Below are 59,181 nucleotides of genomic sequence, written 5' to 3' on the forward strand. Positions count from 1 at the left end.
ACGTTGCGGGACGCGGATCGTCTACACGGTCCCTACTTCGACGTTCAACGTCGAAGTAGGGCGCTATTCCTATCTCCTCATGAGGTTAGCGACTTCGACGTCTCGCCGCCTAACATCGAAGTTAACTTCGAAATAGCGCCCGACGCGTGTAGACGCGACAGGCGCTATTTCGAAGTTGGTGCCGCTACTTCGAAGTAGCGTGCACGTGTAGACGCAGCTTCAGTGCTGTATTCTGTGGCCTCCTGCACTGCTGGCAGCATTCACCTTGCTACCTGGTTCCCAGGTCCTCACAGTTTGGGGCAGCAGGGAAATTGACCACTGCTGCTGAGCCTGGCTGGCTGGGAGCTGGGAGCCAGGTGCAGCAGAGAGCCAGGTGCTGCGCTGGTCAGTTTCCCAGCTCCAGAGAGTGCCCTGGAGCTGGGAGCCAGGGGCAGCAGTGCTCTGAGTTTCCCAGCTCCCCACTACTTGCAAGAGCTGGGAAACTGACCAGGGCTGCTGCTCCTGAAAGTGGCAGGGAGCCAGGAGCCAGGTGCAGCAGGGCCAGTCAGCCTCTGGAGGGTAACGAATTCGATTAAAGACATGGCACTTCCACACCAGCCTTTATTCAAACCCCAGGCTACACGCACCCGCTTCCACCGGGATTAGGCTATCAATATGAGTGCTCCCTAACCAGGTATCCATCCAATGGGTTTCTCTACGAGCCATCTACTGCTGCAGGAAACAAAGGCAGCCAAGCCCTGCAGCAGCAGCAGCAGCACAAGGAAGCCGGGGTGGAATTAGAGGCGACGTTTACGGACAGCCATGACCATGCACACGCCGCGGGCGCTCTGGCTTAGCTCCAGGGCCACTTGGCAGCCCGGCGAGCACAGAGGCCAGGTCTCCAGTTTCCACAGGGCTGGATTGTGCAATAAGCAGGAGGAGCCGCCGAGGAAGACATTAGCGAGCAATAAACAAAGCCACGTGTCTCCCCCGGCCCCCTCCCATCTAGGGGCCGGGCTAGCGCTGCTCTTCCGGCAACAAAGAGCCTTGGGATAAATACAGCCGCGGCCGCGGCGGGGACAGGGACACGGATCGGAGCGACAGTGGTACTACCCCCCCCCCCGACCTCCGCCGCGCAGCTCAGGCACCCCCTCCCCGGCGCGCCGCGCCGTGTCCAGGCTCCTGGAGCCCAGGTAGGTTGCTTGGCAGAGCGCTCAGCCTCCCCGCGCCCCCGCCGCAGAGCGATGCCTTTCCTGGGGCAGGACTGGAGGTCCCCGGGGCAGAACTGGGTGAAGACCGCGGATGGCTGGACCCGCTCTCTGGACGAGAAAAACGGCAGCTACGCCGGCGAGAGGAGCAGGTGAGCGGCCCCCAGGTGCTGGCGCGGGAGGTGTTGGGGGATGCTGGTTGCACGGCGGGTGTGTGTGTGTGTGAGAGAGAGAGAGAGAGAGAGAGAGATCTTTGCAAACCTTGCAATGTCCCGCTATGCGATGACCGTTAACACTCTCGCGTTGCAAAGCGTGTGTGTGTGTGTGAGAGAGAGAGAGAGGGAGGGAGAGAGCTTTGCAAGCATTGCAACGTCTCGCTCCGCAACGACTGTTCACGCTCCCGCGTTGCAAAGCTGGGTGCCTGCAGTGCCTTTGTGTGGGGGTTGGGTCTTGTGCGTCCTTACGAGGAGGAGGATCATGACCAGGACTGAAGCCCTGCAAGAAATGGAGAAAAGCGCAGGCGAAAGGAGCAGCTGGCTGCAGGGTAGGGGGTGGCCTGATAGGTCACGGAGCTTCCGAGCTCCAGATGCGGAAGCTTTTTTTAACCGGGCCGAAGTTTGTGAGACAAAACCTCAGAAAATTCCCAGACGGAAACTCATCCTTTTGCTTTGTTATGGGAGCAGCGTTTTATTCCCGGGGAGCCATCGCTTCAGTGACACTTAACTGGCTGTGCGTGTTCTATGAGCAGTGTGGTTTTTAGGAAGCTGCCGAAGTCTGTATTAGCTTGGGAGACCTCTGAGCTCACTGCAGCTTTCCTAGGGAGAGCTGGAGACGTTTGCAGTGCCAGACTGCAGCGGGTTGGGTTGGTTTTCTTGTGGGTTTAGGCGAACATATCTTTTGACCAGCAGGGGGTGCTCTATGGAGAGGGGGGTTCTAAATTACCCTATATGTGGCTGAGGAGCCACCAAGGGGTCTAGCAAAGGCCTGTCTTCCATTAAGTCTGGTTAAAGTTGGCAGTGAGCTGTCGGATGGTCTAAGATGGCTTCAATGTGCAAACCAGCCTTCCAGTCATGAGAGCCTTTGAAATGTTTTTGGATGAGTGCCTTATGATAGCCTGCAAGGAGAACTAACAGGAAGCGTGGTTGGTTTTGAAGGTTTTAATTTCTGGACCCGTCATCTGCTTATTATAACAGATCACCCATTTATCTCTGCTTTCAAAAAAAATAAGGCTCGTTATTTAATCTTGGAATTTGTTATATAATCCTTTATTCTGTAACATAGGCACTGTGGCAACCCTGAATACCACAGACCAATTTGGAGCAGTTGTACCAAAGCAATTAAAGTACAGCAGTCTGGACCAGTATGAGTGGCTTCTGTAATTTCAGAGCCTATGGGTACTGACAAACTGAAGGTTTTGGTGTTTTTTTCAAGCATAACTGATGTGGGCTTGTTATGGCAGGGACCCCTGGTTTACTGCTGTGGTATATCCTTGAACATGGGCCATTAAACAGATGTCTACGTTTTGCTCATTAGGAGGCTGCCATGCGTGAAGATGACTAGTCACTTTTAACTCTAAAAGTGGAGATATGTGTTTTTTATTTTATAGCCATAAATGTAAAGCTGTTGACTGGTTAGGATCTCACCCCCGTCTTAATGATCTGTTTAGTGGCAATTTTTCTTCTAAATAGAGGGGGAAACTCTGGGTTCCCCACTTCCATTCCCCATGATCTTCCAAGCATCTGTTGTTTGCAGCCTTTGATGCTTATGCACATTGTGCCCTGAGTGAGGAAGTTAATCTCTGTTACCATAGATAACACAAAGCAAAAGCATTTAAAGAGGGTGAAGCACTGAGACAGCTGGAGTTTATTGACCCTGGAAGGGTTGGCTCATCATACAGTATCTCACTGTCTGTTGGATCCTTTCATAGCTAAATAATCAAGTTCAAATGTCATTTGCAGGGTCATGTGTTAGGTCCGTGCTTCATGCCACTCTAGAACCCAGGATCTGGTTAGGTCTTGGGCCTTAGCCACTAAGTCAGGCATCCATAGATTGAAATGAAAGGTCGATAATCTACAGCCAAATTCACCACTCACGTGATTCCCATTCACTGGAGTTGTACCTGTTTGAGTCAGGGCTGACATTGGATCCAGGATATTTAGTGACTGAAAATTTTGTCACAGGGCTTTAAAGCTTCACCATACTTACAGCAGAGGCCTGGGCATGGAAACTTCAGACCTCCGCTGTAACCACTTTGGGATCATGTGGTGCCATGTCATCTGCTCTGTTGATGTTTCTGTGTTCCAGTAAAATAAGCATGTAAACAAAGATACAATTTCTGTTGAAGAGGGGGATTAGTAAGACTCTGGCTCTGGGTAAACACAGGGGGTCTAATTCTCCAGCTGCTGTATGCGTACACTTCTTATTGAGAGGCGCTTGTGTTCACCAGCTGCAAGATTTGGCCCAGCTAAGTTTCTGGGCACTAGAGAGCTACTCCACTTCTTGCTAGCCACCCAAGTGAGTCTGGCTTTGCCTATCTATGGGAGAATTTACAGCTGAGTAGTGTTGATCACATTCTACGATGTGCTGCAATTTTAGCAATATATATAACGACATCAACAGGTAAACCCTGATCTTAGGTCTTGGAGGATTATGTCAAATCGATCATTGACTTTAGTGGTATAGGATTGTGCCCTTAACAAATGTCATTGAAAATTTTTTGAACCACTGCCAGACTGCCACTGGAGAACTTCCAGGGAACTGCTCCCTGCCCTCCCCCTGTTGCAGAAGTAAACACTTCCTAAGGCTTCCCAGTTTCTGAGCTTAAGAAATATGATGCTCCTGAAGCTATTAATCATTGACGGGTCGTAAATAATACTCATGTGTGGCTTAGTTCCACTGCATGCAAAAGAAAAAACTTGGAGGGCAGGCAGTTGAGTCGTTTGCAATGTTGCATCAGTTGTAGGCTGCTACTGTGAGGTGATGGGTAACTGGCTTTGAAATAAGTGATTGGCCAGACTCTTCTTGCAAGGCCAATTCTTGCTCTTAAGGAATGTCGAGCAAGGATTGTGTAGGCCAGTGATCTGATCTGAAGATGAAACAGTAATGCACATTTGCGCACACACTGGTGAAGGCAGTGACTAACAATGACTTGAAACCTGATATTGCTATGAATTGCAAAGGAAACCTGATCTTTGTGTGGTGGTTTTCATTGTACTTTTTTAACAAACTTTTGAAAGGTTTGTAACCCAAAGTATCACATTGTGTATACCTAAAAAGAATGTGTGGACTGATAGACAAAACTTTGTTAGCTGCAAAATAATGAGGCGGGTGCTGTTCTTCAATTTGCTTTGAAAAGACTGTTCCAGTTAACCACAATTCCTAATCTAAGATCCATCTAGTCCAGTGTCCTGCCTCAGGAAGTGGCCAAAGCAGATGGTTCCCAAAAAAGTACAGGAACCTCTGAGTAAGTAGATGGGTGGGGGGAGATAAGGTGGGGGAGGAATAATCTGCCCCAGGCACTAGATCTCATCCACTAGATATATAACGTGAGGCTGTGGTCTGAAGAAGTGGGTCTGTCCCACGAAAGCTCACCTAATAAATTATTTTGTTAGTCTTTAAAGTGCTACTTGACTGCTTTTTTGGTTTTAAAAGTTTTTTAGGTTATAGAATCATCAGTAGGAAGTTCACACTCAGGGTTGGTGAGATTTAAGTTTTAAATAAGAACTGAGATCCCTCTCTTTCACATTTCAGTGATTTGAATTTAATCTCGGAATATGGCACAAGAGTTTGTCACAAGACAGTTACATGTTCTGTGGAAAACAAAGTAGTCCTGTAGCACTTTGAAGACTAACAAAATAATTTATTAGGTGATGAGCTTTCGTGGATCAGACCCTCTTCTTCGGATCTAGAAATTCAGAATTTCTAGATCCGAAGAAGAGGGTCTGATCCACGAAAGCTCATCGCCTAATAAATTATTTTGTTAGTCTTCAAAGTACTACAGGACTGCTTCTTTCTTTTGTGAAGATACAGACAAACAGGGCCACCTCTCTGACTATTCACCATGTTCTGTGGAATTCATTTTAGTAAAGTTTTGACTTTTGTTAAGGAATTGTCTTAAAATGCTCCCTTCTTGATACTTGATTCTGGCTTTCTCACACTGTTCTGTTAGTCCCTCCAGTTAAACACTCAGTTTCCACAACATCCAAACTTCACACACATCTGTCTCTGTCTCTGACATAGATCTCTTCTAACCTTTTAAAAACAACTGCCTAGAGACATATTTCCCTTGAGCTACATCAGTAATACCCAGTGGAACTGCAGGTTCCGTCAGCTGTTTCCCTTTTCTGATGCTGCCAGCCTGACTCACTAATTCCACTCCTTACAGAGGTCACAAGCCACAAAAGCAGGCTAGACAGCAGAGAACATATATTGGGGCTCTGAGAGAGATGCTGCTGTTGGGGGGACTTGTGGGTAAAAGGGGTTGTGGAGAGCAAGAGTGAAGGAGAGGGGGTGGGGGGAGAGTGAAGAGTTGTGGGGGTCCACCCATTATCTGTCCTTCTACCCCCATTCTCCAAGGCTCTGGGAGAGGTCTTCATTGTCTCCAGCTCTAGTCCTAGTCTTATGGATTCGGACCAGAACCCTACTCTGGCGGTTTGCTAGCTGACGAAGCTGCCTCAGGCACAGAGTCATTAGCTCTGCACAGTATTAGTCAGATGACTAAGAACTGAACTCCAGAGTGTCAGAGCAAGGATCTGTCATGTGATTTGTCTGCACACCCTCAGTGGCACTGAAGAGAAGCTGATAACTGACTTTCCCTACATTGCTGTGATAGGCTGTCTTCCATTAGTTACATATCCTCTGTATACACTTGCTTTTGAGCAAGCTGGTTTCTTTAACTTGCTTTGTTTTGCAGCATAGAGAGAAGGGAGAGGGGAAAAAATCTATATTTGGTGGAGCTTTTCCTTTTTAGTTATCTAGCCTTTGATACATTAGAACTGTTTAAAAGCTGGAACAAATGAATGGCACACAAATGCCCAGGTAAGGCTAAAGGTGAGCTCAGTAGGAAGGGAATCAGCAGAACTAGGTAGCATCATAGCAGAAGGGCCTGCTTATATTCACACATCTCAGAGAGGAAGTTCTCCTTGCAGTGGATCAAAGCATTTGTGCGACTTCCAGGAGTGTAATGAGGTGGGACCATCTTTGAAAGAGGAAAGGAAGAAACAAGTAGAGCCCCAAATGGTTGTAACTGAAAGCCAGTGGTGATAAAAGAGAGGAACAGACTCCAACCCCCTAATGTGATGCTTCTCTCGATGTCCTGTAGTCATCAGATTCCTCCCATGGGCTATGTCAACACTACAGCAATCTGCTGACAGAAGTTACTGTCAGAAGAGATCTTCTGGCAAACCTTCTGTCGACATACCACATCCCCACACAAAAGCTGATCGGAAAAGCAATCTGCTCCATCAACACAGAGCAGCCAGACTGCCTGGCCGCTCCCTCTCCAGAACAGCTGACCTGAAACACAACAAACAGGTCTGCCAAGTGACCCGGAAGCCTGTCTGTAGACAAAGGGCTCCCTGGAGCATCTACATGGCTTTTTTGTCGACAGAAGCTGTTGACAAAGGCATTATTCCTTGTTGCAGTGAGGCACAACACTGCCAGGAGAAGTGCCGAGTTTTGTTGACAGACTGTCGACAAAACAAATTTTGTGTGTAGACACTCCACGAGTTTTGTGACGTGTTTCTCTGCTACTCTCCCTTCTGCCCCCAATTCTCCAATTATATTAGTGGCTCCAGAGCACAGTCACATCTGCTGCTGCTGCTGCTCACAGCTTTCCCTAGCAGCAGGAGCACCTATCTGCTGCTCTTCCCTGCTCTCACAGATTTCTTAACAACAGCAGTGAAACTGACCTGAGTCGTCTCAGTTTCATTCTGCTGCTTGGCAGTACTTATTTAGAATTATGCCAACATCACTGGGCTTTAGATCAAGTCCTTAAAGTCAATGCATCTTTTTCCATTGACTTCAGTGAATTTAGGATTATACTCTTAAAAGGAAAAAGAGCTCTAGAGCCCATTGCCATATATTGTACATTCAGGCAAAAAAGAAAGGCACAGCCTCTGCAAATACAGGCTGACTACAGATCCCGGCCCTGCATACATATCACCCACCTGTCTGCAGACTCAGGAAGACAGCCATAGAAACAGGAATCAGGGCTGTGTTATCTCTGTAATCATAAAAGGTAAAAGTTAAGGTGTGGTTTTTTGTTTTTTTTTTTAACTAAAGCTTTGTTTTCTCCCCAGACCTTCCACTAATTGGCAGGAAGAGCTTTTTATTTGCTGCTAAATAGTTGATTCTCCAATCACTCTAGTTCTACGTCTTCTTCAGGGTACACTGTGCTTTATAAAACCTAGCATGCCCCTGCTGGATGGAGCTGCTGGCTAAGTTAGGAGCCTAATGTAGGAATTAATGACATCAGACAAGCAGGTGGAAACAAAAGGAAGGGCAAGGGTGCTATACTGTAAAGTCATGAAGTTGATTGTGTAACATGCATTGGGTGTGCTCCTATTTTATTATAATAACGTATATAAATTCGGACAAGAATCAGGTGGATGAGGCATGGAATGTTTTATGAAAAAAGGTCTCCACGATTGGACTCTACGGCTATGTCTACACAGCAGCATTATTTCCAAATAATTCATTCCGGAATAGTTATGCCAAAATATCTTGTTCTGAAATAACACAGCGATGCACAAGAATGCATTTCAAAATAGCATGTCCAGATACAGAGTGCCTGTTTCAAATTAGTGCCATTGTAGGCCACTGTGGCTTATTTTGAAATAATTATTTCTGTCTTAATAGCACCCATTTTGAAATAGCTATTGTGAATTAGGCATTTTTCCTCCTGCAATGAGGTTTAAAAAATTTGAAATAACATGCCTGCTATTTCAAATTTATTTTGAAATAGCATGTGCATAATGTAGATGCTCTCAAAGTTATTTCACAGTAACAGCCGTTATTTCAGAATAATTTTGCTGTGTAGACGTAGCCTAAAACTGCTCCTCATTTCCTATTAAAGAGCACTAGAATGATCTCTTTAACTGCAGACACACACGCACACAGGAGGTCCTGGAACCAGACAAGTGCAAAGAGTAAAATATAGTTCTTACAATAAAAAACAATTCCCCAGAACACAGAATAAAGCAACTCTCTGCCTTGTGTCATTCACAGTTACTGCAAAAAGGAGGATTACAACAAGGAGAATCTCTTCAATAGCATGAACTGTGATGTTGCTGCCAAGAAGAGAAAGAAGGATCTGCTGAATAACAAGACAAAGATTCAGTGTAAGGCAGCAAATGGGGGAACTTTTAAAGCCAAAGTTGCTGGATGATTAGAACAGTTTCTCTCTCTCTCTGCCTCTCAAAGGGTATGAGACACTTGTGTGTTGCTGCAGCACTTCCAGAAGTCCCTTGAGAGTCTCTGCACCCATGTTTGACCTAAGTAGAGAACTTGGCTACGTTTTAATCTGAAGATTTATGCCTCTGTTATTAATCCCTTCTCCAAGTGTTTGGACTTGTTGTGTTCAAATTTTTTGTCATTTGTATTTGGCAGAGGGAGACTAATTTTTTCTATGGTACAATCAAGTGAGGCAGTTCCAATTTTTCCCCCTCTTTCCTTGTGTGCATTAACTCCTCACTTAACCTTGTCCCGGTTAAGCTTCTTTCCCCATTACTTTGCTTATCTGTTCAAGCACATGCTCACTGAGTGTTGTGCCGTGCTTCCTTATAACATCGTTTAGCTGCCGGCTTTGTCCACTATACACAGGATTCTCTGCAAGAGCAGCCTGTCCTTGTGGGGGGTTGGAATCAGGGTAGGCTGGCCTCCCCCCATCAGCTCTAAGTTTCCTGGAAGGTATACAGCTGGGCAAGCTGAGTTCAGTGCCCCCACCACCCCAGCTGTCTGTCTGCTCCTGCCCTCTGCCTTGGAGCTGCTCTCAGGAGCCTTCTGGTTGCTCTGGGGGACAGGGTTGCCTAGTGCAAAATAGCTATATCATAGAACTGGAAGGGATCTTGACAGGTCATCTAGTCAGGTACTGCTGTGAGGGCAGGGGGCTGATCAGTCCTGAAAGGGGCTTTTTTTCTTATAATCTAATCTGCCCCAGGCTCCCTCAGGGATTGAGCTCAAAACCCAGGGTTTACAAGGCTAATGCACCAACCACTGAACTAGGAGCCCAGTAAGCTCAAGCTGGTCCCCCTCATAAGAATATAAGAGCAGCCACAATGGGTCAGCCCAAAGGTCCATCTAGCCCAATATCCTGTCTTCCCAGTCCTTTTAATCTTTCTTCATATGGTACCTGTTCTAAAGCCCTAATCATTTTTGTTGCCCTTTTCTGAACCTTTTCCAATGCCAAGATATCTCCCTCCCTCTTTCATCAACCCTCCCCGTGCCCCATTTCTGCCATATATGTATGGTGTTTCCTCCCTCCGTTCATGCTGCCTCTGGAGTGGGGGAGGGGGCAATAATTTTTGATGGGAGGCCGCTCCAAGAACTTGGTAAGTGGTCAAGGGCTGCACTCTTCCTTGATGTTAATGGAGGAGGTGTTGAGTCTGGGATGGTGGTTGAGTGAAGGAAGGGACTGCGACTGGGGGAAGGAAAATGGGGTCCAGGAGTGTGTGCAGGATCTGGTAAGGGGTTGTGACCAGGGGCAAAGGTGCAGGAGCGGGTACAGGGGATTTGGCTTGTGACATAGGGCAGGAGAGTGTTGTGACCTGGGGCAGGGAGGTGGAGCCTGGGAGAGGATGAGCTGCTAGGTGCAGGCTCTGGCCAGGAGGGTCTTACCCCAGGCAGCTCCTGACTAGCAGCTCAATGGGACCTTTGGGCAGCCTCTCTGCCTGCCATGCTCCCGAACACTGCTCAGAGCAGCCTGGTGTTTGATTGGAGGAGAGTTGGTGGTGTCACACAAGGGAGAACAGGAAAGATGGTTTTTAGCTGCTCTTATTCAGAGGGCAGAAAGGGAAGCTTTTGAGTAGGGACCTCTCACAAAACAGAGTATTTGGGGCCCCACTGAGATTTTGTTCTTCTTTAGAAAGACTCATGCAGATGATGAAATCCATTTCTAATGGAGCTCCCTGCAGAAGCCTAACTACCACTGACCATTATACTCCATAGCAACTGTTAGTCTAGTGTCATGAGACACCTTAATCCAAACTCTGTATTTGAGGTAATAAGTGATTAATTAAATCTGTTACAACAGACTCTGGTTGTGAGCCAGGCATACTGTCAGAAAGCAAAGAAAACAAGGGGCTGCAGTATAGCTGAAGTGTATAGATTAAATATCAACAGTCTTGGACTATGTCACTGAAACACAAATTTTCTCTAGGGTCCTGGCTGTTGTCTTAGAAAAAAGAATCAAGAAAGGAAACAAACAACTGGTTGATCTTATTCTCATCTTATACTGGTGTAAATCAGCAGTAACCCATAAGGGTCAGTGGAGTAATGCCAGTTCCAAACTGGCATGAGGGTAGAACTGTGGGTCATCTTTCTGCAAACTTGGGGGTGGGGGAGTTGTATATAAAATAAGTGAAGAAAGTCTGTTTGTCCAAACAGATTTCCATCAAGAAAAATGGATTTATGTCCACAAGGGAAGCACAAAAGAAGTAAGTACCTATTGTTTTATTCCCCCATGCCATGTGTCTAAACAGCATTGTTTATTGGGCCACAGTGCAAATCAGCAAAGCTCCATTGAATTAAAGGGAGCTCTGCTGATTTATACCACCTAAGGATCTGGCCTTTGGTCATTATTACAGCAGTGATTGCAAGTTGCAATCAGGGCTTCATTACATTAGGCTCTGTACATATTTAAAACCAAAGAAATTACATTGTCTGCTCACTTCTATTGAAATGGAATGGTAAATTAAGTGGTGACACAATGGCAGGCTTTCCCACAGTTAAGTCGTGGATAGGATGGCACTGCCATGCAGCACAACTGTTCAGTTGTGTGCGTGGAGAGGAGCAGCTGTAAGAAACCACACTGCACATAGCGTCTTCCCATTGAGTCCTAGGAATGTATTGCTCACCCTGTCTTGGGAAATTATTGAAAGAGAACAAATTATGTTTCTTAGAAAAGAATTGGGCCCAATCCATGACCTTCACGTAGCTCAGTCATAACTCCTGTTGGGCTGCATTCATAGGGATGTAAATAGGCACAATTCCATTGAAGTCACTGGAGACATACCCGCCTACGCCAGCCATGAGTTTGTCCTGGAGCATGCCCCCATCAGTATGTTTGGCAGCTATGCCAGCCCAGGCGACGTACACCCATTTATTTTCTTTTCAAACTCCCGCACAACGAAATATAACCCAGCTTTGTTCTTTTTCACTCTCAGCGTCATGGTTACTGCACCTTGGGTGAAGCTTTTAACAGGCTTGACTTCTCGAGTGCTATCCTAGATTCCAGAAGGTTCAACTATGTTGTAAGAGTGAGTATACAGCCATCATTTATTTAGCTATAATTTCTTGCATGGACACTTGTTGCTTAACTTAACTAAGCAGTGAACAAGTTCTGCAGTGAAAAAGATCAGCAAGACTATGCTCTGGCTTCATTGAGTCCAGGAAGGAAGCTTCAGGGACCAGTTAATGAAACATTGTCTGATGCAGGGAAGGGAGGATCCATCTGTTAGAAGTTGCTGCACAGGCAGGATGGATCACATATCTCTTTCCCCAAGATCCAATGAAAACGGGGGCTAGAGTGGAGGTGTGGACAAAGTTCACACTTCTTCCAGATTTCCTGATCAAACTGGGCTTATTTTGAAACTTCTGAGGTGTTAAGTCTGTGTGTGAGTAGGGTGGAGGCAGTGTTGGTTTGTTGTATTCTCAAAAGTAAAGTTACTGCCATCTGTCCAGTTGCCTCTCCGAAGTGAGTTGGCCATCTCCTTCCTGTTCCTAAGAACAGGCCAGCATGTGACAGGCCGATACACGGGGTAGCAGTTTTCTTGCCAGTCTCTGCAGAGTGGCCAGGTGTGCCATGGTCCCAGGAACTGACTGCACACTTGTTTCTGGAGGTGGTCTGTTCAACTGGTGGTTGAAGCACTCTGGCAGGGCATTGTGGAGGAACCTTGTAATGTTCATGTTCGTGCTGTGTCTGTTCTTGGAAAGCTTCACCAGGCTTGCCGATCTGGCCCCTTCACGAGAGCTAAGTTCCAGTGCAGGCTGGTGTAACTTGACCTTTGGTACAGGCTAAACAGTAGGAGATTAAATCCTGGACACCACAGGGCCCATAGTACCCTACGCAGTGCATTTGAGATGCAGTTGAAGGTTAAAGTTCCCTGAACGCTCTGGACACTAATCCTGTTATGACACCATTGTAAGGGAATGCAATGTATAGGATTGTAGCTAACCTCAAGGAACCTCTGGCTACAGACTCTGAGGAAGCAGAGTTGTTATTACAGCCCCATATGTTGTGGCAGTTTCAACAGACCAGCTGTTCTGTTGCCCTTGCATAGCCTCGTATTTGACTGAAGCATTCTGTAATCCTAAGATACTGTGCAGGTCCCCAATCACAGGCCCTCTTACTCTGGCTTTTTCAGAAGACCAGGAGTTGATCTTACATTCACAGCATTCCAAGGGTGTCATTTTTGTTCCATGATTCTGTGTCCCTAACCCGTTTCTGTGTATATTATCCACAGAAGGATAAACTTCAGAAAAAGCTCATTGAAACTGAGAATTCTCAATCAGCTAGTTTTTAACAGCAGAGAAGCTGCTAGGAAATCTGTTATAAATACCAGGTTGTCTATAAAGGCCTCCTTTTCACATTTCATCAGCAGTTAATCATTGGGGGAACACCAGCTGTTTAGGTTTTAGATTCTGGTGCAGAGTTTTTGCTGGCATGTTGCTCTTCCCCAGTGAGTCAAATGTTATAAAAGAGTCTGCCAAAAAGATGATACCCATTAGGGCAGCCTTAGATCCCTCACCTGTTGTCTAGTCAGAGGTAGGTCAGGCATTCCAAACGTCCAATCAAAACCTTGCAATGTAGAGTAGCGGTATTTTTTTTTTTTAACTCAAGTTACCATGTGGTTAATCTCTTGTTACCAAGGAGTGGGGGCTCACTATTAATTGCATGAAGCTTAATTTAGGTCCTTTTTGTCCTCCTAAATTCATTTTATAATCAACCCCTCTGTGCTATCCTTAATGCAGTATGCCACCTATCACCCACCTACATAAGGAAGGATTTAAGTAGAGCTAGTTACCACGAATTGGGTCAAATACTGTTTCTAGACTGTCCGACTTTTACAGGCACTTCTCCAACATCACCATACTCCTTCATTGGCTAGATATTGGGTGCAATCTTCTTGAGATTTTAAGGACAGTCACATAGCTTCTTGAGTTTAGCCTGGACTGGGGGTGGAAGGTTGACCTGATGTCTTCCCCTTCCCCCACCCCCACTCCCCTCTTTCACTTGTGTTAATAACTGACTACGGGCAGGGGGATAAGGGAATCACTTAGCTCCTGCTGCCCATCATTTCCCCAGGTACACAGTTACGATTCATCACTGAAAGGTCAGATATTATCTTCTAAAGTTTCCATTCAAGTGGTAAAATGGGTACAGTGAGGATTCCAGGGGTAACCTTATGCTGCACATCTAACATTACATGCAGTGTTGTACCCTTTGATTACAGAGAGTTAAGGGGAAAATGTACATTTGAAAAAATAGCATCATAGTTTAAACTGAGCATGTTATGCTCCAGAGGCAGTCCTACTGAGAAGGTCCAGTACTGAGCCATTCACTAAGCACCCTTGAGTTTTGAGTTTTTTTTCTTCAGTGAAGCTAAGCACCAGGTGTACCTGTGGAGTTCAGTTGCCATTGTGGGTGGTCAGCAGTTCTAAAACTCAAGTCCCATACCTAGGACACAAGACTTCTAAAATGTGGTTGTTCCTCCTCTTTAGAAATGTCTTTGGCCTTTCAAAGAATGCTCGGCTCCCTGGTCTGAGATACCCTCCTAGTGTGAAGAGATCTGTAAATGGGAGTCAGGCCCTTTCCTCTTAACCAAGCGGTATGTCTAGATTACAGTGATTTTTGTCAACAGAAGTTTTTGTCAGAAGATATCTTCCAACAACACTTCTGTCAACAGATCATGGCCAAATGCTGGCCGCTCCCTTGACTAAATGGCCAACTGGAGCACAGCAGACAGGGCTGCCTGGTGTCGCTGTCTGTCTACAGATGGCCCCCCTGGAATGTTCAGAGCAGCCTTCTGTCGGCAGAGGCGTTATGCCTCATGGGGAGCGGGATAAGACTGTCGACGGAAGTGCTGCATTCTGTCCATTGACTGTCGACAAAACGCCTTGGGAATCTGGACACTCCCCGTTATTTTTGTCAACAAAACCCTCTAGTGTAGACATAGCCTCATGAGAGTGGCATAAAGGAAGGCCTTAGTGTGAATTGAGAGTCAGACCCAAAACAGTGGAAAAGCTTTCTGACATGAGACTGAGTTTATTAACAGAGTTACACCAAAACTCAGCTTGGCCAATGAAGTTTTAGGTCTTGCTAATTTAATTTAATTTGCAGGGCTCTGCTGTGTGACAGCTTTAAAGCTTTGACCAGGACAGAAGTAAAATGATTTGTTGCATATCTAGATTCTTCCCATCATTCGCAGTAGAAGTAACAGCATTCCAGATTAAAATCTGTGCATGTTCTCCTTTCTCTGAATTACCTCCCACCCCTGCTTTATTTTTTTAGATGCACAAAACTTTGTAATTTAAGATGACTGTCTTTTTTTTTTCATGTGTTTTTAGTTTTTAATCTGTGAAACTGCCAATCTTAAATGCTCAACTATACAGCTAGTTTCTTTAATGAAAGGCTTTATCAGCCGAGACGCTGGTGGATGGTAGCTCATAAAATACCACCTACACAAGCTACACTCGTGAAGGGCTCTGCTTGGAGGTGAAGTTCCACTTTGGATCCCCCATATGGTCTGTTGCAAGTCAGAATGAGGAATTTGAGTACGCACATGAGCCATATGTTACATGGAACGTGCCTTGACTAGTAGCAGGCTAACTTCCCCTCCCATCCCCTTTTCTCCACCTGCTCATGGAACTACAGGAGTAGTCCTATCAGCCCCACAGGTATCATGGAGAAGTGCTTCCCAAGCAGTGCTATTTACAGCAGGGCTGAAAGCCACTACAGGCCCTGAGACAGTGTGGGGGAGACTGGGTCTGCACCCCCAAAGAGGCGGGCCTTGGTGGAAGGGGTGGGGCCTTAGGCAATCAGCCCTTAGCATTGCCCAGACCAGAACTAACCCCCCACCCCAGCCTTCAGATGCATGTACAGCAGTGCTCTGACAGCAATTCAAAGGGGAACGGGGCTCCTGGCACTGCCACAATAACAGCAGTAGTGGCTGGAAGCTCCAGGCTCCTTTGAAGTGCTGAGCCCTGATTTAATAGCTCCCTCATCCCTCCCACACCCTACCCCATTGGTGGGCCTGACTGTGTGCTGCAGCTGGAAGAAAGAGGGGAGAAAAGACATGTAGCCTTGGAGAAGGAACATGGAGGCAGGCAGAGATAGGCCCAAAACATGTTTACTGTTGTACCCCTAACTCTTAATTACAAAAATTGTGGAGTACCTAAAATATATCAAATTCTGATCGCTCAGTGGCTTTCATGCTAGCAATCCAGCTTGCTCATCTCGTGCCTCTACCATAAGTATTTTTACATGAATTTTATGCAAAGGAGTCAGCATAAAAAACACACGCAGGCTTAAGACTCCTGACTGTCCTCTGCCGGATTTCATTAGATAGGTAGACTACAAAAAAGAATCTTATGTAGTTAGGAGACTATCCAACTAAAAAACTTAACTGTGAATTGATCTGCTAAGTTTGAAGGTTTACCTGTTCGCTATGAGCTGCTAGAAATTTGGCAAATATGTTTCTTTTGAAAATTCTGTCAGCCACAGTCCAGAGGCTTCATGTTTTTTGGTGAGAAAGGGCATTTCGTTAACAATAATAGCCTTATTTTGTTGCACTTGTTCTGACATAGCACCAACAACATGCTAGATGTTACTATTAATGCCTGAGACAAATTCTTCCTGCCGTTAAGTTAAAATGATCCACGCTAGCTACACATTATTTAAACACTTGAGTAAACACTTCACATTTTCAGCTTGTTACATCTATGTAGTACCAAGCACAATTCTGGCTCAGTGTTTTAGTTCTGACATGATCATGGTCACAGTGCTGTTAAAAAGCAAAATGCACAAAAGTTCATGGCACGTAAATAAGAAAAACAAGGAGACCATTAAATACCACAGCAACTTCCAAAGCCGTTGATCATTTTCTGAAATGGTGACTTGTCAGCTGACAGTGAGATTTTGCAGACTTTCCTGGCTTCAGAAGGGTTTAGCATGTGATGGTTTTCATAGCAGTATTTTGCAAGAGATGACAGGCTGTCACTGTAACACTGTAGTTCAGCATGTAAAAGCTTCTGGCCTCAGGTGTTTGGGTACAGATCTGTAGAACTGTGTGATCCAGACAGCTCTTAATTAGCCTATTTCCTCCTGCTAAGGATCTGGCCCTGGCTGTTTAACTTTGCACTTTGATTTGTCTTGATTGAGACTTCTTCATGGCTCTCTACGTAGTGATGTGGGGGGGGGGGGTGCGCGCACGCATCATGAAAACTGTTTTAATGAGTTCGGTTGATTCACCTGTGCAGTTGTACAGCAAAGGATTTTAGCAGATTCTAGCTAAAGAGTGTTTAGAGCAGCGCTCAGCACCCTTTATCTCCTTGGGATGCACTTCAGCACTCATTATCATTTCATGGCACACCCAATATATATAAAACCCAGTCCCTCACTTCCTCCTCCAGAGCCAGGCACACCGGACCCCCACTCTAACCCAGTTCCCCTCCCCTTGTCCAGGACCAGACACCCCCAGCCCTTCCCCACTCTAACTTGATGCCAGCAACTCCTGCTGTCCCAGAGAAGCTGCCGCTGCCCCGGAGCCACTGTACCTGCCACCTACTATATCCTCTACTCAGAAAATCCTAGACCAAGGAGATCAGGAGGTGTGGTGCTACTTGCAGGTTCTCACTTCTCTTACCCTCCAAAATCCCCTGAGGTAAAAAAGGATCAGGTTGGGGAAACAAGGTCAGAAGGCTCTCTGGAGACGTTAGATGGGAGGAGAGTCATCAAGCATCTCTCCTTTCCTCTCCCCCATCACTAGAATGCTGAAATAAGCAGGAATTATAAATATTTAGTATTTTCCCTTAGAATTTAGTCTTTAGAATCTGTTTTTCAGAGGTGCTGGTATACTCACAACTCTAGTTAAAATCAATAGGAGCTGCAGGTATTTAGCATTGCTGAGAATTAAGCCATAAGAGTGCTGTTACTAATCTTTTTCCCCTGCACTCACTCCTACAGTCTGAAAACAGATTGTGTTCCTGGAGCATGGTCTTGAATTAACACAACCGCATATAGTTACAAAGTGCGAGCAAGACTTAAAACCTCCTTATTCTACCAGACATTATTCAAAATACTATAGTCTTTTTGTTTGGTTGTCATTGACTGAGAGATTGTGCATACTGAAATTCTAACAGCAGTCCTGTAGCACCTTAAAGACTAACACATTTATTTATTAGCAAATGAGGTTTTGTGGGTAAGACCCACTTCCAGTTGGACCAATCTCACAAAATTGGACCAATCTGAAGAAGTGGGACTTACCCACAAAAGCTTATTACCTAATAAATAACTTTGTTAGTCTCTAAAGTGCTACAGGACTGTTCGTTTTTCTGTGAAGGTGCAGACTAACATGGCTGCCCCTCTGAGACTATGGAAATTCTAGGTGTTTTTTGTTTGTTTGTCCATCTGGAATGACACAACTGGCTTTGAATGAATTACACCAGTCTATAAGAACATAAGAACGGCCATACTGGGTCAGACCAAAGGTCCGTCCAGCCCAGTAGCCAGTCTGCCGACAGTGGTCAGTGCCAGGTGCCCTAGAGGGGGTGGACCGAAGACAATGATCAAGCGATTTGTCTCCTGCCATCCCTCTCCAGCCTCTGACAATCAGAGGCCAGGGACACCATTCCTACCCTTGGCTAATGGCCTTTTATGGACCTAACCTCCATGAATTTATCTGGCTCTTTCTTAAATTCTGTTAGTCCTGGACTTCACAGTCTCCTCTGGCAAGCAGTTCCACAGTTTAACTATGCGCTGAATGAAGAAGAACTTTCTCTTATTGGTTTTAAACCTGCTACCCATTAATTTCATTTGGTGTCCTCTAGTTCTTGTATTATGGGCACAAGTAAATAACTTCTCTTTATTCACCCTCTCCACACCTGTCATAATTTTATATACCTCTATCATGTCCCCCCTCAGTCTTCTCTTTTCTGAACTGAAAAGTCCCAATCTTTTCAGCCTGTCCTCATAGGGGACCTGTTCCAAGCCCCTAATCATTTTAGTTGCCCTTTTCTGAATCTTTTTTAGTGCCAGGATATCTTTTTTTTTTAAGTGAGGAGACCACATCTGTACACTGTATTCAAGATGTGGGCATACCGTAGCTTTATATAGGGGCAGTAAGATACTCCTTGTCTTATTTTCTATCCCTTTTTTAATAATACCTAACATCCTATTGGCCTTTTTGACTGCCTCTGCACACTGCATGGATGTTTTCAAGGAATTATCCACGATTAGTAATTAGCTAAATTAGTACATGTGCATGCAGCAGGTTTGCTCACTGTTACTCCACCTTTATTGCTGCACTGGTATACATATCATTATACTGGATGAGAAGATTTATTTTATTCACACATGTGGGCTTGGTTTTTGGGGGTTTTGTTTGTTTTTGCGTATGTGCGCCATTCATCTTTGGCATAGCAATGTGCTGTGAAATACAATACCCAGGAGGTACTCATAACACAGTAGTCTTATAGAATTTCATCCTTTATTTATTGCTGCTGAAAAAGTGATACACTATCGCTGTGCTAATTTACTATGTAAATGTAATTTACCCTTAATAAACATGGTGGAAGGGATGGACTCTAGTTCACTTGCCTTATTTTAATTAATGTCCTACACACCAAAGTTCAAAATATTGGATCCACAAAAAAATCTAATTTTTTTTTTAATTTGAAAAATTGGCCACAGTTTTGTTCTTTTTGTATGGTATTGTACCACTTGGTGCTTTTCATCTGTGCAAAGACTACTGATTTTGAACATATTTTTGAACACCAGCACAGTTTTGCTTACATACAGTCTTCAGGAAACTGTCCTGTATGGGAGTTTTAGAACACTACAGCCCGGGCACATAATTTGTGTATACAGTAAGCAATCCAAGAGCTGAGCTGTGTGCTCCCAGTACTGTGTGGACAAATGGAGTCTGACAAGTTAGTCATGATAATTGAGGGTCACAAAGTTAAAGAATTTAGTCCTAGCAGATAATTGCTCAGGCTGTTTGGAGGAATGGTATGTTCTAGTTTGTAAACCCATTGTTCTAAGGAAGCTTGAGAAAATGTAAAAGGAATATTTCCAACATCTTGCTAATTAATGTGTGCATCAGAGTATATAAGACAACAAACCCTCTTTTGTAGATGACAGATGCTAAATATTACCTCACTTCTTGCATATTCTTCTATCCTCCCTCACCCCTCCATATGATGAGTCACAATAGAAGGCAGACAGCCCTCCATGAAAAATCTGAGACTGTGTATGTTTCTTTTCCTGTCCTCTTGGTTTATACAAGTCATGTGAGTTTTAAGATATTAATAGAAAGTAAACTCAGCAGGGCATCTGTTGACGTTTAAAGGTGGCCTGGAAGATAAAGGGAAGAGGAAACCAGTCACTTAGGGCACTTCGCAGCTCCTACGTGACAGTCACATGCTGGTAACAGAGCTGAGCAAAATGGGTAAATGGTTGCAATAATACCCCTATGAACTCATAGCACATGGCAAGATGCCAATCATTTTATGGCTACATTCCTGTCATCCTTATAGCTGGGCAAACAAGTCAACTCAAGCCTTACTAACTCTCATTAGTAACCATCTTAGCTATTTGAAACAAGGAATTGCAACTTCTCTGCACTCATCCTTTTGCCAGGAATGGCAAAACATAATCACTGATGACAAAGGAGGAATAAGCTATCTCTGTAATAATATATGTTGATCCATTGTAGCATAAAGGGTTTCGTACTCGCTTTTTGTAATTTAGAAAGGAATTTAAACAAGTGGAACGATGTGTACAAAGTGCATATCTTATAAAATATGTAAAAAAATGTTTTAAGTGTTACTGCCAATTAATATTTTGGCCCACAGTTTTGCAGAATCAAAAAAGCTTCTTGTTTTTATTTTAGTTCCAGTAGAAAAATAATTTTAAAGGACAAGAACATCTTCAGCCATTGCAACTCAAACTCTGCGTCACTGAATGAGTACCTGGGAACCAAAAAGTCACACTCACTAGAAATGTTTCTTAATCAAAAGGGAGAGTGAGGCTGTGGCTGCCAGTTACAAAGTAACCCAAACAGCATGAATAGGGCAGAGTGAATTAAACTGTTTACATTTTTTTCAACTCTAATAACAATAAAGATGAGGGAACCTTGGTTTTGTCATTTTTTTAAAATACGATCTTTAATCTTCCCTTTTAATGAAAACTTAATATACAACACACATAACGAGAGAGTGAATTGGATTATTGTATGTAAATTGTAGGAGTATGCATTATAAACAAGAGCCTCTTAGAAACATGTGTCTGCTTCTTGTTCTCTTATCACATGTTTATGTACTAGTGAAAGACAGTGGTATACACCATTAATTGTTCTTTCAGTATGAAGTCATTGTTGATCTGAACAGTAGTTTGTGGCTTCCCTATACCTTTGAACCATGAAGTGATGTTTCAGTTTCAGAAGATCATTTTAAATAACAACCTGTTTTCCTCCACTGTGTGCTTAATTGTGTGGCTCTCTTCTCCCCTTGCATCTGTCTTCATAGTGGTTCTGCCTGCCCTCTGTTATTGCAGCAACAAACAAGTATCTCAACTGTTTTGCTGCATCATGTGACTAGAAGTCAAAAATATCTCTGGCAACTTCTATTTTTATCCACAGCTGTTGGAGCTGATAGCAAAGTCTCAGCTAACATCGCTGAGTGGAATTGCCCAGAAAAACTTCATGAACATTTTGGAAAAAGTGGTGCAGAAAGGTAAAAGAAATATAACAACCATGGCTCGTATCCCATTTGTACAGTGATCACTACATCCCGGGTTGATCAGCATGCAAGACTTATTTTATTTTATTGTTTTGGCTGGGGGTAGTGAGGGGCATGAAATAAAAATTCTGGGCCTAGTTCATCTTCCTTTGTCTACTTCTCAGAGCTGGAGGCAGTTTGAATGGAGATCTAGGTGGTTTTCCCCCTGTGGAGAGTTTTTTCTTCTCTTTGTCATCCTACTGGGAGGAAAGGCCGGGTCCCTGACACAGCAATCTGGAGAAAAAACTGTTGGGTGTGCTCCCAAAGCAGGCAGATTTGAGAGGAACCGCACAAGGTCAAGGGCAACTCCATAAAGGCCATGTGTTTCCTTCCTAATGCTAGGCCACAGATGCTGCAAAAGCTTCCTAGCAGCTGCACCACACAGGGCTCCCACTGGCTATGGAAACCCACCAAGGGAAAGGAGTGCTTTGGGGCTAACACAACTTTTTCTGGGAATCTCTGTGTATTCAGAATATGTTGGAGTGTTTTGGTCCACCAGTCTCCATTAACAATAATATCTGGAGCTACACATCTCATAGAGCTGCAGGGGACATTGCGAGGTCATTGAATCCAGTTCCCTTCCCCCTTGGCAGGACCAAGCACCATTCCTGACAGATTTTTTTTTTAATCTATTTGCCCCAGACCCCTAAATGGGCTCCTTAAGGATTGAACTCGCAACCCTGGGTTTCTCCCACCTTGTGTGGACCCTGGACCTTAGCAGCAACCTTGCAGGCAAGGAGTTGAAGAACAGGGCAAGAACTACTGTGGTGGCTGACACCCTGTTTCCTGTACTGCTTAGAAGCAGAACAAGGACTTATGTGGACGGGCTTGTACATGCACTGATCTAAGGGGAACAAGGGTCCCAGTATTCCTGGAGTGGCAGTTTGAAGTATTGTAGAAAGGTCAAACATCTTTCCTTGGCCCATTCGCTGGTATGGTTATTAGGGGACATCTCCAACAAATGTTTTTCTATTGGATAACTTATCATGTCTAGACAGAACAGTCTTCCACTTTCCCTTCCTTCCCTCCACAGTTCCAGATCTGATAGCTTTTGGCCTAAGATCATAGAGTAATTCTTACAAAACCTCCAGAAGAAAGTAGATATTGAGAATGTATTTAAATGTCGTAGTCTACTACGTAGCTACTAAATGTCGTAGTCCCTTTCAAATATTTGTTTTCCTCTTCTCTTTGCCACCACAGTTCTTGAAGATCAGCAGAACATCAGACTAATAAGAGAACTGCTGCAGACTCTCTACACGTCACTGTGCACCCTGGTGCAAAGTGTTGGCAAATCTGTTCTGGTTGGAAATATCAACATGTGGGTACACAGAATGGAGACTATTCTTCACTGGCAACAGCAACTGAACAGCATCCAAATCACAAGAGTAAGCAAGAATCTACATCCAGAATCCCTTCTGGAACCTGTACCTTACTCCCCACATCTGCACCCCAACCTCCTGCCCCAGCTCAGAATACCTGTGTGGACAGCTACTGTCAAATTCCCTCCCACACACACACTCCTGCAGATTAAATAATCCCAGTTCCCTCAGCTTCACCTCATAAATCCTATGCCCCAGTTCCTTGATCACCTTTGTTGCCCTCTGCTGGACTCTCTAATTTTTTCCATATCCTTTCTGTAGTGCGTATGTGTGGGGCAGGGGTACTCAGTTACTTGCGTATGCTAATCACTGACGCTTGTGTGGCAAAAATCTCCACTACTCTGTCAGCCTCAACAGAAGGTCAGAGTCAAGGCTGAGGTATATTGGTAAGGCAGCACAATGAGAAACTCCAAGAGCACTTGCACTGGTATGGTCTTGTCTGTGACTCAGTGCTGGACTCTAGTGAAGTGTTGTCAACATATCTGTCCCCTTTTTAAGAGTCCCGCTCTTACATTGTAGTTAATTGCAAAATTCCCACTGACGTTAGTGACATCAGGACACGGGTCTAAATTAATTGAAAAGCAAATTAGCAGCCTAGTTATGGGGTGAGGATGGGGAACGACGCATCAGGCTGGCAATAGGCAAGAGAGGTGCTTGTGCTTGCCTCAGTAATTTCAAAATGTGTGCTGGGTAGGCACTGTCTAGGGAACCCTGGAGGGGTATAGCTGTATTGCAAGAGATGAGGAGTGGAAAAATAAGAGACAATGGGAATGGAGGCTTTGGCTCTGAGAAAGTCTAAATAAAATCCACAGCCTGACTCCTACAATGATCTCTATGATGCCAGACACGCACACGCTTCCATGGGGTCCGTGCTGGCTCTGCAGATACTCCAGGACTGTGCCCCACAGAAGAAAATAGTGGGTGCTTATCACTCACTGGCAGCCAGCTCCCACATTCTCCCCCTCCCCGCAGGCCAGTGTCTCCCACCTGCTGGAGGCCCTGCCAGTCAATTCCTTCCCCTCCCTCCCTCCCAGCACCCCCTCCCAGCGCCCACCAGTCACCTTGATCATCTGTTCCATGGCATGCAGGAGGCACTGGAGGTCAGTGGGAAAGGGCAGAACTGGGCAGGAAGAGGCAGGATAGGGTTGGGGAAAGGGGTTGGGTGGGGGCAGAGTCTCAGGCAGAGTGAGGGGTTGAGCACCCTCAAAGCCCAGAGGAAAGCCCCATTTGTACATGGGGTTCCTTGAGGGTGCAGGGCTTTGCTTGCACAGAGCTTGCTGCAGGATCCAGTTGCTCAGCTCACTAGTTCAAGCTATTTTGTCACAGGACTGGGCCAATATACAGTCAGGTTAGAAAATCCTGAAAACCAGTTCAAAAAATCTATCAGCCCCAGCCAAGGTTCTATTATAGTACCACTTGCGAATTGCAGGGTGTGTGCATGTCTTGCATGCATTTATGTATTGGCCTAAACACAGTGGACTGGCCTTCCTTTTACAAGCCTGTTTAATGTCTCGAACTCTAGTGCTTGCAAAAAAAAATGTAATTTTCACACTCCTGAAGATGACTTCTTGTTAAACTTGAGTAAAAGCAGCTGTGTCTAGCAGGAGAGCAGTATTAAGGCAGTTGGACACTTCCTGAAAGTGGACTAAGTGCTTTTGGCATTTTAAAAGGGAAGAAAATGTCTTGAAATAGCCAAGCAGTCTGAAGCTTTAAAATACAGCTTGAAAAATATACACTGAGCATCTATTGTACTTACTAGCTTGAAAAAATCCTGTCAAGAAAATGAAAATTAATACAGACTCCTGATCTAGGGTCTGTTCTTCAAAACCGGTAATGTTTGAAATGTAGCAGATAAGTCTTTGGCCCTCGTTCAGCAAAACCATGCAGAATGTTCTTTATAGTTGCATGGACTTCATTAATAAGATGCCCAGGTGTCTTCTTGAGTTCAGTGGTGAGCCTCGTCCTGCACATTTTACTGATGGGAAAACAATCCTGTAAATTTATTTGGGCCTTTCATCTGTAAAAAGTACAGATTTATTGATTAATGGAATTTGAGGGCACTAATAAATTATATACAAGATTTCTGTGTTCTCAAACTTGGCCTAAATTCAGCAGCACAGGATAGAAGTTCTGTCACACCTCGATGGAGCACTCTGAAGACTGATGCTCCAACTGTAGGGCTATGTCTACACTACAGTGATCTGTCAGAAGAGATCTTCTGGCAAAACTTCTGTCAACAGATCACATTCACACACAAAAGCAGATCAAAAGAGCAATCCACTCTGTCAACAGAGAGTCTCCAGGCTATCCGGCTGCTCACTCAACAGAACTGCCAACCGGAAGGTCTGCAAACAGGGCTGCCTGGTGAACCAGAAGCCTTGTCTGTTTTCAGAGCCCCCCGCCGCCCCCCAGAGCATCTATATGGCTTTTTGTTGACAGAAACTGTGCACAAAGGTGTTATTCCTCAGAACACTGCTGGCGGAAGTGCCCAGTTTTCTCAACATACTGCCAACAAAAGACATTTTGTGTGTAGACACTCCACAAGTTTTGTCGACAAAACCCTGGTTTTGTTGACGAAACTCTCTAGTTTAGACATAGCCAAGATGACTAAAAACCTTGCTGTTTTTTAAATGTGGCTGAAACACAGAAATGAATGATACAATCTCCACAGTATTCTGTCATTTAATTCTATGTTAAATTTAGCTATGCAATGTACTTACATGTTTGGTTTGTAGTGTGTTTCAGAGTTTGTACTGAGAATGCCAAACTGCACTTTAGAACTTGTCAGACAAATGTTGAGTAAGAAGCGGTTTAGCTTTTGGAGAGTATGTGGGAGTCTCCTTGGGATCCTGGGATAAGAATATTGGTGAGGTATTTTTATGACAATGATCAGCAGCAAAATAGTTAAGAGTAGTGATCCTAAATTACCACGCTTAGAGTTAAGTCAGCAACCCACTGACATGAGTGGGACAGTTAACTCCTTTTAGAGTTATTGTTTCAGGCTACTGGCAGACACAGTTGTCAGTTTATAGTGTTCCCGGTGACCAGAAGGGCTATAAAATTAAATATTTAATGACAGAGTATAATAGTTTTGCTGCGTCGGATGGGCTTTGCAGAATAGACTACTTCTGTGGAGTTGCAGAGTACACAGGTCCTGATATAAGCCAATAAATGTATGGCTTATTGAAGAGTTGAAAAGTGGCCACTTTTATGTATGAATATTTATATTATGCCTTTGAATTTCCAGACAGAATCATATGGTAAAAATAGTCCCACACAATTTTCCTCAGCAGCTTGCATTTTGTTTTTAACAGTTAAATGCAGTGCCAGTTGCAATCAGGGTGATGTGATTGCAACTTAAAATAGACATCTCAGTGCAGGGCAGCTAAAGAGGTGGCACTTTTTTAAAAAACAAACAAACCTCTTATCACTGTTTCACTGTTGGAGTCTAACCAGCAAACCTTTACTCACATGAGTAAGGATTGGGTAGTATAGCTGTTGGAGCCCACTTCCTGGGTCTTACATCTTGATATCACTGGGGGTTTTCCCTGAATTCAGCAGCCTGTATCCCTTCATCAGCGTACCTGCACAGGTGTAAACCACTGGTGTGACAGGCAGAGCCGTTGCATGGATCCCAGCGGTGGGGGCCACTAGCACAGATTAGTGCCTTTCATGGTCTAGACTGGGGGTTACATGCTGGTTTGAAGCAGTGATGGCTGAATTAAAGCAAGTCCACAATGTGGACAAGGTACTAGAAATATCTCCTGTATGAAACCAGTAAAACAATACTTTTAAATGTGTCCTGGGTAGCAATGCCACCACTTGTAGGAAACAGTTTTGGGGAAAGTTTAATTGGTACCATCACTAGTGAACATCTCTGCTTGGTTTATACATATCATGTGACCCTGTACAGGTGGTCCCCGACTTATGAACACGTCGACTGACAACCATTCATACTTAGGACCAACCTCCAGCTCACCCTCCCACACATGCCCCAGCTCATGTCCCCCAGCGGGGGGCTCCAGCTGCACACCTGGGGCTCCCTCCAACCCCCACGGACCCTGCCCCAACCCCCCACACACACCCTAGCCTCAACCCCACCCAGCCCCAACCCCTGCAGACTTAGACCCAACCCCTGCCCAAACCCCCATGTGGCCCCAGATCACCCCCCTGCACGGCTGGCTCAGCACCTGCAGGGCTCCAACCTGCCCCCGACTCAAGCACCCCGCCTCGGTGCACCCCCATTCAACCTCTTCCCTGCCTGGCTCAACCCTCTGCAGCCGCAGCTCACCCCACCCCCCCGCACTTGGGGCTCCAACTCTCAGCCACCGCCAGTGTGTGCAGGGGCTCTATCTCCCCCTGCCAGCTCCACCCACCCCTGCCCCGGTTCACCCACATTCAATCCCCCAACCACCCGACTCATCCCCCCCGATTCCCAGCTGACCTCTCCGGCACATGTGGGCTACGTCTACACGTGCACCCAACTTCGAAATAGCTTATTTCGATGTTGCGACATCGAAATAGGCTATTTCGATGAATAACGTCTACACGTCCTCCAGGGCTGGCAACGTCGATGTTCAACTTCGACGTTGCTCAGCCCAACATCGAAATAGGCACAGCGAGGGAACGTCTACACGCCAAAGTAGCACACATCGAAATAAGGGAGCCAGGCACAGCTGCAGACAGGGTCACGGGGCGGACTCAACAGCAAGTCGCTCCCTTAAAGGGCCCCTCCCAGACACACTTTCATTAAACAGTGCAAGATACACAGAGCCAACAACTAGTTGCAGACCCTGTATATGCAGCACGGACCCCCAGCTGCAGCAGCAGCAGTCAGAAGCCCTGGGCTAAGGGCTGCTGCCCACGGTGACCACAGAGCCCCGCAAGGGCTGGAGAGAGAGTATCTCTCAACCCCCCAGCTGATGGCCGCCATGGAGGACCCCGCTATTTCGATGTTGCGGGACGCGGATCGTCTACACGTCCCTACTTCGATGTTGAACGTCGAAGTAGGGCGCTATTCCCATCCCCTCATGGGGTTAGCGACTTCGACGTCTCGCCGCCTAACGTCGATTTCAACTTCGAAATAGCGCCCAACACGTGTAGACGTGACGGGCGCTATTTCGAAGTTACTGCCGCTACTTCGAAGTAGCGTGCACGTGTAGACGCAGCTGTGGGGTCCAGCTGTCAGCTGCTGCAGGCACATGAGGGTCAACCCCCCCCAACCCTGGTTCACCCCAGTCAACACCCCCCAATCCTCAACGGCCCCTGCTAACACTCCCCGTCATGTGGGGCTCCAGCTCCAACCCCCTGGCTGGGCTCAACCCCTACCCCAACCCCCTGCTGCCCGGGTCCAACCCCCTGCATGCCCCACCTCAATTGCACCCTTCCATCACCCCTGCCACCCTAACCCACCACAGGCTTAACCCCCTCTACCCCCTCCCAGGGCCCCAACCCTAGCCCTCCCTGACTTACATGGAATTCAAGATATGCGAGGTCGCGTATCTCAAGGGATTACAGTATAAGGGTATTTCCAGCTTACGACCAAGTTGATTTGCAACCAGGTGTTCGGAACTTAACCCGTTCGTAAGTTGGGGACCATCTGTAAAATCTTAGTAGACTTAGTTGGCAGTTGTCTTAGTAGAACATGAAATTTCCAAGGAAATTCAACTGTGTAGACTGGAGGTTTAACCTGGTTGGGAATAGTATTGTCCAGTTATCTGACACGACCAACAGAGACAGTACTGTCCTGGTCCACCACAGGAGACCTTTGACACCAAAAGCCTCCCCTCCTGTGGTGAGGAGAGTAAACCGTGATAACTGCAGTTGTTGCTCTGCCAGAGTGAACAGTGGATACAGGTAGTCTTCTTGCTGGAAATAATGGATCAGTCTATCATAGAATATCCTAGGGAAACATTTGAAACCTGGATGGGAAATTAGCTTGTGTATACAAAATATTTCCTAAGCATTACATTACTTCATTCTAGAACTGCCTGATTTTTCTCCTTATACTAACTAAGGTCTTTTCTTTTTTCTTTTTTTTTTTCCCCAGCCTGCCTTTAAAGGAATGACCTTTACAGACTTGCCATTGTGTTTACAATTAAACATCATGCAGCGGCTAACTGATGGGAGAGATCTTGTCAGCCTTGGGCAAGTGGCCCCTGAACTGCAGGTCCTTAGTGAAGACCGGCTGCTGTGGAAAAAGCTCTGCCAGTACCATTTCACAGACCGACAGGTAATGGGATGGAAGTTAAACCTCGATCAGCCTCCTGTTGTAACCCACTGGCAGTTGAACGCAGACAAATTTTCCTCATTTGACCGCTTCGTTGTTTAAGGGGTGTGTTGTGAGTCTCTGGTATGGGCTGAAATGATAAAGGTGATAAAAGTTTATCCCTGAGGGGAAGTTCTGATAGTGTTGCAAATGCAATAGAACTGATGCTTGAATGGGAAGCTGCTATAGCAATAATATGCACATGCACCTCCTCCAGTCCAGGCTGCCACCTCATGTGGCTTAGGATGGTATCACTTTGGCTTTTACCCTATGTGTAGGGAGTTCTGTGTCTGGGTAGTTCCCAGTGGTAACTGCTCACATCACAGAACCCATCATCACAACTGGCCGTGCTGCAGACAGGCTCCATAGAGAGGCCAACGTGTGACTGGACCATGAGTCATCCTCTTTCTCCCTTTAGTGGGAAGACCCCTCCCAGTCTGAGCTGTTTTGCCCTGAGTGGAAAGCTAACCATGTTGCTATATTGTATCTGTTGTGGGGGCAAAGGTTTTCAGTCTCTTGGACTGCCAGTCTGGCACCATTCATGAGCGCTAAATATACACACACACAAGTGGAACCAGATCTTCAGCTGGTGTGAATTAGCACTGCTCCAGTGATTTCAACAAACCCAAACAGATCTATGTCTGTTGAAGATCTGGCCCTGGATTCTAGGAAGATTTTTTTCCCCTCCTATATCAACTACATTTCCTGTGTTGTCATAGATCCAAATCTGATCTGCACACCGAACGATAGCCTGAAAATGAATTTCTCACAAGCTAATATGGTAGCTCTAGGTTTGAAGAGATCTGTGCAAAAAAGAAATACAATTTAGTTCTTGAAACTGCTACATGGGGTAAAGTTTGTTATCCCAATAATCACTTCTGGAGTTTCCGAATCAGGGTGATATGTGATACCATGAACCCCGTGGAGGCACTGTCCAGCAAAGTGCAACAGGAAGGAATCTGTGTAAAGGAACGGTCTCCGGTACTTATGCTGTGTGGTGCATTTTGGATTAAGGAGAGACTCAGAATAGATTCTCTTGCCATTACTGAGGAGTCCAGGTGGAGATCAGGAAGATTTCCTGCTGGCTGCATGCAGGGGGTAGGTCTTGAGAAGTGATATTGCAGACAAAACTAAGCCCTTGTGTGCACTCAGTCCACTCTAACTGTGATTTTTAGATTCGTAAGCGGATAATCTTATCTGAGAAAGGGTTGCTGGACTGGAAGAAGATGTACTTTAAACTTGTAAGGTGTTATCCAAGGAAAGAGCAGTATGGAGACACCCTGCAGCTCTGCAGACATTGCCACATCCTCTCTTGGAAGGTACGGTTCTATACCAGCAGAATTGATTTAGGGCCTGATTTCTCAGAAGTTCTGACTGTCCTCGATTTCTCCCAATTCAGGCTAATGAGAATTTGCAAGTGCTGACCTCCTCCACAAATTAGGCCTGTGCCACTTACAACTTGTTTGTTTTCAATGTTAAGTAGCTCCTTCACATTTTTTTTGTTACTCCCTGGGGCCACAGGATCTAACATGGGTTTCTCATTCTGTGAGAAGGCGGCCCCTGAAGTGCCACACCAAACTTGAGACATTTACTGAAACCTGGGGCCAAATTCTGCTCTACACCACAATGGTGTAAATCTGAAATAGCATAGTTGAACTCACTCTGTTCTGACATGAGTTTGACTGACAGCAAAATCATGTCACTGTCCCTTGGAGGTGATTGAGAGAATGAATCTGGATCTTTGTTGCTCATCTTCCTTCAGCGGAGAACTGTCCCTAAAATGTGAAGCTCAACCTTGACCTTTTGTTGCCAAAGGAGAGTATAACATTTGTTAGAGCATCATAGAAGAGTGGAACTGGAAGGGAGCTAGTCCAGTCGTCTGCCCTGAGGCAGGACCAAGTAAATCCCAGACAAGCCCTTGCTCAGGCTTTCTCTCAAGCATGGAGGTATAGCTCAGTGGCTTAGTGTTTGCCTGTAGAGCCCCGGGTCCTTGATCCAAATCCAAGTACCCCCTTAAAAAGCTGCCCCCTTTTTTGGGAGGTCTAGGTTGGATATTAGGAAAAACTATTTCACTAGGAGAGCGGAGAAGCACTGCAATGCATAAACTAGAGAGGTGAAGGAATCTCCATCCTTAGAGGTTTTCAAGTCCCTGCTTGACAAAGTCCTGGCTGGGATGATTGAGTTGGGATTGAACCTGCTTTGGGCAGAAAGCTGGACTCAATGACCTCCTGAGTTCCATTCCGGTCTTAGGAGTCTATCATTCTATGAAACCTACATTTTCTGTGACAGGTGTTTGTCTATTCTGGTCTTAAAAACTTCCAGTGATGGGGATTCCACAGCTTCCCTTCACAACCAATTCCAGATCTTACCTGTCTGTACAGTTAGAAACTTGTCCTCATATCTCTCCTATATCTCCATTGCTATATATTAAGCTGATTACTTCCTGTCCTACACTCAGTGGACAGGGAGAGCGACTGATCGCAGTCCTTAACATACTTAAATATGTTATCAGTCCCCTCCTTCTCCCTAATTTGTCTTTTCTTAAGACTAAGCCTACCCTGGGTTTTGTTTTTACTTTTCTTCATAGGTTAGGGTTGTTTTTTTTAAATTGTTATTTTTATTGTTCTTGTCTGGACTTTTAGTTTGTCCACATCTTTCCTAATGTATGGCACCCAGGGTCGGATGCGGTACTGCAGCTGAGCTCTTGCCAGTGCCGCATGGAAGAGCTACCCTCCCTTCCCCCACATGTCTTAGAGCACTGCTGTTAGTACGCTCCAGAATATTAGCTGCTTTTGTGTCTACTTCACATTGATGGCTCATATTCAGTGTGTAATTGCTATGACCCCCACAGCAGAGCAACACAAGAGGCATATGGAGTCAAGTTTCCCCCTCATGGGACTACAGGTAGAAAGGCAGAGGGGCTCTGGCATTTTGCTGCATTGGTTCCCTCCCTCCACCTGCAGCATGCTCATCACAAATCCCTGGCAGCCAGAGTTGGGTAGGAAGCAGAGGGTGTGGCTCTAGCTGCTTCCCATGCCAAACGTGGGTCATTGCACCAACCAGTGCATCAGCGACCTGAAAGAGCCTGCCTGGGTAGATGGGGCATCTCACACCCAGGCCTGGGTGCCAGGGACAGGAGCTAAGTGAGCCAGAACTTCTTTCACTCCCCCACCCTTTCCCCACAAGCACATCCCTGCTCATGCAGCCCCTGTGTCCAGCAGCAAGGCACAGGCAGGAGTGGCTGCACAGATCAGGGGCCCATAGCACCCAGGTGATGCTGCATGAGAAGTGGCTCCCTCCCGCCTGCTGCCTGGGCATGGCTGCCTGGGAGAGCAGCCAAACATGCTAGAGGGAGGGTAGCACACCAACATGGGGCAGGCCTCTAGGTCCTTTTCAGTATTGCTGCTGCCTAAAGAGTTATTCCCCATTTTGTATCTGAACCTGTGATATTTTTTCTCTCTAACTGTAGTACTTGTCACTTGTAATTAGTGAATTTCATCGGGTTGATTTTAGACCAATTCTCCAGTGTATCAAGATGGTTGATTCTAGTCCTGTCCTTCAAAGTGTTTGTTATGCTTCTCAGCATGGTGTCATCTGCAAGTTGTATAAGCATATGCTCTCCACTCTATTATCTTGGTCATTACTGAGACTATTGAATAGTACTTGACCCAGAACAGACCCCCATGGAACTCCTCTACATAATCCTCCCAGTTGGACAGTGAGCCATTGATGACTACTCTCTGAGTACAGTTTTGCATTCAGTTGTTCCCCCACCCAATAGTACTCTCTTCTGCACGCTCCCATCTGTTTGCAAACTGGATGTGCAGCATGTGGCATACAGGGCATTGTAAAGCAACTAAAGCTGTCACACTTGTTCTGTGGCCTCTCTTGAACTTGATTTATGTATTTATTTATTTAGGGTACTGATCATCCTTGCACAGCCAACAACCCAGAGAGCTGCTCCATTTCTCTTTCCCCCCAAGACTTTATCAACTTGTTCAGATTCTGAAGCGTGGCTCTTCACAGCATAGCATATTCCTACAAGACACTTTAGAGCGCTCAGCTTGGACACTGAACTTGTAAATAGTGTAAATGTTGACGTCCGTTGGAAGCTCCTGAGTCAAGCGAACAAGAGAATCGTAGACGGGAAAGGTGAAGTCGCTCGCTGACATTTGATGTTTAAGAAATATATGGACTTCTAACAAGATTGATATCTATAGGCAATTTTGTAAAAAGCCACCTTTTATTATCACAGTACAAGATACAGGGCAGAAATTACTTTCTATTTAGCAGTTAAACCAGAATTTGCCCCATGGCCATTTGAAAACTTTCTATATATTTTCAGTTTCTAATAAATGAAAAGAAAGCAGTTTGCAACTAGGACTGTTTAACTGCTCCTCCATCTGGTTGTATTTACAATAGATATTTATAAATATGACATTTTAACAATGATATTTATGGAAAAAAATTCCCTGAAATGAGCTTTAATAATACTTGTATGTGAAAAGAATTGGATGCATTCAGAAATGTGCATAACATCTAGGATTTGATCCTATTTTAAAAATTAAAATAATGCACCACACAATTTTCTACCTCGAATAAATAGAATGCTTTTGAAACAATAATCCATTATGCAATGTGAACTCTTATACTTTGTACATTGATTTAAAGGGAAACGATATTCGACTGTAAGCCAACTCTTTATGTTAAAGCTTACTTTTTAAATTAGTTTTCTTGCTGTACTCAGTGCTTGAATGCCCAAATGATAAGCGCCTTAGAAATACCTAAGATTTTACTCCATCCTGTTTTAATTTTGTTGCCTTTATAAAGGAAGCAAAAAACAAAAACAAAAAACAAAGGGTGGAGATTAGTATTTAAGATGGATTTATGGTGGCTGAATCATAAGGTGCCAGATCTAACCTCTCTTTTAGTGTGAATTACTCTGAATTTGCAAGTTATCAGAGGGGTAGTCATGTTAGTCTGTATCCAAAAAAACGACAAGAAGTTCTGTGGAACCTTATAGACTAACAGATTTTTTGGAGGTGCATCTGACAAAGTGGGTCTTTGCCCACGAAAGCTTATGCTCCAAAAAATCTATTAGTCTATAAAGTGCCACAGGACTTCTCGTTGTTTTTTCTAAATTTACACTTGTCTGAGATCAGCCTCTGGCTCCTCTGCCTCCTTGTAATTCCACTAAAATAAAGTCAAAAATGATGTAACTGAGAGGAGACGCCAGGCTGCTTCTACATATGCCACCTCCCGTGGGAAGTGGCATGGTAATGTAATTTGAAGCAGGCTCACGAGGGGCTAACATGCATATTCAGCACCTCATTAGCACAATGGCAGCCACGCGGATTACAAAGTGCAGACTTCGAATTGCAGATTGACAATGTAGATGGGGGCAGCTTGGAAATAAGCGACCCATTTCGACATTCCCTTACTCCCACAGAACTAGATGGGAGTAAGGGAGTATCGAAGTGGGGTGCTCATTTTGAAGCTGCCCGCATCTACACTGTCAATCTGCAATTCAAAGTCTGCACTTTGAAATTCACACAGCTGCCATTGTGCTAATGAGGCACTGAATATGCACATTAGCGCCTCATTAGCCTGCTTCAAATTGCCTCATTACCATGCCCCCTCCAATGGGAGGTGGCATGTGTAGAAGCAGCCTCAGTACCATACGATCAGGTTTCTGATAGGTCTAAATAGGTAAACCTCCGCTGACATCAGTGGATCTGTGCCTGTTCACAGTCACTGAGGATCTGGCTCATAGTATTTCTTTTACATGCTGTTGGTGTGTAACTGCTGTAAGAAACAGGAAAAGTAGTAAGGAAAGTCAGCCATAGAGTCCTAGTGTAGCAAAGGTACAGTCAGTCCTGAAGGTAAATAGGATTTCTAATCACTTATCACCTGACATCCCTGATCATTTCTGTGTACCACAGAAATGAATAATAATTCATCTAATCCATCCCTTACCAGAGACAGATTAATTCTCACTGTACCTCTGTGAGTGCTTACAAATCTTGGTCCCACTGAAATTAATGACCAGCCTTCTGTTGGCTTCAGTACAACCTAGATCAGGTTCTCAGTCTCCGTTATCCATAACTAGTAAATTTGGAAAACTTGATCTGGCAGATTCCAGTCCATGTGTAAAGGTTTGGAAAGCCAATGTAGGAAAAACCCTCTACCAGAGTTCACACAGAGCACTTTTCCAATACTGTACACAGAGTGCGTAAGCAAGGTGCCTAAGGAAGATATACATTAGTAAGTTGCATGGTATGTACAAAGAAGTGTGAGGAAGAGAAATACTCAGGACAAATCAGGAAGAACTACTTGAGTTTAATTATGAAATATTCTGTTCCTTTTTTTACAGTTTTTATAATTGATCTCTAACACTTTTCTGCAGCTGTTTGTGTGTGTGTGTGTGTGTATATATTTGCAACAATATTTGCATTTTTGCAAACTAGATCACTTCGCATGCTCTTGGGGTAGTTGTCTGGGGAAAAGCATATTTGAATTACATAGTGGGAATGGGGATTGCAGCCTTCATGACAGGAGATCTGGAAGAATGTTTTGGTAGTATTGCCATTTGTTGCTTTCCAAAGACAGAAAGTTTGGTTCTTCCAGAAATCTCTTTTGAAGCCAGGCCAAGAGTCATTCCGAGGAGAAATCCATTTGTATTATAAAAAGAAGGGGATAAAATAATTCTCACATAGAGATCTTGCCTTCCTCCATCCACTCTCAGCTAAAACACTGGTGAAAAGAGTGAATTTTATCTCTGGGATGGTCGTGTGAGTGGAAGGTGACTCAGAGCTAGTTAACTGGGAAAAATGAAATTGTAGTTGTGGGTGTTGGTGTCACTGAGTAGGGGAGGCCAGCTTCTATTCTCATTCACACCCATGCAATCTTGCTGATGTCAGTTAGGTTGTGTGGGTATAAATGGGGCTGGAATTTGGCTTGGTGAAAAAGGAGTATGAAGGGCAGTAATTTGGCAGTGACTGAAATGGGGATGTTGTTTGTGAAGATCCATTTTATTCCTTCCTCCAGCAGTTAAAAATACCCTTATACCCTTTGTGCCCTCTGCTTGGAGGTTAATTTTCCCACCCCCCACACCTCCTTCTGCTGCCCCCTCTACTTTCATTGAACCAGCCTAAGTGGAAGGCCAAATTCAACATACAAGCAATTCACGTTTCAACCTGCAAAATAGTTATTTTAGATTGTATTTACTGACACAAGCTTCTCCTTAGTGTAACCCACATCAAGTGATCTTATTTTAAGCCCAGGACTGACTCTGGCTCAGCAAGTTCACCATTCCATATATAAAAGACTGATGTGGTCTGAGCACAGGGGTCTGAGTGGGGAATTTAGGAATTCTAGTCCTAGCTGTACATCCATTTCCTTTTGTGTTTTTTAGCAAACTCTTTGCCTCTGTTTCCAGTCTATAAAATAGAGATTACTTATGGCAGTCCCCTGCTGTCAGGAGAGGTTAGCCATCAAGTTCTTCAAGCAGTTGAAGTTAAGGTGCAGGTTCTGCTCTAAAAGCATTTCATGGGCCTTTTGTGAAACATTTGTCTACCCATTGACACCTTCAGATTGTTTTACTTCTTCTTAAGCTACCTGCTGATGCAAACTCTGTGATAATGCATGCTGTTAAGGAATATAACTTATTAAATGAGTCTGCTAGAGAAAGAAATAGAAACACTCATCACAGAGTGTTATCTTACTGCTGCAGTGTTACTGATACCCATCTCCTCACAAGCCTTTCCTAGGGCTTGTACCCACTGCCAGGTGGATCGACGCTGCAGCACTCGGTCCACTGGCAGTCATTTTCGCAGGAGTAGTGAATAGCTGCACTCCAGTGCCCCACTGGAACGAGACGTGCAAGTCAATGAGAGAGTTGCTCTTTATGTAGCTGAAGTTGCATAATTTAGGTCGACTTTAACCCAAAGTGTAGACCTGCTCCTGGTCCCAAAATGGTTTGTTACTATCAAATACTGTGGTGGGTCAAATGATTCCTTTTTGACAGCTGCTGTTTGTGCCCAGATATCTTAGCGCAGATCTACACAGCAAAGTTACTTTGAAATAACTATCATAGAATCTACGTGATGCAACCACTGTTTCAAAATAGCAGTTGACCTATTTCAAAATCAGTAAACCTCATTTTACAAGGAATAGTGCCTATTTCTAAATAAGACATAGTGGCCGTTTCTACACATGCCACTTACGGAGCGAAATATACTAATGAGGCATGGATGCAAATTCCTGGCAGCTCATTAGCATACGGTCACGTGATTTGGAGTCTGGAAGACCGTTCTTCCGGACTCCAAAACGCCGTGTAGAAGCGCAGCCCTGGGGGGGAGCTTCCGGAAGGAAGTCCTCCTTCCGCAGGCCCCTTCTTCCTGAAAATTTTCGGGAAGAAGGGGCCTCCGGAAGAAGCGTATCCAATGGCTCTGTTTTGAAATAGGCTCTGTGGCTGTGTCTACTCTACACCAATCAGTTGACAGAAGTTGCTGTTGGAAGATATCTTCTAACAAAATTTCTCTCAACAGATCATGACTACTCACAAAAGCAGATGGAAAAAGCAATCTGCTCTTTTGCCAGAGAGTGGCTGGACTGCCTGGCCCCCTCTAAACAGAATGGGTGACCAGAAGTACAGCAGACAGGGCTGCCTGGTGACCAAAAAGCCCTGTCTGTTGACAGAAGGACCCCCAGAGCATCTACACGGCTTTTTTATTGACAGATTCTGTTGAGAAAGGCATTCTACCTTGTGGGGGAGAGACAGGAGGTTGTTACAAAAAGTGCCAAGTTCTGTCAACAGTATGGCTGGGTCTACACCTGCCCCTTCCTTTCAAAAGGGGCATGTTAATGAGTGGGTTCAAAAGATGCTAATGAGGCGCTGCAATGAATATGCAGTGCCTCATTAGCATAATGGCAGCCGTGGCAATTCAAAAGTGCGGCTTTTCGAATCGCGTGCCGCCCTTGGAGACGGGACCTTCCGAAAGGACCCCCGCTAGTTTTCGAAAGCCCTTCTTTCGATCCCACAGCCACCATTATGCCAATGAGTTGCTGCATGTTCATTGCAGCGCCTCATTAGCATCTTTCGAACCCACTCATTAACATGCCCCTTTCAAAAGGAAGGGGCACGTGTAGACATAGGGTATGTGTTTGGATGATGTATTTTGAAATAGCTGAGTGCTTTCAAAATTTCAAAAGCCGTGTCTACACGTGCACGCTACTTCGAAGTAGCGGCACTAACTTCGAAATAGCGCCCGTCACGGCTACACGTGTTGGGTGCTATTTCGATGTTAACATCGACGTTAGGCGGCGAGACGTCGAAGCCGCTAACCCCATGAGGGGATGGGAATAGCGCCCTACTTCGAAGTTGAACGTCGAAGTAGGGCACGTGTAGACGATCCGCGTCCTGCAACATCGAAATAGCGGGGTCTGCCATGGTGGCCATCAGCTGAGGGGTTGAGAGATGCTCTCTCTCCAGCCCCTGCGGGGCTCTGTGGTCACCGTGTGCAGCAGCCCTTAGCCCAGGGCTTCTGGCTGCTGCTGCGGCAGCTGGGGATCCATGCTGCATGCACAGGGTCTGCAACCAGTTGTCGGCTCTGTGGATCTTGTGTTGTTTAGTGCAACTGTGTCTGGGAGGGGCCCTTTAAGGGAGCGGCTTGATGTTGAGTCCGCCCTGTGACCCTGTCTGCAGCTGTGCCTGGCACCCTTATTTCGATGTGTGCTACTTTGGCTTGTAGACGTTCCCTCGCAGCACCTATTTCGATGTGGTGCTGCGCAACGTCGATGTTGAACGTCGACATTGCCAGCCCTGGAGGACATGTAGACGTTATTCATCGAAATAGCCTATTTCGATGTCGCTACATCGAAATAAGCTACTTCGATGTAGGCTTCACGTGTAGACGTAGCTAAAATAAGCTATTTTGGAATAGCTATTCTGGAATAAGACTGCTATGTAGACATACCCTCATCCTGACCACTTACAAAGGCACCCAATCATATTCCTATATCTTATTTGAAGGTCTAGGACATCTGCATACTTTAGACTGGTAAGAAAATGAAAGCTATAGTGGGAATTGTGATTTTTTGGCAGGAGGTTGCAAAGGTACTCTGGCATAATAGGGACTGCTTTATTTTTAAGGTAATTCTGGCAAAGTTATTGTAAAGTTGAAAACAGGCTTTCCATGTTTGAACATTACATCAATGATGATTTTTCCAAACTGCATTTCATCTTGGGTAATTAGTGGTAGGGTTGTCATTAGGAATTCAACTCTATGAAATCATGCTCTGCCTTTATCATCATAAAAGCAGAGTACTTCCACTGATGCCAATGGAGCTCTCTGCATTTACCAGTGCATCAGAGCTGAATATAGCTCTATGTAGATATTTTTAAAATACAGGGGAGAGGGTGTGGGAAGGAAGAGAGGATAATTTTGCATTTCAGTTTCCCAGAAGGGTAAGTATTTGAATTTATTTTAATGTGACGTTCACTTCAAGAGGCTGAATTTCAATTGCACATAAGCTGAGCAGTTTATACTAATGACAGTGTGGTATTTTAATGTTTGGTACAGTGCGTGCACCTCATCTTACAGTGTTTTTAATTGTGTTACTATTTGTGTTTTTGTAAAATGGCTAGAAAACGTTGTATTGCTTTGCAGTCATGCTTCACATGTAAACGTTTAATTGCACCGTACCACATTCTGTAACTGAGAATATTGCTGTCCTCCAGTTTTGAATTCCTGTAGTGACTAATGTTTGTGTTCCCATTTCTATTTGGCATTAATTACTCCTGTGCAACCAACTCCTAGAACATATGCAGGTAGTGAACCAGCTTTTTCTGCCCAGCCATTTCTTTGGCCCTTAGTAGCTGCCACTGAAATTGACCAGGAACATTTCAAATATTGTAGAGTACCTAATAAATCATAGCTGATGATTCCAGCTTAATCCTTCTGATCACTACAATAAACCATCCTGTACTTTTGAGGGGCTCTTGCCTAGCTTCTTTTCACAGATCAGCATCTTGCCAAAAATAGCTTCAAATTAAAATACAAGTCTTTCTTGCTAGCAAAAAACACACCCACCCTCTGCATATGATAGGGAATCAGTTCAAAAGTTTTGCTACAGCATTTGGAATTCTGCTTGTCTACCAGCACAGCAATGTGTACCGACAAGAGAGTGTTTATAAATGCATTCCTTCTACAAGCAACAGCTCTTCCAAAGCCCCCTTCTTCTGAGCTGTCTGGTCCTCTCCTGCCTTGGAAGTTGAGAAGTTTCTAAGAGGAGCCTAATTTAAAAATTACGCAGCACTTTTTTAGTACTCAGCACTTCTGTAGTACACCCTATTCCTATGGACTTCATTGGTGGTGGAAGATGCTCTGAATCATTTAGCTTTCTGCAGGGTCTGCCTCCAAGGATGATAAATTTTTTCTGTTCTTGACAATCTCTACTATACTAATAGCTTAAACACTCCATAGAGAAGCCACTGCCTTTTCACCTGTGTGTACCTACCACTAGAACTGATGATAAAAGTCTGGCCCTTTTTGGCACTCACTTGCTGCATATAGTGCCAACAGGGCAGATCCTGCATTAACATTTTTAATTATAAATTGCAAACTTACACATTTTAGGGGCTAAGCTACAGTAATAATGAATACTGGCTTATATGTGAAACTGATGCTTATTTTTCCTTTTAAAATAAAGCTGTAACTAGATAAGGTATGAAGTGAAAAGCATACCTGGTGTATTAAGACTCCTATTTAATATTGTGTGATTCAGATCCTTTCATATAAATTATTTGCACATTTTTTTTCTTTGCATGTTCAGTTCTGATTTTTACAGCAGTTTGGTACAAACAGTGATGTATTTTTGTAAAATGTCTTTGACACTGAATTGCAATAAATGTTCAGATAATATGAACCTTGTTATTTAGTTGTTTGTTGCTTTAAGTGTGTGGGTCTCTTGCAAATGTAAATTGAAAGATTCACCTGCAAGTCTTATCTAGAGTTTAGGTACCATGGTAACACGTGCCATAATGACACCATGAATGAATAAATCCACTATTTTGTTACAAATCAAAGGGAAAAAGGTTAATCCAAATATCTTCAATAAGAACTAATAAAAGACCAGTGGCTAAATTAGATGTAACTGATGCATAGGTCTTTCAAAGGAGCATATTTCACTTTAAATGAGTTATGATTCACAGGTATCCCACTGCTTTCAAGCTATGCAGTTTCCATATCAGTGCTCCAAGTTGGGGGAATACCCAAGCAATGCATTTTCTGGCCTTGAGAACCTAAAGTCTTTCAGTCAGGCAAAACGTCAGTTGAAATCAAAGGGACTTTAGCTGAAGCTGGGACTACATGATCAGGACAAAGGTGTCTGATCAGGTGACAGGGAATGTACACAAGGAATACCTTGGCCTGGTATGTTAACTCTTCAGGAAGATGAGTAATTGAATGACAAATGGTACAGTATCATAGTCAGTAGAACACAAAGATAATTTTGGAGAAGAGGGCAGTCTTCGTAAAGAAAGCTGATGGGTTTAGAGGAACACATGGTTTCTCAGGAGAGGATCTATTAAAGGAGACCCTTTCTGTCCTGGTTAGGAGGAAAGGATGGAAGATGATAAAATAGGGGTAAGACCTGATGAGATACAGACAAAAAAGAGTTCCATTTAGTTGTATTACATAATGGCAGGTAGCTAAAAAGGGAGAAGTTTTTAAAGTACTTACATAGCAATGGTAGCAGTCTTCATAATGAGATGGATGAACTAGAGTGCCCAGTATTAAATTAGGATATTGATATAATAGGCATCACAGAAATTGAGTGGAATGAAGATAATCAATGGGACCCAGTAATACCTGGTCACAAAATATATCAGAAGGGCAGAACAGGTTGTGCTGCTGCAGGAGTGGCATTGTACATGGGGAGAAAAAGCATGGAATCAAATGAAGTAATAATCTTAATTGAAGCAAACCATGTTCCATACTGAGAATCTCAATGGATACTACATATATGTTCCAATAAGAAGAATATAGTTATAGGGATGTATTCTCAACCAGATGACCAGAATGGTGATAGTGACTGAGAAGTACTCAGGGAGATTAGACAGGTTCTGCAAAAGCTCATTAATGGGGGTTTCAAATATTCCCATATTGACTGGGGACATGTCACCTCAGGATGGGTTGCAGAGATAAAATTTCCTGACACCAATAATGACTGTTTCTTGGAGCAGCTATTCTTGGGACCCACAAGAAAAAAGCAGGTCTTTATTTAGTCCTCAGCGGAGTACAGGCTCTGGTACTAGAGGTGAATATAGCTGGACTACGAGGTAAAAGTGACCAAAATATAATTAAATTTAACATCCCTGTGGTGGGGAAACATCACAGCAGCCCAACACTATAGCATTTAATTTCAGAAAGGGGGACTATACAAAAAATGAGGAAGGTTTGGTCAACAGAAATTAAAAGGTGTACAGTGCCATATGAGGAGAAATTAATATAACTGGGACTTTTCAGCTTGGAACAGATGACCAATGAGTGATATGATACAGGTCTACAATATCATGACTGATGTGGAGTGAGTAAATAAGGAAATGTTACTTATTCCTTCTCATAAAACAAGTATGAGGGGTCACCAAATGAAATTTAAAAGAGGCTTAAAAAAAGCAAAAGGAAGTATTTTTGACACAATGCACAGGCAGCCCATGGTACTCTTTGCCAGAGGATGCTGTGAAGGGCAAAACTATAACACAGGTGGGCAACAAGCAGCCCATAGGCCAGAGGTGGTTTGCCCAGGGTTAGTCCTTGGTGGGCCACCACCTCTCTATTTACCTGCATGTCCGCAGGTACATCCATTTGCAGCACGAATTGGCCATGTATCACTGTTCGCAGCCCACAGAGCTGTGGGAAGTGGTGGGACTGGGACACCATTTCCTGCAGCTCCAATTGGCTGAGAACAGCAATCCATGGCCCTGCAAAGATGCAAGCAGCCATACCTGCAGATGTGCAGGTTCATTAAACCTAGTGAATCGCCTGTGGATTATTGCCCTCACCTGTTGTAACAGGGTTCCAAGAAGATCTAGATAACATCATGGAGGATAGGTCCATCAATAGCTATTAGCCCAGATGGGTAGGAATGATGTCTCTAGCCTCTGTTGATTAAAGGCTGGAAATGGATGACAGGAGAGCACTCACCCAATGATTACCTGTTTTTTTCACTCACTCTGGGGCATCTGGCATTGGCCACAGTCAGAAGACAGGATACCGGCCTAGACAGACCTTTGGTCTGACCGAGTAGGGCCGTTCTCATGCAGGTGTATTTTGATAGCAGGTAGAAGCTGAAGCTTGATGGTAACAGGGTTAATTTGCTGGCATACTGGGCCAGATCCCAGCAACCCAGTGTTCAGTTTGTGGGAGGGTCACCTGGTATGGAGACATTTGGCTGCAAACCGCATTTTGGCCTACTGCAAATGCAGGAGCTTCTTATTACCAATGGTCTGATTGTCTCTTGGAGATCTCTTTTACATCTTCTAGTTGTTTTGTTGTTGTTGTTGTTATTGTTTGTTTGTTTTTGTTTTTTCCTATATTGGTGAACGAGGCAGAGGAACGTGCATCATTCGGAAGCTCACCACTATCTCAAGCATCACAGCAGTCCTATGAGCCCAAGGGAATAAGTGTCCTCCAAAGGGACCTGTCATGGTTTCATACCCAGTTCCACCTGCATTGACATCTTCAGCCACTAGCAATGTAACATGGGACACGGCTAACTGGACTTTTGCTGCTAGCTGAAAGTAGAATACATCTTTTCCTGCTAGTCATGTACCACTAGCTCCCAACAACAGATGAGCATCAACAAGTCAGAGCCAGTCATAGAGTAAGCACAGGGAGAAGGCGTTCCATGTGGCTGAAAGTTGTGCCAGAGGTAGTCTAATAACCACCTGTAAAGGAATGCTCCTTCTACAGAAACTTGATTACTTTGTGGCAGACTGTCCTCTGTGATTCCTCTGTGATGTGAGGGCTCTGACAAGAGCTATCTTGTGTCCAGGGCTGCTCAGTGTTAGCAGGTTCCATGTGGTAACATAGAATGCGCCTCCAAGGTCTGGTTTGAACTTCAGGAAGTTGGGGATCAGAGCAACTGCAGTTTCCATGAGAGGTTTAGATCACGTCTGTCCAATACATACAGAGCATGGCCTGCCACCTGGCAGTGGTAATAATTAAGGCTTTATTCCTGATGCTAGAGGGGTTTATTGTTGGGGACACCCCCTTCCCTGGTACTCTTCTGCCAGATGCTGCTGTTTCCTGAGGGCATGGATGATTTTTATGAAGATCTAGCTTTCCTTTTGCCTATTTTATCCATACATCCATGGTAGTGTCTCGTCCACCTTCACTGCTATTGGCTCTCAACCACTGGACTTTACTCATTACCCTGAGAAGTGTCTCTTATCAGGGACAAATTAGACCTGAAGCTTGCATGAGGAGGTAGAGTAGTTCACACCACCATTATCCCAATATGTATTACTACTCATTACTTACCAATCTCTCAGTTCTTTTGTTATGTGCAAACCTCATCAGTGATGATTTTATGTTTTCTTCCAGGTCACTAATAAAAATTTTAACCATCTAAGGTTAAGAAACAAATACTGTGGGACCGCACTGGCAATATACTCTCTTGATGACAATTCCCCATTTATAAGCTTTTGCTCTGTTTAGGGTGTGCAGATATTAATTTTATATGACTTTAGTTTTCAATCAAAATGTCATGTGGCATCAAGACAAACACCTTACAGAAGTCTAGGTATAGTTCATCAACACCATCACTTTTATCAGTCAAATTGTAATCTAATAAAACATATTGTTAGTTTGACAAGCTCTGTTTTCCATAAACCCATGTTAATTAGGCATTAACTATATTACCACCCTTTAATTCTGTGTTCATCAAGTCTCGTAACAGCTGCTCCATTGTCAGGAATCCATAGCTGTGTCTACACGTGCACGCTACTTCGAAGTAGCGGCACTAACTTCGAAATAGCACCCATCGCGGCTACACGCGTCGGGTGCTATTTCGAAGTTAACTTCGACGTTAGGCGGCGAGATGTCGAAGTCGCTAACCTCATGAGGGGATCGGAATAGCGCCCTACTTCGACGTTCAACGTCGAAGTAGGGACCGTGTAGACGATCCGCGTCCCGCAACGTCGAAATTGTGGGGTCCTCCATGGCAGCCATCAGCTGGGGGGTTGAGAGACGCTGTCTCTCCAGCCCATGCGGGGCTCTGTGGTCACCGTGTGCAGCAGCCCTTAGCCCAGGGCTTCTGGCTGCTGCTGCTGCAGCGGGGGATTCATGCTGCATGCACAGGGTCTGCAACTCGTTGTCGGCTCTGTGTATCTTGTACTGTTTAGTGCAAGTGTGTCTGGGAGGGGCCCTTTAAGGGAGCGGCTGGCTGTTGAGTCCGCCCTGTGACCCTGTCTGCAGCTGTGCCTGGCACCCTTATTTCGATGTGTGCTACTGTGGCGTGTAGACGTTCCCTCGCTGCGCCTATTTCGATGTGGTGCTGCGCAACGTCGATGTTGAACATCGACGTTGCCAGCCCTGGAGGACGTGTAGACGTTATTCATCGAAATAGCCTATTTCGATGTCGCCACATCGAAATAGGCTACTTCGATGTAGGCTTCACGTGTAGACGTAGCCCATGTCAGACAAATTGGAAAAGAACTTCTGGCCATGGTATTTGGAGTGGGGTGATTCCATCAGTACACCTAAGGCCACATAGTAGCACAGCAGTTAAATACCACAACCCTAAAGACAATCAACCCCCTCTTAGCACTCCAGATAGATAGCAAAGCATGTTAATGTCCTTTCATAGAGTGTAAGGGTAGAGGAAACCATACAATTCTTTAATTTGACCCTTTATCTATCACCAGTTACCTCTGGGTAACACACTGTACTTCAAGGTAGCACCCTGGAACTGCCATATTCATCACTGTGAATATGATTATGGTATATTTTGCATCAAGTATGCCCTTGTAAAGTATTCTTTGATAAGTCAAACGCCACTGAACATTACTGGCCTGGTGCAGAGCTGTCATTACCTATACAAAGAATACACAGTTGCGTAGGGCACCCAAAAATTTGGGCACCACTGGGTCTTAATGTCCACCCATCTGCCCTTTCCTATCTTTGTTTTTTGGCTCTGCTTCTCCAGGGATGATATGACTGACTGACTTAAACCCTTGTACTTTGGGTGGCACATAGGTCATCTACAAACCTCTTCCATTTCACTCTGTCTTGGGACAAAACTTCTAACTGATCCCAGAAGTACCCCAGTTGTTGTCCTTCAATCTCAGTAGACCTTCTGTACATTGTCCGATATCTTCTTTTATGTTTTCCTTGAAGGTTCCATTGGAAAGCTTGATGGACTATGCTGGTTGATGGTTTTCTAAGGGCTTGTCTACACTACCACCTTCCTTCGAAGGAAGGATGGTAATTAAGCTGTTAGGAGTTTACTAATGAAGTGCTGTAGTGCATAGGCAGCACTTCATTAAGCAAATTCTCCCCACACAGCAACTCTGAAGTTTTAAACTTCAAAGTACCAGCACGCGTCTCGCCGCGGCTCACCCACTGGTACTTTGAAGTGCTGGAGCAACTTTGAAGTGCCTTTACTCCTCAAAACTCTGAACCATTTTAATCTTTTAAAACTAGAGCATCAGAAACTACCAAAATATGTCAGGGGGTTTTTTTCCAACAAAAAAGTAAATTTCCACTGAAATTTTTGATAACTGTATTTTGTTTTCATCAGGGAAAAAAAGTGACAAAAACTTGTACAAATAAGTCTCGGGAGCTTAAATTCCTTCTCCAAGTAGAAAGATAGAATTGCATCCATTTTGTTTCTTACAGTGTTCTTTTCTGTACTTTTAAAATAAACAAGCTAATGTCTTGTTAGTATGTTTTACTTGGATCATTCAAGTTGTGGTCAGAACTGGCCTTGAACTGATGGCCAAATTGCAGGGAAGAAGGAAGTGGGAGGAAAGCGGGCATTCTGAAACTGAAATGGAATGTCTATTCCTCCACATTCTTAGATACTAACTGCTCGTTAGGCCTTCATCATACTGTCTGCTTGACTGACTTCTATCTTTGCTGTTTTCTGTGGGCATTGGAGCCCACACACTATCCTGAGAAGCAGCGTCTAGACTGCTATTTTTAGCTTCATAGTGTGAGCCGGAGTCAGTTGACCCAGGCTTGGAGAGTCATTGCCACAGGGTTTTGTTTTTGTTTTTTGCAGTGTTTATGTACTCTTTGCTTTCTAAGAAGAAACTAAGATGGAAAATGTACCAACTAATACAAAATTTAAATCAGGGTGAATACATTACATGCCACGCCGCTGAGTGACTGTGATTAAGTACTGAAATTATACCAGTATATTCAAAAACCTGTGTGCCTAACTCTCAGTTCACGTAACTCCATCAGTCCCATGGACTGAATTTTTCCATATTTTGAAAGCACAGGGTGAGTTTCATCCAGCTTTATAAACATTTTTAGTTTTTATTATTTGAATCAGATACCACACAATTAATGAAAGTAGCATTCATGTGAGTTGGTCAAAAATGAGCCTGATAATCTTTATCATCAGACAACAAAGCTGCAGGTATAGAAGTCTGAGTCCTCTCCAGTATTCTCTCTCTGTTTTTCCATCCTTGAGCAGAATAAATTGTGTTATGTGCATTAAGGCATGTGCAGATGTGTACCACCAATAGAAATAAATGTTTCCCACTAGGGGTGGTTGTGGGCACTCTGCTAATCTGCTGGACAGCACCTAAATCTCTGATGGGCAGCTGGCCCAAGTGCTCAGCTTACAGGGAACACTGGTCCTCTACCCCCGATCTCCCTGAAGTTACCTTAAACATAGCTCACAGGCGAATGGCAAGGTGATGGCATCAACTATAGGGAGGGTTTCATCACGTGACATCAGCCATGAATCCCTCCCCGACGAGTCCGTTGCATGCGAAAATCCAGTTTATTGAAATAAGTCTGGTAAGGGCACTGTCAAGGATCACTTCTGTACCTTGGGCCAAGACCTGTTGATTCAGCAATCAGCTGCCTAACTTTAAGAATAAGAGGATTCCCACTAGCTTCAGTAGGATATTCACTTGTTTAATGTAAAGCCTTGCTAAATCAGAGGTCTTGGATACCACAATTCTGTCCTCTTGGCCTACTCCTGGAAAGGCTCGTCAGGGCTCCTCTGGAGGTGATCCTTGCAGTCCTTCAAAACCAGCAAATACAGAGGTCTATCTACTTAGCACACCTCTGAAATAGGGCAGCCACTCACATGTTCCTGGAATACTGGAAACTCTACCATATGTGGGAACAGCATGGACCTGCCCCTGTCTGCATAACCAAGCAGCTTCATATGAGGACTCACCATACAAGGAATGCAATTTTCAAAAGAGCACTCTTCTACTTCACCAGCCTGACCTTGCACACAGTGCATTTATGACTTCGTGGCAGTGGGGGTAGAATTGAGCAGTATGCTGCTCAAAATGGTATCCCCTGTCAGATACTGGACAAAACCACTTCCAGTTCTGGCCCAGTACCGGATGGGAGACAGTGCAGTCAAAAAGAGAGAAACTCCAAGCAAGTGGTGTCACTGCTCTGAAAGGAGCCAGGGTTTTTCAAAAATGTGTGCCTGCAAAACCCATTGCTTTCAGGGGTTATATCTTAAATTACCTTCTTCCAGTCTTTTACAGATCTTGCTCCAAAACTGTAATTATTCATTTATTTTTTGACATTTCTTGAGGTTTAAATCCAGACAAATATGGCTGCTCCGAAGAGAGTACCCTTTCTGTGCAATGGGTCATCAGTTTATTTCGTTATTTCATATTGTTGCTTTGTTGTTGAAACTTCTGATGTTGAAATGGAAGTTTTATTTGGTTCTTTTTCTAAAATAACTGGCTTGTGGGTCTCGGTGGAAACCTACAATCTTTCTTTCACCACACACTTTTTATAACTATACCCTCCATTTTAATCCAGTAGTGGGATTCAGGGTTAATGCATGGCAGAGCTGTCTTCAACAGTTGTGGAAAAACAGAAAAGGAATTACATTAGAGTATGAAAGGAAAATTTAATCTTTTCTCTCCTAGCTATAGCATTTGAGACTTTGGGAAAAAAACTGGTCTATAGCAGAGAATTTTTGACATTTTTGAGGAAATAGAGAACAGTGTAAAGGCAACTTTTTCACGGGAAATTATTTCACAGAAAATACTGAGCCAAATTTTGTCCTTAATTGCATCCCTGGGATAATTGCCTTCCTCCAGCCCCTGTGGACAAGCTGCATTTTCATCATTTTCTGCTTCCACAAACTTTCAAAAATGATCAAATAACACTTTTTTTCAATCAGACACTTCTGCTATAGCTGCAAGAGAAAGGATTCTGTTAGCCTTGCTTTTTGTGTAGTCATTTGCATTATTGCAAAGTGGTTTTAAACAGCACCATTCCAGTTTGGTGGTATTTACCCACGTGGTTTTGGCATAAGTACCTAGATAGAGTGCAGAATAATAGGCAGTCATGCCCTCTGCATCTCGCCCTAGTAAATTAGAGAGTATTAGTTGAGAATTTAACAACTGATCTCAACTAGTGGGATGGATATCAAGGAAAAAGGTTGTCTCTCTAGGTAAGTCCCTGTTGTGTCATACAACTTCCGAACACTCACCTTTCCTCCGAATAGTTCAAAGAGCTATAAGTATTCATGTAGTAGATGGTTTATGGAAAACACCTTCATTGGGTGAATGCAGCACTTAATTGGAGTTGCTTGAATTACTGATTTATATGCATAATTATTGCTTATTTTGATGCTTTCCTCAGTTTTACTCAGTTCATAAACTTAGTGCACCTCTTCATTTCTTAATTTTCTTGTTGATGATTAAATTTTATTTCTAGGATCTTTACAAAGCACAATCAAAGGTCATACTCCTTCCGAACTGTTTAGCAACCTGGCAGCCTAAAAATAATATATTTGCGTGATATTTAGTGATATATGGGAGCTCAACACTCTCGTCTATGGGCCAGATTCAGTTCTGCTCTAATACATGCTCATGCTATATATGCTTATTTGTAGCAGGGGTGAATTTTGGAAAGGTTTTTTCCCAGTCAATCAACTCTTTGAAAAATAGAAAAATATTCAACGAGCTGAGTGGGCTCAGAGTTATTGGCCTCTCAGGGGATATGTCTACACTGCAATTAAAAACCCATGGGTGGCCCAGTCCAGCTGACTTGGGATCGGGGCAGGAGCTGGTCTGGAGGGCTTTTTAACTGCAGAATAAATGTCCATGCTCCACTTGGAGCCTGGGCTCTAAGATCCTGTGAGGTGGAAAGGTCCCAGGTTTTTGGATGCATCCTGGAAGTCTATACTGCAATTAAACATTGCCACAGCTTGAGCACAAGTCAGCTGGCATGAGCCAGCCACTGGTCTTAAATTGCGTTGTTGACATACCCTAATTTACTTAGATATTTACAAATTCCTCATAAACTATAGAGAGCAATGTAGCAGATCCATGAGGACCAACATGAGAAAACCAGTTCGCATAACGTTTGCTTACAGCAGAATACACCATTACAATAGTCTCATGCCAGAATACAGGGTGAGCCCAAAAGCTATCAGGAGGGACACAAACAAAGAACATATAAAATAATTTATTTAACTCTCCCAGTAATATTTTGAGGGGTTTTAGGCCAAACTGAGAGAACCAATCCTGGGCAAATTGCTTAAAACCAGGCCACTTACATACCAGGCTGGAATTTCCTTCTCTATAGGACAAACCAAACCAGCCCCAAAAATACCTCTACCAGCCCCACTGGCCAGCCAGAAGATACACAAGACCACAGATTCTCCAGCTGCTCCTAATGTCCAAATCAGCAATCCTCTTTACTCAGGTGACAGGTTATTAAAATCTATGTCACCAAATCCACAGAGATTCCTCCAGCCCCCAAAGGAACAGCCACATTCACAGGTCTAGACTCACAAAGGTACTTAGGTACCTAACCCCTAAATTTAGGCACCCATAACCCTTACTATGATCCACAAAAACACAGTGCTCATCATAACCATTCTGAAATGCATATAAGAAAAGAACATTTAAGGAGTTAAGTACTGTGACGGGATGGACTAAGCCCCAACGATACCTGCTGGTGCCTTGTGGCCCTGCCACACCCTGTGCCAGAAAAGGTCAGTAGAGAGGTTCTTCAAGCTGCCTAGAGCGGCTGTGTGGGAAGCAACCAGTTTGGCCTTAGCAGGATAATATAAGAAAAGCTGCAGGGCTAGAGTGAGCTCAGGTCCTTGCTATAGCTGGAGAAGAATGAAACGTGCTCTGGTCAAGCTGGTGGGATGCCAGCAGAACAAGGCCCTGAGGTGAGGCTGAAGACTGTGCTAGATGCACTGAAAAGTAGCCCAGGGAATTTGTAGCAGCAAAACAGTTTATTTAAAGGGACATGTGGTACAGACTTCTGTCTGTAGTTGGGACCCGGCATGGAAGGGAAAGTTTATAGTCTGCCTCATGTGTTTAAGGCCTGATCCTCTTGAACCAGCCACTGGGGAGTGGATTGGACTTTGATACATGCTAGAAGGGCAGTTACACTCTTTTAGTGGCCCAGCTGAAGAGCTGGGGCCAAAAAGGCCCTGAGAGAGTGAGGACATCACCTCCAGGGCAGGATCCTTGGGACACTGCTTTATACTGAATCAGGGACAATTTGAGAGAGGCGTTACAGAGGTCACTGAGAGAGGCCCCTCTTGGACTTGTATCCTTGTATGCTTCGTTTTTATTTCACATAAAGACTACGTGTGACTTGGCCAGGGGACAGAATCAGCAAATACCCACCATAAACAGCTGGAGAATGCAGGCACATGCATTGAATCAAGGGGGATGGGCAAAAGGTGAACGTACCCTGTTTCATGTACCTGTACTGGAAATGATGTTCTTCAGGCAGGTAACTAAAAAGCAGTATGTCAGGGACAGGTTCCTTTTAGGCAGGGGGTAACAAATGCTAATCTCCCATTTGGGTCACTGGTTTTGCCTACACTGGAGAGTTCTGTCAAGAGGGCCTTCTGTCAAGAGAACTCAGGGAGTGTCTACACTCGTAAAGCCTTCTGTCGACAGAGTCTCGGCAGAACTCTGCTTTTGCCTTGATAGTTATCCCTCAAAAATTTGAGGCATACCACTCCATCAACAGAAGTGTAGCGTACACACTTCTGTCGACAGAGAGGGCTTCCAGTTCACCAGGCAGCCCTGTCAGCCATTCTGGTGAGAGAGGGCAGGGCAGTCTGGCTGAGGTCTGTCAACAGAGCCGATTTGCTGTGTGGATCTGCTTTTGTGTGTAGATGCACTCTGTTAACAAAACTCTCAGATGCTTCTAGTGTACGTGTAGCCACTGTGTATTGTGTGTCTCTGGGCCTATTTGCTTACTAAGCCAGATGCTGATTAGGAGATTGTGAAATCCAGAAGAAAGCAGCATTCAGAAAAAACGGGTAGCAAAGGGGCATCCTGTTATGGATAAGGACAATAGATTGCTCTGAGATATCTGGGGATGCAAGCAGGTGCTTCTTTTGAAGATACTAGGGTAGTTAGCTTGACTTGTCTCAGGAATAGAAGCTCATACCTATCTTGTCTCTAAGGGCATATCTACAATACAGAGTTATTCCAGAATAGTTTATTCTGGAGTAATTATTCCAAAATAAGCTATTCAGGAATATGTCCATGCTACAGGGATGCTCCAAAATAGCATGTCCACACACAATAAGGCCTATTTTGGATTAGGGCCCCCAGAAACATTCTACTGCTATGTCTACACAGCAGTGTTATTTTGGAGTAAGCTATTCCGGAATAGCTTATTTTGAAATAGCCCCTATTCTCTGTCTATAGAGCTCCTATTCCAAAATATTTATTTCAGAATAGGAGCTATTCCTCATAGAATGAGGTTTACAGTACTCAGAATAAGCCCTCCACTATTTTGAAATAGCTGTTTTGCTGTGTGGATGCTTCCAAATTTATTTTGGAATAGTGGCCATTATTCTGAAATAACTTTGCTGTGTAGACATACCTTACAAGCTTTGAGTGACCATTGCTCAGAAGTCAGGGAAGTACCTAAGTCTAGTTTTTAGAATCTGCTTTATGACTTTATCTTATATATAATCACTTGTTTCCAATATTATTTATTATCACTTGAATCTCTATGTTCTGTTAAATAAATATGTACTTGTTCCCATTATAAACAAATGTGAGTGCTGTATGTTATGAAGCGTGATGAGCTCATGGGGTAAACTGGGGTGAACCAGTTCTTTTGGAAGCAACTAATCTGTCAACAGAGCAAATGTCCAGCAAAGTTTTCTCCAACTTTTTCCATTCATGTGCAGAATAAATTTGGTTATGTGCATCAAGGCATGTGCGAATGTGCCCCACCAAGAGCAGAAAACAAATCTAGGTGTGAGTGCTCTGCTAAGCAGCTGGCTGGCATTGAAATCTCTCCTGAGCAGCCATGCAAGTGCTCAGCTTACGGGGAATGCTGGTGTCCAGTGAAACAGGAGATGGAGCTTCAGAGACACATCAAATGGGAGATTTGTGACAAAATCCCAGGAGTTGTGAAGCCCTGCAATTCTGGAATTCACTTCACCTGTGGACACTCACTTGCAGCTTAATCTTGTGAGCACAGACATGCGTGATGTGATTTAAGCATAAGTGCAGTTCTATTGATTTCAATGGGAGTAGTCAACTGCTTAAGAGTTCATAGTTTATATATACGTGGGCTATGTGTACACTGCAGCGATCTGTCGACAGAAGTTACCTTTGGACGATATCTTCCAACAAAACTGCCGACAGATTGTGGCCACACATGAAAGCAGGTCACACTGTTGACAGAGCGCAGCCGAACTGCCCGGCCGCTCTCTTAACAAAACGGCCAAGTGGAAGCACAGCAGACAGGGCTGTCAGGTGACCCAAAAGCCCTGTCTGTCTACAGAGAGCCCCCCGGAATGTCCACATGGCTTTTTTTGTTGACAGATTTGTCGAGGAAGGTATTCTGCCTCATGGGGCACGGGCACAAATCTTCGAAATGGCCATGCTAATGGCCATTTCGAAGACTACTAATGAGGCGCTGAATTGAATATTCAGCGCCTCATTAGCATTAGGATTCTTCCAGCAGTGGCCCTTCGAAAGTGCCGCTTTCAAAAGCGTGTGGCTCGGCGTGGCTACACGGGTGTCCTTTTCTAAAGGACCCTGCACCTTTCTAAATCCCCTTATTTCGTTCAGCTGAGGGAACGAAGTGCCAAAGCTGGAAGTGTCCTCATGCTAATGAGGTGCTGAATATTCAGTTCAGTACCTCATTAGTACTCTTCAAAATGGCCATCAGCATGGCCATGTTGAAGATTTGTGCCCGTGTAGACACACCCTGAGAGTTTTGTCATCAAAAGCGGGGTTTTGTCAACAAAATGCTAACGTAGAAGTAGCTTTGATGTATGATGCATGGCTTAACTGTACAGTCAGCTTCTAAATGAAGGGGTTTCTAGTGACAGGTGAGTTTATTTGATGAAGGGAGATAGGGATGTCTCCTCATCTGCTATTGTTTCACTTCACTGTGGCTACGTCTACACTAGCCCCAAACTTCTAAATGGCCACGCAAATGGCCATTTCGAAGTTTACTAATGAAGCGCTGAAATGCATATTCAGCACTTCATTAGCATGCGGGCAGCCGCGGCACTTCGAAATTGACGCGCCTCGCCGCCGCGCGGCTCATCCCGACGGGGCTCCTTTTCGAAATGACCCCGCCTACTTCGAAGTCCCCTTATTCCCATCTGTTCATGGGGGGACTTCGAAGTAGGCGGGGTCCTTTCGAAAAGGAGCCCCGTCGGGACGAGCCGTGTGGCAGCGAGGCGCGTCAATTTCGAAGTGCCGCAGCTGCCCGCATGCTAATGAAGTGCTGAATATGCATTTCAGCGCTTCATTAGTAAACTTCGAAATGGCCATTTGCGTGGCCATTTAGAAGTTTGGGGCTAGTGTAGACACGGCCTGTATGTTTTAAAAGCAATGCAATATAAAAGATAAATGGATGCCACAGAGTAAAAGCAGACCTTGCAGAGAATAGATAGATGATATAGTAGATTGGTGCAGAGCTAGTCTACAGAAACTAAGCCACTCTGTGCTGGACAGGAAATGATGGAAAGGAATAGTGAGACATAAGACAGAAACAGGCGCTGAGCCCACAGTTATTGATGATGATGACAGAGTAAAAAATCACAAAGTATATTCATTGTTTATTTATATATATATAATGTGTGTTGGTTATTTATTTTTTATTTATTTATCTATCTATTTTTGATATATCTGATCACTTTATCTGTGGCATGAAGTGTGTGTGTTTTGAGCAAGAAGGTCAGACTAATTATCTGAAGAAACGCAGTCCCAATAGCATCTTTAGTAAAATATATACGAATTGCAGTGATGGGTGGTAGGCGAACCTTGGGCTTAGGGAGGCTGGCTCATGGGCTGGCCCACCTTGTGCCTGAGACCCATCCCCCTAATGTGTGGAACAAGTAGAGCCTGTCCCCATTAGCCCCAGGCTGGGGCCCTGACTAGAGGGGGAAGAACCTCTGAAGCTTAGCACTGGAAAGAAGGAAGGGCCCTAGGGATGTAATGTGGGCAGGGTACCTTGGATACCTGCCAGCCATGATTGCAGCATATCAGTTTTCTACATCGTATGACAGTGGACCACAGCACACTGCCCCCTTTAAGAGGAAACCCAGTGTTGTGTGACTCCACCTACCGCTCTGAGGTAGGAAGCAATCTGGAGCTGGCGGGCAGGTAGAACAGGCCCTTACTGGGTTGCTGCTGTACAAAGCCAGAGGACTTCCTGAACTCCAGAGACTCCAGAAAATATGGGCTGGTTCCGACAAGCTGAAGAACTTGGTTCACTCTCTGGCGGGAGTAAACTCCACAGAGAGACACATTGAAGATTGTGGTGGGTGGGTGCAAGAGCATGGCTTGTCTGCCACGGACTTGTTCTTTCAAACAGTATTTTCTTAGGACCACTTTAGGAGCCCCATAGTATTTCCCCCTAGTATCAGTGTATCTTAATGAATTTAGTGGTGGCTGGGGCTGGTTGATTGTAGCTCTTTGGGATGCAACAGCCCTTGTGCTTTTAGGCAACATCACAGAGATCCTTTGTTTAGCTTTTTACCAAACAACTCTTCTTTGCTGGAATTTCCACTGGAGCCAAATGTTTACAATCTCTGCACACACTGTGTGCTTTTTGCAGCAAAGCTAATATTCCTATAGTAGCCATGTTAGGCGGTATCTGCACAAAGCAATAATTATTTTATTAGTCTTTAAAGGGCTATGGGACTCCTTTTTCACTTTGTGAAGATACAGATTAGCATGACTACCTCTGTGACTATTCACCATGCAAGGCACAACACCTAGCCATTTGGAATGGAAATCCATCAATTACATTAAAATATTTTTCATTATTTTGTTGGTCTTTAAAGTGCTATGTGACTGTTTTTTTGTTTTGATTCCTATAGTGGTGTAACAAAATCTTCCAAGGTGATTTTGCCTTTTGTTATCCAACCCAATGGCGCCAGTATCTGAGTAGAGTGTGGAAGGCAAGGGTTATGGCCTCAATAAGCACATCCATTTATTTCCTGTTTATGCTGTATGGAATATGAATTTGTGGTGTACAATCTGCTGGAATAATATTGTAGCTAATTGAAAAGCACCTTAAAAATGGGCTTATTTTTTAAAAAAAAAAGGAAGTAGAAAAACAGAAACCAAGATTTTAAAGCCTTACTGTATATTGCACATATTTGTAAGTGTTTGTATTGCCTGTTTGTCTTCCTGCAGGCATTTCGTCTCTGACCTCTGTTAGTGTTAAATGGATTAATCAGAATCTCTATCTTGTCCACATTCTCCTGTCACGCAGTCTTAGCTGTCCTGACATGTGTAACCCATTAATGTCATAGGATATTGACAGGTGTTTGAGACTTATGGATGAAAAGTGGTATGCAATGACATTATACAGCTGCTGAGATTGGTTGTAGCAATCATGCAGGCAGGCAAAATAAATCTACATGACTTGCTTGAGAATAAAAATTTCAGTAATTCCTCTTTTCCCTATCAAATAGTTCTCTCATCTACCCAGTTTATTTCTCCTTCAACCTCCTCATCCATATCCTGTGTCATGTTTCAAGAGGAATGACACCAGCTACAGATCTTGCATCTTGGTTAATATTTTATCAGCGTTTGGCATTCTTTTCCTAAGTTAACAGTGAGCGTGGCTTGTCTGAGTGAGGTAGCAGATGGAAAGCTTGAAAGGTTTAGCTTCATAAAGTCCATCAGTATTGATAGCTGCACTGTTTGACCTTTATAAATCACTCCGCAAATGCTATTAACCAAATGGGCCCTCTCCTGCCACCTGGCAAGGTTTTAGTTGTCTGGTTTTATGAGAAACAACTGACTACTCCATGCCCAGTCGCTTTGCTTATCTGGAAGAATGGCTGCAGATTTTATCTCCCTGGTCCAGCACCCTCAAGACCTGACTGGTCCCAGACCAGGGAATCTGCTGGACCAGGAGAGGTCCATGTTGGCCCGTATGCTGCTGCTAGCTGTGGGGCCTGCTGGCCTAGCAGCAGAGGGGATGGCACTGATCAAAAAGGGATCTGAGGGAAAGTGCAGGGGCTGTGGGACAGGGCAGCTGTGGAGCACAGTGATTGGGGTCCAGGAGCTCAGTCCTGTGGGGGCTCAGCAGCCACCCTGCCTCTTCCTCCGAGTGTCCCCAATCCCCACTCTTCTCCCTCCCTCCATCCCTAAGCTTGGGTGTCACGAGTGAGGTATTTTTGGTGCTCCGGAGAATCTGGGAGGGCAGGGAACAGTTGCTGAGCACAGGGCAGCATGGGGATGCTGGAGCACAGAGGTTGTTGGATTACTGAACTCTGGATTATAGTGGTCCAACCTGTGTTACAGTTGGTGGAAGTTGTGGTAGTGCTTAGAAGCCCTTGTCATTGCTCTGGGTGCTGTACAAATGCAGAAGGGTGTTTGAAGGGAAAGATTATAAACAAACATATTTTTTCTGGGTTTTTTTCCAGTACTGAACATAAGATGAGCCAAGTAAAGATTCTAGAGCTAATTAGCATCTCAGATCTGTGCTGTGGATACTAAAAATACAGTTGGCTACAGAGCAAATTACTGGTTATAGCTGTGATTCTTACTGGTTAAGTCAATTTGTTGGTATTACCATGCCACAGCTTGTCTGCAGAGGGCAACTTCTCCTCCTGTCCCTAGGGAAGTATCCAGCACAAAGCCAACTACTTGGGCCTGGTGCTGGGATCTTGGATTTGAGTCTCAGAGAGAAGCTTTGGTAGCAGCAAATCAGCAACAGCATTTCCACCAGAATGGAGTTGGCAGCTGTGAGCTTTGCAGAGGTGGTGATTGTTAAGGAGGGTCTAGAAAGAAGAGAAGAAGGATTACTGAATCACAGACACATAGCACTGCATGGCTCTGAGCTCAGGTCCTAACTTGACTTCTGACTTATCAAAGAAAAAGTTGAGCTGTTTTTATCTTTTTAAAAAAAATCAAATGAATGAAAATGACCAACAAAATAATAATAGTAAAATACTGCAAAACCCCAATGGAAAAACCAGGGATCTTTTTCTCTCAACCTTTTGGTTCAGGACTGGTATAGAGTCAGTTTTCTATCTAATACTGTATTTTGGGGAAGTATTGTCCCCTGCCAGGCAACGGGTGGACTCATTCTAATAAGTCATTCCCAGCTCTAGCTGCTATGGTGCTGTGTGATCATTGTGTACATAGGTATATCTCCATATGTATATCTCAGAGAGCTGGAAGGGACCTTCAGAGGTCATTAAGTCTAATCCCCTGAACTCACAGCAGGACCTATCACCATCCCAGACAATTTTTTTTAAAAGTGTATTTGCCTCAGATGCCAAAGTGGCCCCCTCAAGGGCTGAGCTCACAACTCTGTGTTTAAGCAGCCCAATGCTTAAACCACTGAGCTGTCTTCCCCACCATGCTAGTCAGCTACGTCTACAATAGTCTCTTCCTTTCAGAAGGGGCATGGTAATAAACGAGTTGGGA

The 59,181-nt window shown here is 44.4% G+C and overlaps 1 protein-coding gene across 1 annotated transcript; it reads left to right on the forward strand.

Annotated features, from left to right (window-relative positions):
• The first annotated feature begins 1,108 nt into the window (after positions 1-1,108).
• FBXO32 (F-box protein 32) lies at positions 1,109-33,680 on the forward strand. The gene is made up of 9 exons (XM_074986698.1): positions 1,109-1,339; positions 8,415-8,527; positions 10,791-10,840; positions 11,570-11,662; positions 21,263-21,356; positions 22,602-22,786; positions 28,830-29,012; positions 30,224-30,367; positions 32,968-33,680. Exons 1-9 carry the CDS (start codon positions 1,224-1,226, stop codon positions 33,055-33,057), a joined length of 1,068 nt encoding a protein of 355 aa, XP_074842799.1. The 5' UTR covers positions 1,109-1,223; the 3' UTR covers positions 33,058-33,680.
• Positions 33,681-59,181: the final 25,501 nt, after the last annotated feature.

This window comes from Carettochelys insculpta, chromosome 2, assembly GCF_033958435.1.
Source record: "Carettochelys insculpta isolate YL-2023 chromosome 2, ASM3395843v1, whole genome shotgun sequence".
NCBI lineage: Eukaryota > Metazoa > Chordata > Testudines > Carettochelyidae > Carettochelys > Carettochelys insculpta.

Coding starts and splice junctions, on each gene's coding strand:
- FBXO32 (XM_074986698.1), top strand. CDS start 1,224: ATGCCTTTCCTGGGGCAGGACTGGAGGTCCCCGGGGCAGAACTGGGTG. Junction 1,340..8,414: donor TACGCCGGCGAGAGGAGCAG/GTGAGCGGCCCC, acceptor TGTCATTCACAG/TTACTGCAAAAAGGAGGATT. Junction 29,013..30,223: donor ACCATTTCACAGACCGACAG/GTAATGGGATGG, acceptor TGTGATTTTTAG/ATTCGTAAGCGGATAATCTT.